A 51,562-nucleotide genomic window follows, 5' to 3' on the forward strand; every position below is an offset into this window, starting at 1 on the left:
TTCAACAGTACAATAACTCTAACGTTGTATAGCGCAGATGGTAAACACCGTAACAGTCTAAAATGTCGCAACAATCAGGGTTCAACAACAAAACAATTTATTCATAACAACAACACTTGGAAATAAACTCAACACTTACGATATTAAAATTAATAAAGAAGTTCCTGCCAAAATAGAAAATAAACACTAAACACCGTATTCAAAAATACTTCCGAGACTTTTCATACAAATAACAATTGCAAACAGAGATAATTCCCTCAGTAACTTTTTGCGAGTCTCCCTCAGGCTTAATAAAACAGGATGTTTATTCAAAGAGCAGTTCACCGCAACACAACCTCATGTGATCTGAAATTTATATACTGTTCTGCTATATTAATAGTATCTGTACGTCACCGCTAGGGATTCTAGTGTCAGTTTCATCATACACACTTATTTACTCAAAATATAAATGCTTGTTTAAAAAGTGAATTAGCGTTTTAATGCAACTGGTAATTTGTAGGTAAACTAAACATTAGAAGAAAGTTATAAATGAAAGATAACTAAACCAGAATTCTGAAAACAAATGAAGGAGAATTTGATATCTCACAAAATGGTTAGCGTATCGTTTTGTATCGCATAGGGTAAACGCATGTGTGTTTTCTTATAGCAAAGCCACATCGGGCTATCTGCTGTGCCCACCGAGGGAAATCAAACCCCTGATTTTAGCGTTGTAAATCCGAAGACATGCCGCTGTACTAGCGGGGGACAGGGTAAACGCCCTAAACTTAATGTGATATAGTTGAATTCCTTACTGTTCCACAATGTAGCGTAAGATTGTTTGTTTGTTTGTTTTGAATTTTGCACAAAGCTACACGAGGGCTATCTGCACTAGCCGTTCCTAATTTAGCAAGGTAAAACTAGGGGGAAGGCGGCTATTCATTACCACCCATCGCTAACTCTTGGGATACTCTTTTACCAACGAATAGTGAGATTGACCATCACATTATAACGCCCCCACGGCTTAAGGGGCGAGCATGTTTGGTGCTATGGGGATTCGAAGCCGCGACCCTCGGATTACGAGTCGAACGTCTTAATCCACCTGGCCGTAGTGTAAGAGGGTAGGCTTGTGGCTGGAAGATATGATATAATCCTTATAAAGAAAGGTCATTCGTTGTGTGATTGTTAAACGATTTAGAGCGAATGAGCCCAACGTTTCGAAGACGAAAATTTTCAAAAAAACAAATGAAACAGCAACTGTCTTCAATACAACACCTCCAGCCTTATTCCAATAATGGATCACGATAAAAAAAACAAACCATTACTATAAAGCTGGGAATTTCTCCTTGTTACCGCTAAAAAGAAAATAAATGAGCAAGGATTTGAAATTGACTGAGGTTCACACAGCAAAACGTGAAAAGTTTCTAACATCTCGAAATTAACGGTTGTTTCTATGAGAAAAAACAGCCGAAAGAAATGTGATCACTGTAATAAACCATTCAACCAAATAGTTGTCGTTGTAGTTCCAAGAGGCTCCTGTGTCTTAAGTCTGTTGATTGTTTGTTTCAAGTTAAGTACGAAGCTACACAATGCCCTGTATTATGCCTTCCGCTAGTATCGAAACCTGGTTCCTGGTGTTATATGCCCGCAGAAACAACGCTGTGTTTAAAGATGGTGTTGGAAGCTAGAACGTAAAGTTTATTACGTTGTCAGGCTTAAGACTGGCTTAACTATTCTTCACAGAAGTGTGTTATTACGGAAACTGTGGTGCCAGACATTAGTAGGTAATCTTAATCGTCAGAATAAGTAGGATTAATAAGAGTACAGAATATGGACTTTCATATTTACAAGATGTAATTAATATTAGTAATATATCAAATACAGCAGAAGGCAGAAAGAAATACTTTAAATGCGTGCATGAGTAATACGAATACATTTGGCTACAATCTTTCCATGATTTAGAATACATATAAATGTATAACTACTGAAGGTTTGTTTGTTTGTGTTCAGAATTTCAGTATTGACGAAAGTAAATATTATTTTAGAATATAATTTTTCCAACTGTGAACTGTGTAGATATGTTTACTGTGAACTGTGTAGATATGCTTACTGTGAACTGTGTAGATATGTTTACTGTGAACTGTGTAGATATGCTTACTGTGAACTGTGTAGATATATTTACTGTGAACTGTGTAGATATGCTTACTGTGAACTGTGTATATATGTTTACTGTGAACTGTGTAGATATGCTTACTGTAAACTGTGTAGATATGCTTACTGTGAACTGTGTAGATATATTTACTGTAAACTATGTAGATATGCTTACTGTGAACTGTGTAGATATGTTTACTGTTAACTGTGTAGATATGTTTACTTATATAAGTAATAAACTGTATTTCCGCGACTTTCTCTTTCCTCAATAATAAGACCAGACTTTTGAGGTGAGAATGTTTATTTGTTTGAATTTCGCACAAAGCTACACGAGGGCTATCTGCGCTAGTCGTCCCTAATTTAGCAAGGTAAGACTAGAGGGAAGGTAGCTATTCATTACCACCCATCGCTAACTCTTGGGCTACTCTTTTACCAACGAATAGTAGATTTGATCGTCACATTATAACGTCCTCAGAGCTAAAAGGACGAACATGTTTGGTGCGACGGCGATTCGAACCCGCCAACCTCAGATTACGAGCGACCTAACCACCTGGCCATACCGAGCCTAATTCAAATGAACCATTCATATGCGAAATAAAAAAGAATACGTACGTCCACATTTAGAAATAAGTTTAATACTAACATTTATTCATTACTGGAATGCTAACCCGCACGTTTAACAATAATGGTTATAAATACGACTAAATCAACGATCAGACAAGTTTGTTTCAATTTGTGAAAATCTATTTCTGGAATAACTCGTTTATTTAGCATTTTTCCTTTATTTTTTCGTATTCACTGCGAGGTCCTTGCGATCTTCTTCCATAATGTCTACTTAACGCCATATTGAAGTCCTTAGTAGTAGATAACTCTCAATTTGATTTTTGTATGCGTCGACTCACCTTTTAATATTACCATTCATATTTTAATTGGATCTTAACAAAATAGGGTTAGGTTTAGATAAACTGAAACGATTTCCTCGTGTCGTTTAATAGTTTATACTTTGTTTGCTTAATTTAAGTATTATATTTTTATCTATAATATAATAATTTATAGTTATCTGTGGCTCAGTCTAAGAAATTATAACCTTAAACATCTGATTTCAAAACCGGCATCTAACAAGGAACAGATAGCTAATTGTGTATCTATGTGTTTAATAGCAAACAAACTTTCTATTACAGCAACGTTGTTTTATCCTTTGGCATATCGCTGGATTTCATGGCCCGGCATTGCCAGGCGGTTAAGGCACTCGACTCGTAATCTGAGGATTGTGGGTTCGAATCCCCCTATTCGTTGGAAAAAGAGTAGCCCAAGAGTTGGCGGTGGGTGGTGATGACTAGCTGCCTTCCCTCTAGTATTACACTGCTAATTTTGGGGCGGATAGCGCAGGTAGCCTATCTATCAGTAGCTTTGCCCGAAATTCAAAACAAACCAAACCGGATTTCGCAGTTAGCTAGCTCATTTAAAATCTCTGTAATACGCGCGTTGAAAGAGTGGCAGTCAGTCCTTTAGCGTTGATTGTGAGTGGGAAGCTGTTACTGATTGGCTGTTTCCTCTCTTGGTAAATAGTTCAAAACTAGGTATGGCGGCAGATAGGGACGGTAGCATTGCCAAAAATACAAACCTGTAACAGATTTATATATAATTTTAGTTTATCACCACAATAATTTATATGCTAATGTTTGTGCTTCACAATGTCTAGATATTAATTATCACAATTAACAATAACTTAGATAATGTTCACGCTTAACAATAATTCATATACTTAAAATTAAATTTAATAATAATACAGGCACTAACACCCAGACTTTACAATGATTTAAATATTAATACTCACGGTTAACAACAGCCTGGACGGTAAATAATCGCATTTAACAGTTATTTATATACTGAAATTCACGTTTAACGTGCATAACTTTTATTTTTAATAATATTTTTTTCTCTTAAACTCATCGTTTGCCTTCACGTAAAGCCATTTGTTAACAGTTTATTTTAATCATAATTTAAGTATTAATTATAAAATTTAACGATAAATTAAACGTTTCGCTCGTATGCAACATTGTTGATAATAAATAGAAACATACTTAGAAATAAACTGAATACTACAGTTACTTGTATCGATGACTAAAGTACCAACCTTCGTGTTTAACAATAAAAGTTAAAATATTAACACTTATCTTTATCGACCTGTAGCTATTTCGAGAAGTTGAGGGTCCGACATGGCCAGGTGGTTAAGGCACTTGACATGCTCGGCCTTTCAGCCATGGGGGCGTTATAATGTAACGGCTAATCCCACTATTCGTTGGTAAAAGAGTAGTCTAAGAGTTGGCGGTGGGTGGTGATGACTAGCTGCCTTCCCTCTAGTGTTACACTGCTAATTTTGGGGCGGATAGCGCAGATAGTCCTCGTGTAGCTTTAAGTGAAATTCGAAACAAACCAAACCAAATCGAGTAGTTGCTATTACTTGATTTTGTAGAAAACAAACTATAGAATATACTAACACGAGGCCCGGCATGGCCAGGTGATTAAGGCACTCGACTCGTAATCTGAGGGTCACGGGTTCGAATCCCTGTCACACCAAATATGCTCGCCCTTTTTTAGCCGTGGGGGAGTTATAATGTGACGGTCAATCCCACTATTCGTTGTTAAAAGAGTAGCTCAAGAGTTGGTGATGGGTGGTAATGACTAGCTGCCTTCCCTCTAGTCTTACACTGCTAAATTAGGGATGGCTAGCGCAGATAGCCCTCCTGTAGCTTCTCAGCGAAATTGAAAAACAAACAAACAAACATGAACGTTACTGAAATAGAACACCTTCCCAATAAATCTTACTGCAAGTCTCCCCTTGCATGAGTTAGCAATATGTTTACAGACTTAGAACCCTAACACCTGGTGGATAGAGTGCAGATAACATAGTTTGTAGCTTGGCACTAAAGCAAACAAACTGCTGTGTCATTTCTCGCCCTCACTTCTGTCATGTGTTTAACACATGCTCTTATCATACCATACCTATGTCTACTTATATTGATTTAAAGTATACAACACCTTCTATTAGACAAACTCCACAATAACGACAATAAGTTGTTTTTTAAATAGGTTTTGTATTCTCAACTGAAGCTTAAATAATATCCGGTTTCTAGGTCCTGTAGCGTGAGATGCCAGTGATAGCCATCAGTAGAGTGACGTTGAAGGACAGCGTGAAAAAACGTAGATACAGAATCAACCCTATCCCTAATCATTCTTGACGTCTTCTACTCTTCCACAAAGTTGTGTGTATCTGAAGGCCTGTTCGCTAGGCCATGAAAGAGCAACTCAATTTTTCTTATTGGAATTTCAAACACGATACAGAAAAAATTCGTCAGGAGGCGTTTAAAAAACAACACACTATAAGTCAAGGTTATTATGTGGTAGAAGATGTTTCATAGTTCTTCTTCTTTTCTAAATATATATAACAACTCATTAATTATTTTGCTTTAAACATATCTCATGAATGCCATGACGTTTATACAGATGTGAATTAAAATTTGTTATTTTGAGTATCACAGTTGTTTAGCAGTTTCTTTTATCATTTAGGATTTACACATATGTTCTTCTATTTATTAAATTTTACGATTAATCTTTGTTGTATATTCCTATTGTCCGTTACTCTTGGGCTCTTGGAATTATTATTAATGTTGGCTTCTCATGGTGACATTGTGTTTGCTTCATCATCCTTCGCCGGTTTCTCTGAATGGTCGGCAAAACCGATTCAAGTAAGAATGAATAATCATAAGTTGTTGGTTGGTGATAAAAATAAGAAATATTGTGCTATTAAAAATTACCCGAGTTATCATATCAAAATTACTCGTATATAATTGATAATAAGTACATCTAACGAAGTTAATATAATCCACGCTATTGCAGTTGTTATTAATACGATTTGATAATATAAACAGTCTCTCATTTCCCTTTAATCGCACTTGAGATTTTTATGTTTGACCTCTCACTGTTAATCCATCACATATGTGTTTGTTTTATTCTCACTGTTAACCCATCACTTATGTGTTTGTTTTATTCTCACTGTTAACCCATCACTTATGTGTTTGGTTTATTCTCACTTTTAACCCATCACTTATGTATTTGGTTTATTCTCACTGTTAACCCATCGCTTATGTGTTTGGCTTATTCTCACTGTTAACCCATCACTTATGTATTTGGTTTATTCTCACTGTTAACCCATCACTAATGTGTTTGGTTTATTTTCACTGTTAATCCATCACTTGTGTGTTTGGTTTATTCCATTTATTCTTCCTTTGTTGTCGTTTTCATCTTTTGACCGAAGAGAAAAAGTAAACTTTGATGACTTGTCAGAATTGAAATTTTCGTAAAATATATATTAAAAGTGGAAATAAAGTGTGTGTGTTATCCTTATTCAACTTAGTAACTTAGTTAACCGTTATCTCTGAGAAAAAAACCCAACAAAAACAAAGAAACGATTTTTGAACTCTTATCATTGATCCACCAGCAGAACGTCCACGGTATAACATCGCTGGAAACGGGAATTCGATGCTTTGTGCTTAACATCAAACAAACAAATTTTATTACTGTGGTCAATAATAACGCTGTATCACCAATTATGTGTTATAACGAATTCATAACGTCCTGAGCTACACTAATTTTATTGTTTGGTAATATAACTGACAAACCTTTTATTCTTGCAACAAATAAAATTCTGCTTTATGACGTACGTGCTTTCTTGAGATCAGGAACTGAAACCAATGGAATAAGTGACGCCACTTTTAATAAACAACCTCCCAACCGCAGTAGTTGAACTAAGTTAAATGTAATTAAATCGGGTGTTATTTTAGTGTGTGTGTTCTTTCGTAATTCATATCATCAGAAGAAAATACGTAGGTTCAATAAGTTTTAAAATGAAACAATAAAAATCTATAACCACAGCGCTTTTGAAAGGTAGACCTTTCTGCTTAAGAGGCAAACTGCCAAACCATCAGGTGAGAGTTGATAAGATGAGGTGTGAATGTTCACCACATCCAACACCTCGTATAACTTAGAGAATAGCTGGCTATTGAAATTAACTCCATGATTCAAACAAATATTTTTAGGTGTACCAAACTTGGATGTTCAAAGATCATCAACACATCACTGATGGACTATACCAAAGTAATGATTAATGGATAAGTCATCCGGTCTCCAGGAGGTCAAATGGTATGTGTAAAAAAAAATTTACATTTCTTTGCTGGAGTTTACCCTGTCTAGGTCATCTACTCTTTTGGATTGCACATATTGATAACAACTGCATTTATCGACTTGAATGCAATAATTAAAATTACGATTACACCTTAAGTACAACTAATTTCATTCCTTGCATTACGAAAAGTTTAAAGAATTTCATGCTTCATAATTCCGAAGACCATTATCTGTTACACAGGCTGAGAATCACATCTTAATAGCTGATAAAAATGGTACAACACTCCTAGCTACTCAACCTAGTGCCAGAAACTAGTGGCACCCATAGTATGTCCTTCGGTCCATGCTGGCTATATTTTTCATCTTATTGCATGACAAGAAACACCCACACTAGTTCTGGGTCTCTTCGTTTGCTATTGGGCCCGGCATGGCCAGGTGGTTAAGGCATTCGACTCACAATCTGAGGGTCGCGGGTTCGAATCCCCGTCTCACTAAACATGCTAGCCCTTTCAGTTGTACGAGCGTTATCATGTGATGGTCAATGTTATTATTCATTGGCAAAAGAGTTGCTCAAGAGTTGGCTGTGGATAGTGATGACTAGCTGTTTCCCTCTAGTCTTAAACTGATAAAGGGACAGCTAACGCTGACAGCTCTCCTGTAGCTTTGCGCGAAATTTCAAAAACAAACATTTGCTATTATTGGAACTTTTGAGGTGTTAATCATGGTATCCAAACACAAGTGATATACCTACTTTTTGGCTTAAACATTTTAACTTCTACTTGATTTCCATAGTGAGAAATTTCCATGAACGAACAGGGTCTCTTCGTACAATGAAACAGTCCATTGGCATTTTCATGTTGTGTGGCTAGATGATGCAGTACAACAGAATTATACTCTTCAACCATTGTGATCTAAATTGCATTCACCCCTTCCAGATTTTTATAGTTTATAAGTTACTTCAACAGTTACATGGTCCACTCAAAGAGTGAACTTTTTAAAACACGTATAGTGTTGATAGAGTTTCATGAAAACCACCAGCAGTTCTTAATTTGTTTTGCAGTACGTACATTCAGGAGCCATTAGTATATGATAAGTGTATGCTATCACATGCCCCACTCTATCATGCAGCTGCAATAACTGACTTTAATCCACTATTGCTGTCACCATTATCCAACAGAAACTCACACACTCCTATCATGAATATGTTAGAACTTAACATTTCACTAAAGCATTATAATGTATCTCTTCCATGGCCCGGCATGGCCAAGCGTGTTAAGGCGTGCGACTCGTAATCTGAGGGTTGCGGGTTCGCATCCCCGTCACGCCAAACATGCTCGCCCTTTCAGCCGTGAGGGCGTTATAATGTGACGGTCAATCCCACTATTCGTTGGTAAAATAGTAGACCAAGAGTTGGCGGTGGGTGGTGATGACTAGTTGCCTTCCCTCTGGTCTTACACTGCTAAATTAGGGATGGCTAGCACAGATAGCCCTCGAGTAGCTTTGTGCGAAATTAAAAAAAACAACAACAACAATCTCTTCCATTGCATTACCTGAACTCTAAGTTTCACAAGCCTCCCGAAAGCGGCGAATAACTTGTACAAACGATCTCGAGTGTTAAAAGCAATCTTAGGTCTTCTCTTGTCTTCTAATTCCACTTGTCAGTATTTATATGATAGGTTTAAGGTTTTGAGTCATGTATCTCACAATGAATCAAAATATTTGCCCATACTCAAAGACAATTGAGTCCTTACTTCAGAATGATATCTGGAAGGAAGCATCATGAGTATTAACTGCTGTACAAACATGAAGGAAAGATATTGATTGGTGATACTTAACATACAACTTCATTGATCAACTAATGAGTGGACGGTCCTAACCCTTGCATTAACCAGTCTTAATTAATTTTTCTAATCGTGATTATTGATAATAACATTTGCATTACTATGATTGAGCAATGGCTAAACTTTGCGTTACCGATGACTGCGTAATACTTGACTCTTGATCTAATTAGCTAATAACCAAACGCCATTCAACCTTCCGATGTTGTGATCGTGATTGAGAATACTTAATGACATACTAATCAGTTGATGACTGAGTGTCAGTCAACATCATATTTATTGACTCGTGACCTGTTAATACTTAGCCCTTGCACTAATAAACTGACGACTGAGTGACATTAGCCTTTACATGTGTTGACTCATGACTGAATAATATTTAACTATTGTACTGATCAACATAGGATCAACTTTCCACGCATTGACTCGTGACTGCATAATACTTAACCCTTGAACTAATCAACTATGTGGCATTCGAACATTCCAAGTATTGATTCTTGACTAGGTAATACTTAACCCATGAACTGATTAACTGATAATTAAATGAGATTCAATTTTTCTATGTATTGATTGGTGTTGACCAGTGCTACTTAATTTATCACGCTACTCATAATTAGTGATAGTACCTTTTACATTACAAATGATTGAACAATGGTTAGAGATCTCCCTGATGATGGTTAGGCAGTATTTTACCCTTGTATTAATGAACTATCGATTGAGTGGCATCCAATCTTTCCATGTATTGACTCGTGATGGAACATTTTTATTTTGTGCATTAATCAAATATCATATACATAATTTTTGCGCTAAACTTAGTACAAAATTATTTACAAACAATAACATCATCCATACCTTTATCATGAAACTTATAGTAATACTTGGTAATCCTGTATGTTTACCGCTTATAACATTTAAATATAGTTGCTCCATATTTGTTTGTTTGTTTTGAATTTCGCGCAAAGCTACTCGAGAGCTATCTGCGCTCAGTTGCTCCAAATATTTCATAAGTTACATCATACATATGTAAACTGCATAACGAAATATTCTAATGTAAAAAATGGCACGTTTAAAAATATACGTATTATATCCTGACCTATCCAAGAGTAGGCATCAGAAGAGGTCGTTGTAGAGGATAAATTACACAAGTAGCACGGGCTGGAAAAAAAACAACACTATAGATTGTGAACTATACTAGGAACATCGGCTAGAAAAAAACAGCAACAACATAGATTGTAAACTATACGACAAACATGGGAAAGAAAAAAAAACGTAGATTGTAAACTGTACAATACAGGTTAGAAAAAACGTATATTGTAAACTACAGAACATAGGCTAGAAAAAAAAAACGTATATTGTAAACTACAGAACATAGGCTAGAAAAAAAAACGTAAATTGTAAACTATACAAAAAACATGGGTCACAAATGAAACGTAGATAGTAAACTATACAAGGAACATGGACCAAAAAAAACAACAACGTATATTGTAAACTAAACAAGTAACATGGTCTAGAAAAAACATATATTGTAAACTATACGAGTAACATGGTCTAGAAAAAACATGTATTGTAAACTATACGAGGAACATGAGCTAGAAAATAAAACATAGATTGTAAGCTATACAAGTAACATGAGCTAGAAAAAAAACATAGATTGTAAACAACACAAGTAACATGGTCCAGAAAAAAACATATTGTAAACTATACGAGTAGCATGGTCTGGAAAAACATATTGTAAACTATACACGTAACATTATCTAGAAAAAGGACAACGTACGTTTTTGGACTTACAGGCTGAGATGTGGAGTTTGATTCCAGCAGTAGACAGAGCACAGATGGTCCATTGTTTAATTTTGTGCAAAAAATGTTATTGACTGGATGCCTTCTTTATAATCTATCACCTGAAAATTATGGACGGCAAGATCATATAACTCTTGTGCTGCTGAAGTCATAAAGAACATTTGCAATTTATTTTAAAATACAAAAACAGAATAAATTATTCAATTCTCTGTACTACTAAGCACATATTTTTCTATTTAAAAGTAAACAAGATTTACTGTTGATCCGTATCCATCTTACGTAAATATGTTTTAACCCAATGTGCATGGGTGTGGATCAAAGTGTGCATTCCCCAACTTTCTACAGAATTTTATATTCAACATGATATCATGCACTTTATATCAGAATCATCAGTCTTTCATTTTACCCTGCACTGCTAATATAGCAACAACAGTTCATGTTAGAGTAAAAGAAGTACTAGATACATAACACGCTTAGGAGGTTGTAGGTGTTATCAAATACAATGTGTGAACTTTACGATGGATAAAAACTATTTTTATGAATACTGTTATGCACTCGGACAGAGTCTGAGTGAAAATGTCTTCAGTATTGCATAGACATATCTTTAGTAACGTATCTTATCTCATTAAAGCTTGATTGTTTGTTTATTTCGTTTGTTTTCGAATTTCGCGCAAAGCTACACGAGAGCTATCTGCGCTAGCCGTCCTTAATTTAGCAGTGTAAGACTAGAGGGAAGGCAGCTAGTCATCACCACCCACCACCAACTCTTGGGCTACTCTTTTACCAACGAATAGTGGGATTGATCGTAGCATTATAACGACCCCATGGCTGAAAGGGTGAGCATGTTTGGTGGGACGGGGATTCGGACCTGCGACCCTCAGATTACGAGTCGAACGCCTTAAAGCATCTGGCATCGCCGGACCTTAAAACTTGAAGATACACTTTCTGAGTATAGTCAACATTAGTTCTTTAATACGAGGTCAGTCCATTTGCCAGTTGATTTTAGATAAATATCACTTCGCTATTTCATAGCATTCGTTATTCTGTATTTTCATCGGGGTCAGAAGAGAAATATTGGTAAATCACTAAATACATCGTTTAGTTATTTTTAAAATGTTTTGTTTGTTTTTCTGTGTCCACCACAAATATCGTAACCTCGATTTTAGCTTTATAAGCCGTCAGACGTATATCTGTACTACTGCGGTTGGGAGGTTGTTTATTAAAAGTGGCGTCACTTATTCCATTGGTTTCAGTTCCTGATCTCAAGAAAGCACGTACGTCATAAAGCAGAATTTTATTTGTTTCAAGAATAAAAGGTTTGTCAGTTATATTACCAAACAATAAAATTAGTGTAGCTCAGGACGTGATGAATTCGTTATAACACATAATTGGTGATACAGTGTTATTATTGACCACAGTAATAAAATTTGTTTGTTTGATGTTAAGCACAAAGCATCGAATTCCCGTTTCCAGCGATGTTATACCGTGGACGTTCTGCTGGTGGATCAATGACAAGAGTTCAAAAATCGTTTCTTTGTTTTTGTTGGGTTTTTTTCTCAGAGATAACGGTTAACTGGTCTTCCTTATTTTCAGGTATATATTATTTTAAAATGTTCTAAACAAAATTTATGCAACAATTTTGGATCAAACTCTAAGCTACTTTTATCTGCAAGGATAAACGCAGATTTGTTTCTAGTTTATTGAAAATTGTTCTGAAATACTATGTTTATTTAACCATCAAGTGGTAGCATGTTAATTATATGTTGTTGTCTGCGTTCAGTTTTCAGCATAAGTAACTGAAAAGATGCTGTACGAAGCATATTATTTTGTATTTCAAATATGCAAATGGTATTTTTGTTAACCTTATTATGTACGTTATTATAAATCCTGTAAAACGTCACTAACTACCAAACGGTTTGTAGCATAAATATGTTAGAAAGATTAACTTTATCCTTTGTTTGTTTGTTTTTGAATTTCGCGCAAAGCTACACGAGGGCTATCTGCGCTAGCTGTCCCTAATTTAGCATGTTAATTATATGTTGTTGTCTGCGTACAGTTTTCAGCATAAGTAACTGAAAAGATGCTGTACGAAGCATATTATTTTGTATTTCAAATATGCAAATGGTATTTTTGTTAACCTTATTATGTACGTTATTATAAATCCTGTAAAACGTCACTAACTACCAAACGGTTTGTAGCATAAATATGTTAGAAAGATTAACTTTATCCTTTGCTTGTTTGTTTTTGAATTTCGCGCAAAGCTACACGAGGGCTATCTGCGCTAGCTGTGCCTAATTTAGCAGTGTAATAAGACTAGAGGGAAGGCAGCTAGTCATCGCCACCCACCACCAACTATTGGGCTACTTTTGACCAACGAATAGTGGGATTAACCGTCACATATAACGCCCCCTTTTTAAAAGAGCGAGCATGTTTGGTTCGAAGCTCCGACCCTCAGATTACGACTCGAGCGTCCTAGCCACTTGACCAGATGCATTTTTAAAAAAACCGTATCAGTAATTTTAAATGTTAAAAAGTAAACCTAAATCAAATGTTGAGCTTTTTGTGAAGGAGCTAGACCATAGTTACAAAGAACAGTCCAAGGTATCAGCACTAAGGTGTATAGATAAAATCATTTGCATACTGGAATATTTTAACATAATAGGACTTCAGGTCATAACTGGAAGACTAATATGAACTAAAATTAAATTAATAAACCATTATTTGTTAATAAATCTACCGTGATGACTATAAGTTCCTACACAATGTTATCTAATAAAATTATGTGTGTGTTAACGTTTATTAAAGGTTACTAACCACTCGTTGTTGATCCGTAGGTGATTCACACGCGACTGTTTAATGTTTTCTAGATAGTAAAACCCACTAGACTAAAGGTTCTCATACTATCTTGGTTCTCGAACCACCTGAGTTGTTTATTTATTATATTCCGGCGGACCACGTAATTAATTGAGAAATACATACGTTTTGAACACCCATTTTAATTGCAAAACTGCATAACGGAGAGTTCAATCTTTTGTTTTTTCCACATCAGATGGTTTCCATTATACGGTGTTACGCATAGCATCTACATGTTTCTATGGTCGATCTGAGATTTAGGAATTATAATATGATGTTTGACACAACATCTTTTCCATATTTATACAACCTTTCAGCAATCTTCTGAAGCAGATCAGTGCATCACAGACTGGTTAGTACTGTACAAGAGAAAATACCTGTCAAATGTTATTATATTATTAAAATTCTTACTTCGACAGGCTCATACGCAGGATGTTTGAAAAGGGAATTCTAATTTGTGAGATTAAAAGCCAATATGTATTGTGCGAAGCAAAGTATGTTAATGCTATGGGAATCTGGGGGTATGCTCCCCAGAAAATGTGTAAAAAATAGGTGCTATGAGATTGAATTTAGAAGCAATTTTGCATGAAGTATAGCTTTAATTAATTGCATGAAATTCACAAACATTCTAAACGTTAAATACCACAAGCAGTTGCACTATAACTACATAAGTTTTTTTTTTTTAACATCACAAAAATAGAGGGTTTTGCGACACTTCTCCTTACAAAAGAGCGTGTTTGATTTCCATTACGAAAACTAGGCCACATATTACAACATTCATTAGGTCAGAGACTTCGTAATGTCACATACCTCTGTCGCAGAAATCGACAGGAGACAGCGACCCTCGCTGTTATGAAGTCACCAGAACAATATTGTGTTAGGTTAAACCAATTAAACGTTGCTTCAAAACGCGTACTGATGACGTCACCAGTGATAATTTCCAGGAAAATTCAATGTACGACACAGCTGCAAAAGTCTGTGGGATGACGTAATAACTGCTAAAGTACATGTAGCTAGGCAACTAAACAAAGCCTTCCATGAGTTAGGATGATGTAAATTTTCTTTATGTTACAAAACAAGACAGATAAGTGTGGAGTATTCTTACCTGTGATATGGAAAGACGATGTCATCTCGACAGTGGATTCCATAAAAAAAGTAAACGTTTGAATTATCTCAAAACAAAGCAAGCTGTACAAAATATTTCGTTCTGCCTTCCTCCTGCATACTGTATCAAGTCGTTTCTACGATCATTACACAACAGTCGGTATCAAATACATAGTAACATGACAAAAATAATCTAGTCCTTGAGTTGTGCTACAAATTCAATACTGCTGGGTCATAATACGTTTTCTTGATTATTTAGAAATATTGACGAAGCTTCTGTCTCAGAACACACACGCAATGAAAAGATATGTCTCAATAACTAAGTCAACTATTAAGATTTGGAATTTTGAAAATGTTTTTCTATTTCTTAATGTTGGTTTTTTGTTTACCCCAAAGTTACACAGAGCATTCATTCTTTGTGGTCTGCCCACCGCGGGTATCGAAACGTGATTTTTAGCGCGATAAATCCTCAGAATTACTGTTGAGCCAGCAGAGGGCGTATTGTTGATGAAGGTCCTCTTACTTTATCAGCTTTGTTTGTGTTCCGTTGTTTTAGAATTTCGCACATAGCTACACAGAGACTATCTAATTATAGCCGTACCTAATTAGGATCTGATTGCCTACTTGTCAATATTACTCAAATCAATATGCGATGTTTGATACACCACATCCTCATTCCTAAAGCGCAAAATACGTTCTTCAAAATACGAGTCAAGAACCATAAATCATTTACTTGCCTAACAAACAAATATTCCATGAACACAGACAAGTGTATTCAGACCTCAATATGATAACAATCAGGAAATTCCCTTACATCACTAATCTCTCAGCTACCTAAGCTATAATTATTTGTAACTGTATCCATGGGTGGGCAGACAGTTAGCTATCCTACGGGTTTCATAGAGGGTCTACTGCACCAAAAATTAGTCAGTGCTAATTCGGTTCGACTAATATCTAAAAGGGAAATTAACTTAAACTACATTTTTCATGCCGAATAAAACAAAAACCAGTGTGTTTCAAATATATGGTCTTTGCACAACATTACTAATATCTTTACAGTTAGGTATTTTCTGTTTTGTTTCAAAGTACAAATAACTTCCAAGAAATTTACTTTTCAATAATGGATTCTCTCCGACACAGAAACCTATCGTTTAAGCTAAAACACGAGAACATTACTTTGTTTTATTGGCTAACTTCTTCAAATAGCCATAACTACCCACATTTAAATTAGTTTTTTTCTTGAGGTGGTAAATGTTTCGTAAAACATTACAAAAGACATTCTACTAACTAGTGTCGGTAACCACATGGAAACTAACAACCAAGACAGATGTTAGTTTGATAACTAAGCTAGCTGTCTCTTGGTAACTTATATAGCTTGTTTAATTATCATATACCTTTACACCTTGTGGCACAGTGGTATGTCTGCGGACTTACACACTAAATACCGGGTTTCGATACCCATGGTGGGCAGAGCACAGATAGCCCATTGTGTAGCTTTGTGCTTAATTCTAAACAAACAAACAAACCTTTACATCTCAGTCAGTTGTCTTTTGGTAACAACCGAACTAAGCAGTGTAATAGCAGTATACCTTTACATATATATATTTCTCTACAAGTGAGTTTTCTCGTCATCACTGATTATACCTTTACAACCTAGTTAATAATCACTTCGTAACCACCATAATAAATAGTGTAATGACCGTATTCTTTTATAACATAATCAGTCGAACTAAACAGTGTAATATCGCATATCTTATCAACAAAATCAATCATAGTTTGCTAATCGCGCTGGATAGTATAATGAAATCGAATACTTAAATTTATTTTAATTAGATATTATTCGGTAGCCAAACCGAACTGTAAAACTGCATCTTTAAAACTAATCAATCGTCTCGCAACCTATCTCTGCAAATAACCGTGTAAAAACGAGTAAGAAGTGTTAATATGTTTAAAATAGACGTGTATTTTCTGTAGTGATTTTGGTTACTCTTTTCTGTCAGCTGGAGCCTCAAGTATTGATATAGAAGACTGTCCAATCAGCGAAGTGCAGACACGCACCTAGTTAAAGTGAAATCAAACATTACAAGACCAGTTTTGATGAACAAGATGTTCTCTATCATAGTAGGTTTTCGATACTCTATCCAGGCTTATAAGGGAAGATTTGTATTGTTGGCCAAACGTACATCAGTATACCAGCATTCTGTGTAACTAGTTCTTAAATGCACTGTAACTAGTATGTTCAAACAGAAACAGCTAAATGGCCAGGTCATAAATCACCAAAGGTTCAGATATGAGCTGTCTCTAATTTTGAAATACTCACCAGAGGAACTACAGCTTGCCAAAAACACCCACCATCACAAGAGCTTTATCACTTTCTTTGAATCGAATAAGGTGAACTGACTACCACTTTTATAACGCGTCCACTGCTGAAAGTAGAGAGTGTATTCAAGAACATCACGTCTCTAACATGCACAACTTGACCCTAATTATTAAATGCTTTAAGTAAAAAATGATTTTTTTATTTCTCTACTATTCTTTATAAATAGAGTCTATATACTGTTTAATTGTTTGTTTTGAATTTCGCGCAAAGCTATACGAGATCTATATGCGCTAGCCGTCCCTAATTTAACAGTGGAAAGTAAATAACCATCATCACCTTCCGCCAACACTCGGGCTACTCTTTTACCAAAAATAATGGGAATGACGATTACATTATAATGCCTCCACGACTGTAAGGACGAGCATGTTTGGTAGGACGAGGATTCGAACTTGCGATCCTAAGATTGCCAGTCAAGCTCCCTAACAACCTGGTCATGCCGTGCGTTAATATATATATATAAACATATATATCGTCTGTGTATACATATATATATAGTGTGATATAATGATATACATAGACAGTATAAAAAATGCTGAAAACCGTAACTTACGTAATATTATACATTCGGGTTTGTACGTGAACTGAATAACTCAATTTTATAACGACCGTGCTCAGTTGCATTACGTTTCGAACCCTGGTCATTTGATGTTCACTTTTATATAAAATTTTGAAAAATTGATTCTTCTATACGCTACATATTTTCCTCAATATCAAGTTTGGTTTATTATGTATTATAGTGCTGAAGGGTACGATTTTCTAGTTATGCTCAGTTTTGGCTTGGTGGTTAGGGTGGCATATATACATATATATACATACACACACATATAGTTTTTTTTGCTTTTCACAACACGATAATTAGTGGGATTAAATGCAAAACTCGTTATAATTTTGTTGTAAATGTTGGTGTGAAATATGTGTTAATAGATTCAAACAACCTAACATGTGATTTTGGTAAAGTATTTAAAAAGTAAATGGATTCAATATCCCCTTCGGAAATCCTATAGTTAATAGAAAACGTTTATATGACCATTTTTGACATACTATCACAATCACTACAGCACTAGACTTCTATTCTGGGTAAATTATACGGAAATATTTCATTGATAAAAGTGTAAAAAGAGAAATGAACTATTGTTGTACGAATATTTGGGCCTAACTAGATACAGGGCCTGGCATGGCCAGAAGGTTAAGGCACTTGACTCATAATCCGAGAGTCGCGTGTTCAAATCCCCGTCAAACCAAACATGCTTGCTCTTTCAGCCGTGGGTGCATTATAATGTGACGGTCAATTTTACTATTCGTTCGTAAAAGAGTAACCCAAGAGTTGGCGGTGGGTGGTAACGACTAGCTGCCTTCCCTCTAGCATTGTACTACTAAATTAGAGACAGCTAGCGCAGATAGCCCTCGTCTAGCTCTGAGCAAAATTCAAAAAACAAACTAACTAAATACAGAGAAACCATGCACCATTCTTCATAAAACGTGTAGACATCTGAAACATTCCGCAGTAGAGAAACGATAGCTCTTTAACGTTAACAAGTCAGGTTTGTTCAACTTCGACTTTTAAGACGGCTTCAATCGTTTTTATTGACATACACACTATGTAGTCTAGTGATTTACCTCGACTCTGAATACGAGAGCTCGTAATTCGTGTCCATGCGCCTTAAGAACGCAATCCTAGAGTACGTTGTAAGAGTGTAATCCCAAGTATTCTTTAGTTTAGAATTAGGGATTCTACGCGGTGATAGCCTTTTAGCACATAAGTCCTGAAAATTATTGTTTTTGTTTTTTATTTCACGCAAAGAGAAGGCAGCTTGTCACACCACCCACCGCCAGCTCTTGGGCTACTCTTTTACCAACGAATAGTGGGATTGACCGTAACGTTATAACATCCCCACAGCTGAAAAGGCAAGCATGTTCGGTGTGACGGGAATTCAAACCCGTGATCCTCAGATTACGATTCGAGCTCCCTAATCACCTCGTCATGCCGGATCTAGTTCTAAAGAATACTGTACTGTCAAAATAAGACAAATTATAAACTTACGTCAAACAAAAAGGCTTATCTCACTACTTTAATAAAGAGCGTGATAAAAGTTTCGATGTGTGGCACGGAGCCAAATCTCGCTGAAAAATGCCAGATCCATCTGAAAATCTCTTTTTCAATTCTGGAACGATTCTTCTCTGCAAAACTTTGATGTACTGTGGTCCTTGCATCGTACATTCTACGATATGTATGCCTCCGACGCCATAGTAGCTGAAAAAGCCTCAAGATATCTTCTTCAAGGGATGTTTTACGAACTGATTGATGTGAGATGCTCGAAGTTTCTCACTTGGAGATCTGCGAAAATGCAGACTAATTTGACCTTGTACGAAGAAATGAGTCTCGTCACTGAATAACAACTTCCTCCATTGTTCTTGCGTCCAGTTCTTGTATTTCAGACCTCATTGATACCGTCTTTTCTTCATTGAGGTGGTAAGAAGTTGTTTTTTGACTGGTTTCCTTGCCCTTCTAACGCAATTTCAAATGGCGTAATATTCCTCAAAATTTCGTCATATATCCCAAAAATAGATCGACCGTACTGCAAAACACAACTAATGACGCCGTCTGTGTGAAAAAATGACTATTAAAGGAAATCAGCGGGTCCAGCAAGCCTACACCGGCCGCCATGCTGAAAATAATGTTAAATGAACATTTGTTTCAATTAATTTGCACAAGGGTGTATATTCATACTAATACCATTTTCAAGTTGGTCTAAAACTGACAGTGTTTTCTCATTGAATTATGTGTTTTATTTCTTTAATATGCTCTGATATTGGTAAAATAGTAATATTAAAGTTCCTAAAGTTTCTTTTGTGTTAATTCTGTATTGTGTATTTATTCCAGTTTGTCTTATATAAACTCTTTATTATCAAATTTTTCTATGTTGAATCTATGAAACTTTATTTTTTACACTGTACAATAAAGTATTTGGCATTTTTTTGTATTCTTAAGATTGGAAACAGTCTTGTTTTTAGAATTATGTTCAATAAATCGTTGTTTATTGAGAAGTAAGTTTTTCAAAATTATACAAAATACTATTCAAGGTTTTTATAGAATGAGTGACCAAAAATAATTTAAAATGAGGTGAGATTCATGATTTCTACGGTAATTTATATTATGCATTATCTATAATTTTACTGTTTGTGTGACCACTCGCAAAAAAAAAACTTAAACCTTATGAAACCTATTCATAAAACAATGCATTAGGGAGAATAGAAACATTCCACATACACACTTAAAAAATAGAGAAAATGAAACTCTGTCAATTTAGCGTTTGCAACTGTAAGGTAAGAAATTGGGTTAAAATATAACCGCACTCAGTATTCATGAGTAGATAGATGCCTGATGTAAATTGTAAGAAACAGTAGGTGCGTTATTTGCACTTAGTGAAAATGTTTTACATCGCAAACTCGTTTCAGGTATATCAGATCTGAATATACAGTCTTGAAAACATTTGAATAACTAAAATAGATTGTGAAAGTCGTATTAAGTGGTGTGGACATGCGCATAACAACGAAAACGCTGACTTAAAACATATGTAGTGTTCTGTATGACGCAGATAAACTTAATGAGATTGGCCCTTTCCACGTGAAAAGATAAATTATTAAAACACAAAAGAATCACATTCAAAGTTAAAAGGATTGCTGTTGAAACTTTTAAAATCTAACTAAAAGGGAAAAAAACACTGTTGTTATGGTGATCCAAGCTTGTTAAGTAACTTCAAGACGTTTTGTCGTTGTGAGATGCATAGTAAATTAAGGAGGAACATTTGGGAATTGGAACCTTGAATCTGAACGAAACCTCATGAGCACTTGAGTTAATTTGCTATACCAGATACTTTTAGGACTCGATGATAAACTACCGGTCAAAAGGAAAGCAGCCAGCCAGAAGCACTCGTCACCACAAGCTTAGGCTTTGTACGTGAACTGAATAATGAGCGTATTCATTTGCATTACGTCTCGAACCTTGGATCTTTGGCAAACAGTTCGCCACACTAACTGCTAAGCCACGCACAGTCGTTGTAAAATGAGTTACATTAATATCAACTTGCTTATATATTTGATGTTGCAAGAGTAACTTTTATACTTAAAACTGATATTGGACATGTCTTCACATACTCAAAACACTCCAGTAAATTTACTCTAAGTCCTCCCTTTGACCTTTCAACTCTCGCCGGAATATATCAGTTTGCATTACAAAGACGACGATTTACACCCCTTTGTTTACTATTTGATTCCTCTTATCAGCATAACTGTAAAGAAAACAATCTCGCATTCACACGATATATCGGAAGTGTGAACATCTGTACATTGGACAGATACGTTTGTCCATTTGACGAAAGAGCTCCAAAAAATATATATATCTCGCAGTTTATACCACATTAATACTGATCGATCAACGAGGCAACATCTCAGTTTTTCACACACCAGCATTTGAAAAATAAAACGCCTTGAAAATATTTAAACTAATAATCTTGGATTATTGATGTTGCAGTTCTATTGCTAGATCTAATCTTTCTGCTGCTTCTTCGTCCTCAAGAGATTTGCTTCTTATTTTATTGTGTAACTTAAATCACTGAAGTTACACTAATTGGTATTTAACAGAAACATTTTAATACTATTGAAATTTTACTCACAAGCTACAATACTCGCAAAGCTTCTTCGAATCGACTACATACTGAATAAATTTTATTTTTGTAATAAATAAATATTTCTCCCCCGTCCTAAAATCTTTAGAGAAAATATTACATGATCTTAAATATTCTTACGATTATACGATATCACTGTTGTGAAATAAAATTATTGTGCATAATTACATGGTAGATTCGTATGAATAAAATGTCTTTAGTTATAAGGTAAGTGTCTTATGTAGAATTCTTATGACTAAAAACTTTGTAGTTATAAGAGCGTATTAGGGATTAAAAACCCCGAGAAAATTATTTTTCCTGTTCTCCAATAAGGTTTTCGATAGCTGAGAGTGGTGACCCCCCAAAAAAATAGAATGGGTTGTTTCACTCAGTGGTTCCATATCATATAATCATATCAGATCATACCATAAGTAATGTCCGAAAATTAATAAAGAAAGTGCATTCTCATTTCTGTCTTTGGAGAAGGCTTTAATGACGAAAATATGTTGTAGGACGTGTATAAAAATGTTAAGACAAATAAAGGAAACTAACGCAACTCCACCTTATCAAATCAATAATAAAATAAATCTTTATGAAGATGAATGTGTCTGAGGAGCACATTAGGCATATAATGCTTTATGAGTTTAAAAAAGACAATAGTGCAGCAGAAACTACTCAAAACATTCAAGGTGCTTATGGTGCAGAGTCTCTCAATGAAAGAAAATGTCAAAGATGGTTTTAAAAGTTCAAATCAAGTGACTACAGCTTAAGTGATGCGCCACGTTCAGGTCGTCCTGTTAAGTTTAATGATGACTTGTTGCTGGCTACACTTGATGAAGGTTGTGCTGCAACAGTTGAAGAACTAGCACAGAAGCTTAATTCAACAACATTCAACAGTTCACCGTCAGCTACAACAGCTTGGAAAGGTGTTAAAAATTGAAAAATGGGTCCACCATGATTTAACAGAAGCCAACCTTAGAGTAAGAGTAGACATTTGTACTTCTCTGCACTCTCGTGAACGTAACTCACCTTTTTGGGACATGTTAGTGACTGGAGATGAAAAGCAGATATATTATAAAAATGTTAAGCGCATCAAATAATGGCTCAGACCAGGTAAACTGGCTAAAGCACAGCCCAAAATGGACCTACACCCTAGGAAAGTTTTGTTAAGCGTTTGGTGGAATATTGTTGGTGTGATGCACTTTGTGTTACTGCCACTCAACGTAACGATTACATCAGACTTCTATTGTCAACAGTTAGAGCGCTTGAATGGTTGCATTGAAAGAAAAGAGGCCTGCTTTGATCAAAGGTATTGTGTTACACCAAGAAAATGTACGGACTATACAGCAAGGATCACATCTACAAACATTGAAGAGCTAGACTGGGAAAAACTTCCACATCCTCCTTATTCTCCAGACCTTTTCCAATCTGATTATCATCTATTCCAAAGTTTGCAGAAATATCTTGATGAAAAAGAGCTTGGAAAAGGTGAAGATGTCAAAACTAACCATGAAGTGGCATTCAGAAGCTTGTGAATCGTTGGCAGGAAGTAATTAATAATAATGAAACATACATTATTGATTAAAACACATTAAAAGCGTTTGAATTCGTTTCTCTTTTACTGAACCTTAAATCGGGCATTACTTAGAGAATGACCTGATACTATAATGGAACTTTGCTTATATGGTAAAAAAATTTTTATTTCTCGATATGCAACCCCCAACTTTACGAAATTTTATCCTGTGTACATGTAGATTTGCAATAGGGGTCACGGGTTTCCCATTTCGTCGTGGTTTCCCGTCACGAAGAACTTTATTTTTCTCCATTCTAATTTTATTAATATTGTAATTTAAACGTTCGCTAGATAGAGGTGCTGATTATTAAGATAGACCTAAAACACAAAACTATAAATATACTATTGTATTTAATGGAGGTACAATTGGTCCATGCGGGGTATGTGCAAATTTTATTTTTTTGCATTTTCTGTATTATTATGGGCGTTATTTTGCAATTTCTTCACCCCCCTTTCCCGTTGAAATATTTACTGAAATTAACGTGAAGGTTTGTTAAGTCTATACAGAGATACATGCAAAATTGTGGTTTCATATGCTGTTTTGCAGTTTCTATGAGCATGTTTGCGTTTTTCCACAATTACATATTGAGGGAAACAACTTTATATCCTAAGATAATTTTTCATTAATCATGAATTTACACAACATCCGTTCAGGAAACTAGTTTGTATAAAGTTACATTCACACAGTCAACAAATTAAAAGTACATTGGGAAAATGTTTTCATTCACAAACCAACATTTATTCCATTTATTACCTACCTTAATAAATTATGGATCTATATGACAACAGAATTACATGAACTGAAATGAATTCACATAAAAATAACTTAAAACAAGGGAATGCAATTACCAATTTATCCTTCCTACACACTGCATCTACTTCGCGTTATAAGCCGTTAACGGGAAACAAAGCGCTCAATGTAAGTAGTGTTAAAAAAACATTCATAATATTTATTTATGAACTACAGGCCCGTGAGAATTTTTACAGTATCACGATGGATACATTCATCTCTTGAATGAAGTATCATAATAGAAACTCTGAGGTTTACGACTTAAAAGTTTCATGGCCGCAGTTGAAAAATTCATGGATAAAATCTCTGATGGTTATGTGGTTTAGGAAAACACCGTAAGTTTCTTCTTTCTGTATTATTCATGTTTATTTTGAAGTTATTTTTTGTTCTGGATATGATCAGTTTGGTATAACACACTGTCAACAAAACTGTTAAATTGAGTTAGCTTCAAGTTACCTTTATTTCTTATTCTCAAAGTTAGATATATCCTGTTATCACGCGTGGAGAACATTGCTTAACGCGAACTTTTATAAAGATTAAGTTACTAGTGTTCGTCAACAGTTGCTTTGATAATAACTTGAGGCTAATGTCTCAAGCGTGTATTTTAAGAATAACTTGTTACATGGTAGCGCCAGTTGAACACTATAAGTAAAGGTTTCTTTAAACGTACATCAATGAGTAAAGGGCAAAGCAAGGCACTAAAACCAAACTGAGATTCTGTAAGGTGAGGTGAACGTAAAAAGTATTGTACCTTGTGCGCCCGGATGATTGGGTGGTTAGGGCGCTTGATTCACAAGCTGAGGGTCGCAAGTTCGAGTCCCCGTCATATTATAACGTCCCTACGGCTGAAAAAGCGAGCATGTTTGATAAATAAGTAGTTTAAGAGTTGACGGTGGGTGGTGCTGACTAGCTGCCTTCTCTCTAGGGACGGCTAGCGCAAATAGCCCTCGTGTAGCTTTGCGCAAGTTCAAAAACAAACTTGTATCTTGTAGTCCGACTGAGTCCTTAGTCCGGCCTTATAGGTACACACATACAATGTTTTACTTTAAGTTAATAAGAATTTTAGTGCTACTCTGTGGCTCCATATTTTAAATGATTCTTCTGTTTAGTGGATTTATCCAATGAATCTCTAATATATTAATTCACTCCACCTGAATATATCACAGAGTGGATAAAGAGTAACACATTTTGGTACAGTCACTACAGGATCTTATTACAGGGTTTAGTATTAGCTGCTGAAGTGTATACTCATCTTTGCTTAAACCTTTGCTTTATTAAGTTTTAAAAAGTTTTGTGTTTGTGGTAATGGGATTTTTCATAAATCGAGTGACTTATGATCTAGAGGGAGTGTGTGTTATTAATGTTACCAGAGGTTTTAATTTAATTTATCGTGATATATGTATATATAGAGACATGTAGGTGTTGTACTTGTCGTTCATATATTTATATTCTTTCTTTACAAGAAATATAAAGTTTTGATTCTCGTGTGTTTATTTTCCTATTTTGCAAGAACGGCTAGATAGAATGTTACCAAAGATGTTTAACAATAATTTATAAATGCTACCTTGTATCTTATAGTTTAATACAAATTGTGAAAAATAGGTTCTTTTATATGATGTAATTTTCACTTAATGTCAAATTTGTTTTATTATGTATTATGATGTTGAAGAGTATGATGTTATAGTTATGAGCAGTTTTGGTTTGGTGGTTAAGTGGTTAGGGCACTTGACTTGCAGCATCCGTCGCCAAACATGCTCGTCCTTTCAGCCAGAGGAGTATTATAATTTTACAGTCAATCCCACTCTTCTTTAATAAAAGAGAAACCCAAGAAGATTTGGCGGTGGATGGTGTTGACTAGCTGACTTCCCTCTAGTCTAACACTAATAATTTAATGACGGCTAACACAGATAGTTCTCGAGTAGTTTATTAAAAATGTTCCATTTTTGTTTTATTTTATATACTAATTAAAGTGATAAACTACCCCCACTTTTAAAGGAGGGTAAATGATTGTTGTTTGAAGGTTTATATTGATAATGTTTATCTCCTTTGAAATATTTTTATCTTCTTTTATTTTTCTCTGTAGTGTGTTAGACTAAGTTATCCTGAAGGGGTAGATGGTCCCTGTTAAAATATCATTTTAAAACTTGTTCCGTTTTTAAAGGGTTTTCTGTTAACATGTTTGTATGTCTCTCCATCTGACTTGAAGAAATTTTTATGCAGTCTATCTTAAAGCGGTCCCACGGTGGGCAAGCTGTAAGTCTTCGGAATAATAACGCTAAAATCAGGGGCTCAATCCCTCCCGGTAGACACGGAAGATAACCTCATATGACTTTGCTATAAAAACATACGCTCTTAAAAGGTTTATCTTAAAATTATGTTGTATTCTGTATTAAAGTTTTTATTATTATGTAATGTATTTTTTATACTCACATAGATATGCATTCATTGTTTAAAATCATTTTAGTATTTATCTTTATTTAAAGATTATAACATCTGTGAACTAAACACGGGCCTTCGATGAATTTTATTGTCTTAAAATTTTTACATGTAATACAATAATTACTGTTCGCCGAATCTGAAAATGATACCCATTTTTCTTTATCACGTACAGATTTTTCACAAACCATTATATGGACTCTTACAGGGTGAATCAAATTTGGTTATCTTTAAAATGTTGACAACCACTAACTATAGATTTCTGTAGAGCAATCGTGACGTGAGAGTCTTATCAATCGTTCTAGAACCCAGACATAATTATAGAAAATGTTCACTGTGGTAAACGAAATAATAATTTGATCTCAGTAAGAATTTTTCTTCTTCTAGATTAGTAAGAAAGCCTTCCGTAGTAGGTAAAAACAAACATTATTTTCAGTTGAATTATGGAAAAACATTTTTAAACCAAGACAACTTTTATGTAGTTTAAATTTACAAATCCTTTATTATGTGAAAGTCAAAAATGGTCAACACAGTTCATGACCAGCATAACCATAAAAATTAAGGATTTTAAAATTAAAGTTCATTATTGACTTGGGAAGAGGCTCAGGGAAATAAAACGGGAATTGTGGTATCGGAATAAGCCAAAAGTTTATTTTTCTATAGTATTAATACTTATTCTGAACTTATTATTTATTTTTAATTCTGCGCAAATATACTCGAGTGCTATCTACGCTAGCCATACCTAATTTAGCAGTATAAGACTACCCACCGCCAACTCTTGGGCTACTGTTATACCAACGAATAGTAGAATTGACCGTAACATTATAACGCCCCCACGGCTGAAAAGATGAGCATGCTTGGTATGATGGAGATTCGAATTCGCGACTCTCGGATTATGAGTCAAGTGCTTTAACCACCTGGCCATGCCGGGTCCCTATTCTTTATTCTCAACGTGTGTGGATTTCATTTAATAAAGAACTCTGAAATAACATAACTTTTAATAACATCGTGATGGATCTCTAATAACTGAAACGTCTTATCGATTTATGGTAGCATTTTAAGAACTGAACAGATTTGTTAATTACGTAGTAATACGCAGTTTAAAATAAATTATATTTTGGAGGATCTCCATGACAATTACTGTGTTGGTTACGTCGCAGGACTCCCGACTCCGATGAACTAAAACTTCCATGGTTATGTTGTACAATACTGGCCACTGAAAATGTTTTTGTACCATTTATCCTTATTCTGTTTCGTGCCTAACAAAACTATAATGTTCCCGGTTTTGATTTATGTTTAATTTGTTAGTTTTTCCAATCAATAAGATGACTATGTATAATTACTAGTTTAATAACTTTTAAAATTGAAATATCTAAAATGATAAATTAGCATAATAAAATAAAAATTATACAATTATACATTTTTTATTATATTATTATCACACACACATATATATAGTTTCATCAGGTAATATCTCAAGACATTGAAGTCTGGTATGGTTAACACTTATATTTAACTCGTCGTTCCTCGTTAGGTAAGCGGTAAGATTCTAGACTTACATTACTAAAATCTGGGTTTTGAATATCGACGGTGGACAGAGCGCAAGTATCATGTTTCGAACCGTTGCGTTGATAGAAAAGAAAATAAGTACAGTGCAACATAAATCCTGTATAATCAACTGACTATAAGTACTTAATTATGTAAATCAATATACAAAAAACCTAAGCCTAGAATGCACTGAATCATCATGTGTATTTTTTCACCGTAGTCCCAATAATATCTTACAAAAGTTTTGCCAGCGTAAGAGATTTAGTTAAGTATTAAATTAATAATTGTGAAACTAACAATGTCCGTAATAATAGTAACATATAATATTAGACTAATAAAAATGTATATATATATATTAAACACTTTAACCAGTGATGTTAATGTTGTTGTTTTCTATAAGCACTTTGTCCGTGATTTTAGTGCTGAAACTCTAAGTATATTGATGATCCACTAGGACCTACTGTTAATAAAGGTAGCATTCCATAAAGCGGTTTTTGTTATTTTTTGTCACAAAACACTAGTTAGGCCTATTATATTTTTAAACACTACACTGTTTATCTAGTTCTTTAGGGATTTTCAAGAATTAAACGAATGTTATATTTATACACTTTTCTAGCTATTAAAAATCCGTGAGTGACCAGATAAAGAATATAGTGTTTAAAAGTGTATTAGGTTTAATACTAATGTATTATGACAAATATAATTATAATCATGCTTCATCAGCTTCTAAAAGGTTTTAATGCCATCAAAAAGCTTGGTTTGTTGCTAAACACAAAGCTGGCTGGCTACCTGTGCTCTGCGGATATCGAAAACCGATTTTTAGCGTTATAGGCCCTCAAACCACCCACGTGCCTTAAACAAAGTAGCCTTACACTAGAAAACCTAAAAAAAAACAATTATTAAATTTAAAAACACTGATGAGAACTGTAAGCACCAATCTTCTTGTGGGTCTGTAAAACTATTGATTACCAATCACAAGAAAAAATAACCTTCATAAGTAACAATAATGATCAAAATTTAGTTTAAATATTATAACCAATAACATTTGATAAATCAGAGTTAGAAAAGATTGAAGTAGGTGAATGTTTATACTTTCTGTGGCTTATTTATTTTGATGCCTTAGTCGATATTTCTTTGTAGAAATTACCTTTGCGTTTGCTTACAGTGCTGATTAGGTTTAAAATAATAACACTATATATCAATTATATGAAACTGGTGAAAGCTCCCTAAAACATTCCAAAAATGTAGTACAATACTGAGAAAAGGTTGTATAAGATGACTTGGAATCAAATTATCTTGCACACTTTTATGGAATTAAGAGACAAACTTAGTGACGAGTTATACAATAAATCATAAAAACGACCAACGAACCTGTTCGTCTGTACTCTCCTTAACCTCATAATATAACACGGTGCTGATACGAAGGAAATGTGATCATTAATATCGTTTTGAAGACTCAATACAGAGTTTGCTGATCTGTGTCTGTTGGGATGGTATAAGAAGGACGACAGTGATCCATTGTGCTCCAAGAGTGAAACTAAGAAGTCAGTGCCAAATATACCCCAGTGTTTGATGTACCAGGGATGCTACCGAATTATAGAGTAAACCAGTAATGTAACGTCCAAGAAACTGAATATTGTGCGACATGTTGAAGATAACAGCTTAAGTTTCTGGTACTCCAGAGTTCCCTCATAAAATACTGATCCATATTAGAAAAAAATTGTTATATTAGTTAATCAACCTGATCTGAAAGATTGTTCTAAGTTGTTGAGCCACACCTGAGGGATTTGTCTCTATATATGGTTGGTAACATATCTGATGGATTTAATGTGCAAAACCCTGATGTCTTAGAGTTGTAGCAATGAAACTGATCACATACTCATAGATGGACATTGTATTATTATCTACATTCAAAATAAGCAACAGGAAACAATAAGAATTTCAAAAATACTGTTCAACTATTAATCTTAATATAATGAATCTCATCGACCGTTTAAACACATTTTAAAAACTTTTACAAGTTCCTTGTGGGTCCGTACTATCATACAAATATCAAAACTTTCACAAAAGTACCATTAATACTGCAGTTAATTCCGCTAAACACTCATGATATCACCTGTGTATTTTACGTAGAAAATGGGTAATTTCACCCTATTTTTTCTCGTCCGTTATTTACAATGAATGTTACAAGCAAAATCGTGATATTGAACGGTATATAAACAAGGTGGTAATTTTGGGGCTAAAAGACTCTTTAAAGGGAAAACGTTTCTGTCTTTATATATACTATTACTTCCACTTGGTAATCATGATTTTGGAGCAGAAATACACTGAATACTTAAGCAATCGAACCATTCTATTCCTTCATCGGTTTACATATCATTTTTGTAGCTAGATGGGTGAATCTCGTTGTCAGAGGACTTGTTTCCTGAGACATCATTGATTTACATTTCTCATTTTAACATTTTAAAGCTTATTGAAAGTGCTCATTGGGACGGGACAGAGCATGTGTTTGTCTTTAATGACAAAGAGTCTTAAAATATTCCATTCTAAAAGAAAGTCTGGACGAGTTCCAAGCAGCAGAGGGTATTTCAAAAAGAAAGTCTGGACGAGTTCCAAGCAGCAGGGGGTATTTCAAAAAGAAAGTCTGGACGAGTTCCAAGCAGCAGGGGGTATTTCAAAAAGAAAGTCTGGACGAGTTCCAAGCAGCAGGGGGTATTTCAAAAGAAAGTCTGGACGAGTTGGTATTTCAAAAGAAAGTCTGGACGAGTTCCAAGCAGCAGGGGGTATTTCAAAAAGAAAGTCTGGACGAGTTCCAAGCAGCAGGGGGTATTTTAAAAAGTCAAAAAAAGACAACAAATATTTTTCTTACTTATTTATTTCTCCACACTTAACACATATCATACAGTAGAGGAATGAACAAGAACGTGACTAGTAAAAGATGAAATATTAACAACGAAGCTTTTATGTTACATAGCATTTAACAAAAAAAAAAACACATGCAAAAAAAGGATCCTCAGTAATAAACCACGATGAAGGCCCTTGACAAAAGTCGAGCACGACTACACTGAATAAAATGTTCCTCGAGAAAATTTACTACACATAAACCGGAGAACTGGTGGCAAGTAACAAGTTAGTATCTAAGCAAATAAAACCTGTTTCGAGGAAAGCAGTTGTATTTCATCACCAATATCACCATATACCAATGTAAATAGATATGATTACTTGGTACAAGATATATAAATATCTTTAAAAAACATGCACACAATAAAAGCCACTTTATTAAAAAAAAATTAGCTTTTGTAAATGTCTCGTCCTCCTTACGTATGCGATATTTCATAAGGTGCCGATTTTGCTCTTATAAGAACAGAAAATGTATGCACTAAAAACACAAATATTCAATAGAAATAAGAGCGAACACTCAGTTATGCTTCGCGTTCTTTCTTTACTTTTCTGTGATGTTCATTTCCCAAAATGGTTGCTATTTCCCCTTGCATAAAAGCCCAAGGGACATTAGATCCCACCAGAGGGCATTTGTGACCACTTGGACAATATACTTCGTTCCCATTTGCCCCATTTTGACTTTTAATGCTTTCACGAGAGCATGGAAAGCAGAACTTGTGATTTTGCACAGATGGACATTGTACAAAGTGTGTGTCTTCAAGACGTTCATTGCACAGAGTACACTTTAAAGCAGGAATAGGTTGTTGGGTTTCGGATTGTGTTGAGGTTGGTGTAGTTGTTGTTGACGTTGTGCTGGTGGCAGCTGTAGTGCTACTAATATTGTTAGCTTCGGTATCAGATGCAGTGCTACCAGAGTTCTGACGCCCTCTAACGGGTGTTTTCTTTCCCGAAACGGGAGAATGTCTGGTTGCCGAGGGAGGACGGGACGGTCCATTTACCTGGGAAGGCATTTCACCTCCTGAGGCGGTGCTCCTTGTTGAACCAGAGGGTAAACAATCAACGCCCGACAGCATCGACGTCATGGAATGATTTCCGTTCTGGACAGAACTAACTGGTGGAGATATTGTGCGATTACTCAATGGCGATACTGAACTCAGTGAGGAACTGGGTGTAGTTGTGATACTTGAAAATCCTGGAAGACAAGGAATTGCAATGATTTTCATTTTTTCCCTATTTTACAATTCAATTAGCATTAAAAATGTTTAATATAAATATACACATATGTGTGTGTGTGTATATATATAAAATGGAAAAGTTACAATAAAGTTAGTACTATGTGATTGATACACTTGGTATTATGTGGTTGGTTTTAAAGCAAATATTAGAAGACTATCAATTTATTGTTGTTTTCAACTGAAAAAATAGTTAGAAATCAAACTACATTCTCAATTAAATAATTGTTTACATGGAATCACTTTTTCCCACTCTGTATATGTTGCTCTCTGTTATAGCACTGATTGACACATCCCAATTTTCACAATAAAATATATAATATTATTATTTCATTGTTTATTTTATATGAGGCCTGAGATGGCCTAGTGGCTAGAGTGACCGATCCACAATTTGTGTGTTCGAATCCCCGTCGACGAACATATTCGTCCTTTCAGTCGCGAGGGCGTTATAAATAATTCGTTGGTAAAAAACGTTGCTGGCGGGTGGTGCTGACTCGCTGCCTTCCTCTATTCTTCATTGCTAAATTAGAAACTAACACCTGGAGAGGGCCATCTAAGATGATCCGATCCAACGATCGAACACCACCTCGGGACTCAAACACCATTATTAAATTCGGATAGTTTAGCTTATTTTGTACTTGGAAGAGGCGGAAATTAAATAGAATATGTGCTGTCAGAACTACATGAAATTAAAGCTTGTTGATATTTAGATGTACGATGAGACAATTTGTAAGTTGAATTTCGCGCAAACCTACTCGAAGGTTATCTGTACTAAGTTAGAAGTAATTGACTAGAGGAAAAGTAGCTAGTCGACAATACCCACTTTTGGATTAGTCCTTACCAAAGAAATTGGGGATTGATATACACACCACAACGCCCTCACGCCTGAAAGAGTGAGCGTATGTTTAATAGGATTCTAGCCCGTGTGACCCATAGTGACTCGAACGGCATGACTGCCAGAAAACAGGTTATAAAATGGTCTGTAACAGTGGTAAAATGAACATGTCCAACAGAGTTTTACGGGAATAATACACTTATTGATTATTAGTTTACGATTGCAAAAACCTCAAACTTCGCGGTTTATTTTTTTCTCAATTCATAAATGGATTATAATAGTTGATTCGACGTAAGCTCGCCAGTGTTACTGCTGCGTGACTGTTTGAAACAAGGTTAAAACAAAGTCATCTGTGGCGTGTACAGTAAGTTGCGCCACCTCGCGATTTCTTGCCATCGGTGAGTAGAATAACAAAAAATCGGTTTGTCACATGAACACTTGGATATCTTATCTTCAAAACAAACTTTTTCATATCGTCTGCCTGTGTACCATGTATGTCAGTATTAACTTGAGTGGCAGATGGAAAAACGGCTGAAAAGCATTACGTCACAATCACATTACGTCAGAAATGGCCAATCAAAATCCAAAACTATGGATATCACAGTATACATGCGCAGTACCTACTTTCGCACTTGTCAACCTAATAATAACAAGTTTGAAATTTATCCATATCAAAATAATTTTTCTTTAGAAATATTTCTTTTAAGTTTGTGTTACAAAAGCCTTTGAAAAAAAAAAAATCACAAAACAAAAACTAGAAAAATAATATTCTGAACCAAAAAGAAACTGCTGCGTGGAAGATTACCACGTAATTACCCATGAGAATAGGTCAGCACATCATCAAATACAAACGGATCTTGATCTAAGAAAGCCATGCCGTAAGACTGTTTCACATAACTGACGAAGCAGATATAATTTCAGTCTATTGTAACATAATAACAAAAACACAGAGAAACTACAAATGTTTATTTATCTTTACCTCTCTGAGTTTTCGGGTTTTTGATCTGAAATAGCTCATATCAATGTACAGTTTTTACAAGTACATTTTATCTTAGTGGAAATCAACAGAAATGTGCGTTTAACAACAACAAGGTGATACCGACTTTACCAAAATTTGTTACAAAATGTTTAGGTTGACACTTTACGGGTAATCATAATTTCAAAACCGTAACCTTCGTTCGACCTTAATGCGATCTTTTTTCTCTTTACGCGGTGTAAAGAAAGACTAGAACAATTGTACACAACTTTAATTTAGGAGACAGATTCTCCATCAGGGAACGATCGCCTGACACATCGTAACTGAGTTTCAGAGATGACCAAATTCCTTAAACTGATTCCAAGTGAATACACTAAAACGAAACGAAAAATCCAGTTTTGGAAATTCTTTTTTACCTTGTCACTTACTTCAAATAAGGAAAGTGTACATAACATTAGGCCTTAAGTATATAATATGAGTTACACATAATTATAACCCTGCAGCTGGAAAACTTTACAAGAAAGATAACGGTGATTACTGGAATACCATATTGTTACAGCATGTTATATCAGTTATAACAGTCTATTTATATAATGCGATGTTTTACTCGCTTTGTGTGAAATGTTAGCTACACGAAGTGCAAATAAAAAAAAAAGCAAATCCATTGGAAACAATGCAGGAAAATTCTCGTTGGGACAATTGTTTTACATACCTGTTGAATGCACAGCGCCAATCGATTTCAGTTGTGTTGAAGTAGTTGAATCAAAGGAACAAACTCTTTCTACTAGTGTGTGCTCTTTCCTAAACCGATCAAATGGTATACCTAAAACTGCAGTAGGAAGGCTCTCGCCTCTGATCAGTTGAGGTCGAATCGTCTGGTCATCCAGAAGTGTCCGTTTTTGGCCATTCTCTGACCCACTGGAGCTGTCATCATCCTCACTTGGTCTTTTAGTTGGAATGGAGATGGAGCTTGCTCGGGTTCCAGCAAGAGAAACTGCAACGTGAAAAGATGGATGTGTAAGAGCCAATGTCACGGGCAACGACCTGCCTGCCAAGCTCGGGCTGCAGCGGTTTCGGGCAATAGTTGGAGGATCAGAGGTCACATCTTCTGCTCTTTGAAGCCCAGATAACCGATGATTACTGTGGTCCAACAGAGCTTTTGTTCGGTTATCAGGCGTGGTGAACCTGTCCCGTGTGGTTCCATTTGGTGAAGTAAACATCGCAGAACCTTCGCTACTGTTGCTCCTACATGCTAACGAACCCTGTTGACCTTTGAACGCCTTACTGTCCTGGAAACCATGGGCTCTTTTCATCTGTCGAGCAGTTTCAATAACCAGTTCGATGCGGTCTGCCCCTTCATAGTTAACACAACCACGGCACACAGGCTCCGAGAAGTCGTGCAGCATCGCCCAGGGCATCCTGGGCAGATCACATAGATAACATTGTTGGCGCTGGCCTCGAGAGAGACCCGACATTTTGATTGTTGACCAAATCACTTTTGCTCCAACCCGCAAAATACTACCACACTATTCGAGCTAGACAACGTCTTTGTCTGATAACTCATGCAACAGGGTAGCTCTTGTACCAGGATTCACACACTAAACGTCAAAGAATCGCCAATCGATTTGGATAGCGCATGCGTTATGAGAAACTTTTACTTCAATGATGTCATCGTCAACATAAGCATCTAGCGGAAACGGCGTAAGCCTTGAACGGCGCACCTACATTTGATCATGCCCTGTGAGAAGTACGTGAATTCAAGTAGTTATGGGCCAGATGGCGCTGCTTTAAAATGGGTGTGACAGAATTTTAAATAGGGGAACTTCCTTTTTCTCTCATGTTTTTTTTCTGTATTATTTCATAAATAAAGGTTTTCTTTATTCATGAATAAAAATGCATTGTTTTATTAAAGCTCAGCTGAAAACCTTGACATTTGAAACGAACTTATAATAATTTATCTACACTCAAACACTGATCACTTAATATAAATGTTGTTTCAAGATCTTACAATAAGTATCAATAAATCGTATAAAAATGTTAAAAACGTATCTCACTATTTTACAGTTGTTTATTTGCATATCAAGTGTAAGAAGGTTCTGCATCATTTGGATGTATTTTTATCATATTAAATAATGAGGTTATTATTATATGTTCAATAATTTTAGGATAGTAATTTCAGGTATACTTAGACGGGTAACATAAGGACTGTGCAAAACTTTTAGGATTCAGGTTAAAATAAACACAATGCGCTTATTTGGTTATGTTACCTCCATCATTCAATAAAAAAAAAATTGGCACGATTCCAACTATTACGGGAAGTCCTGCGGCTGGCTCAACTGCGCTTGTGACGTCACAACGTATTGATCGTCAAGTGCTTGCTCATGCTTGGCGGTATCGAGCTTGTGCAACGTGCAGTGAGCGTGACATGATATGTATTTAGGTTTGTTTAAGTTTGAACGCAAAGCACCAGACACTACGAACATGCATGAATTGAGTATATGAGTGGAACAATAAAATCCTAGACAAATCAATAAACGTATTTGTTTGTTTTATATAAAGAATCTTTCATGTTTTCTTACGAAGAATATTTATTTTTCATTCATCTATAATATTCGTTTCTGAATGTGACAACCTTTTGTGTTGAAATTACATAAACTACGTGATAAAAGTACCTCTGGTAGTATCTCGATAGAATTTTTATTTGAATGACATTTAGTTTCACCAGCAAATGTTATCGTATAAACATTGACTTATTCTACGGTTATTCAAACGTTTTTTTGAACGATTTTAACAAGAGAAGTTTGACCTTTCGAATGCTAACGAATATTTGTAACCCTTAAAACAAATAATTTACCATTGCTACGTAATTAATTAACCGTTGTTACGTGAAGGGATTAAACTAGATGTGTTTAGTATGTTGTTGTTCTTTAAAAAAAACGAATAAAAATACTGTCAATCTTAATGGATGAGGGCGGGGGATTTGACAAACAATTTGTAATGGCTAATAAAGGGTAAATTAGCATGAAAATTGTTGTCCTGTTGGACATAAAACATCCACCAACACATTTATTTTATATAGTTCATGACGTCATCACCAATGAATTAGGTCATGAAAGTAGCACAAAACTATAGCGTTCTACGTCACTTTTGTAGTTCCTCAGTCAGAAAGTTCAAAAGACCGAAAACAGTAAAAACTCCGCAGTTTTATTTATTTTTATACAGCTTTTGTGGAGTACTTAATAGTGATAAATTCTATACATACCTATATAAACAGATAGTCAAAACAACAGAATGTTTTCAAGACGTTTGGGAACATTGTGAGAATAACAACTAAAATTTACGATTCCATAAGTACAAGTTTGTTTGTTTTTGAATTTCGCGCAAAGTTAGAGGGAAAGCAGCTAGTCATCACCATATACCGCCAACTCTTGGGCTACTCTTTGACCAACAAATAGTGGGATTGACCGTGGCTTATAACGCCCCCCTCGGCTGAAAGAGCGAGCATGTTTGGTGCGACAGGGATTCGAACTCGCGACCCTCAGATTACGAGTCGAACGCTTTAACTCACTTGGTTATGCCGAGCCTCCACAAAGTTTTATGTTAATTGACCCAGCGAGACCAGGTGGTTTGGGCGCTCGTCTCGCAATCTGATAGTAGCGGGTTCGAATTTCAGTCACACCAAACAAGTTTCCTTTCAGCTGTGGGGGCGTTATAATGTCACGGTCAATCCCACCAATCATTGGTAAAAGAGTACCCCAAAAGTTGGCGGTGAGTGCTGAGAACTAGCTGCCTTCCTTCCAGTTTTACGCTGTTAAATGAGGGACGCCGAGTACAGATAGCCCTCGTACAGCTTTATGCGAAAATTCTAAACAATAAAAAAAAATTATAACTGTGGAAAGAGAAAACTATCCGTGAGTTGTCGGTACTTGACACACCAAACGTAGTACGGTTGACTAATTATTAAAAAAAAATCTTTATTTCACCTCATTGGTGCTTAGAATTATACTGCATCTATTTATATGCATTTGTTAAGCAGCTTAAAATATCAGAAAAGTGACTTAAAACATGATTCAAATATAATATTTAATAATTTCATGAATCAGAAATGATTTTTGTTTGTTTGAAGTTAAACACAAATAATCACAATGCTCTGCCACCCAGAATATCAAAACCCGGATTCTGGCGATGTAAGTTCGCAAACATACTACTGTGCCATTGCACTGGGGGGGGAAGTGAATGAGAGAAGAAATTCAATGTAAAAATAATAGTTCAAAAGTTTGATATCGAGCGACAAAAAACAAGTCTTACTCAGTTGTTTATAAATTGTCCGCTAGATGGCGGACAAATTTCACAATTTATAAAATATATTTTCATTGGGCCAGTTGTTGTTAAGTGCAAAGTTGCCTACGCGTATTGAAACCCCGTTATCAGCTTTACAAATCGTTACATTTACCACTGTGTAACTGGAAGAGTATGAGGAGATTAAAATATAACCGATTTTTAGTCAACTGTTAATTGTTACACCAAGATCAGGTTAATTGTTCATGTCATTGTTAAGTGTTTTTCTTCGGACGTTTTTTTTTATTATTATTTGGAGAAAATAATGCGAAGTACACAACACATAAAAAATCATGGTTTTCGTTTTATGATGTTCTCTTTGATACAAGTAGTAGGCCTACGGACACGGTCCAGTCCTAATTCCACAACTAAATGTACAGCTAACCTCAAATGTACTGTTTTAATATAAGCTGAGAGACGTACGTTTAGCTACCTCTCGGTGAACACAGCAGATAGCCAGATGTAGCTTTGCTATAAGAAACCACACAAACACATACACGTACTCCTAACTTAAATAACTTAGCTTAATAAAGAAACGTGCAACTCACCAAGTATAGAAATAACACACTACCACTAAATAAACTAATTGCTTCTTCGTATTTATAATGTTTACCAGTCCTTTATTTCATACGACGTCTCTAATGTCTTTTTTTTGTGTGTGTTTATAAATTTCCCGCAAAGCTACATTATGGCTATCTGCGCTAGTCGCCCCTAAGTTAGCAGTGTAAGACTAGAAGAAAGACAGCTAGTCGTCGCCATCCACCGCCAACTTTTGAGATTTTCTTTTACCAAGAACAAGGCATTATAATGTCTCATGTTTGGTGTAACGGGGATTTGAGTCCTCGACCATCAGCTTGCGAGTCGAATGCCTTATCCACCTGGCCACGCTTCGCTAATATCTAAATTAAAACATGGGAAATATAGTTGACAACAATATAAAAAATATTACAATAACATATTTTCAAAAATGAGACATAATTTTTTAAACGATATAAAAAGGAGCTGGCTAACTACCCCATCCCTAAATCTGTCACTGAATCAATTCATTATTTTTAAAACGGAATGTTGGGAAGTGGTGTTAAGAAGATATGTTTCCAGTGTGGATGTTACTAAACGCAAAGCCGCACACTCAGCTTTGTATGTTATGCCCACCAAGAGTATCGAAGCCCGATATTTAATGTTGTAAACTCGCATAGTTACAATTGAGTCACTGGGGAGAGAGCATTAGAAAAGGTAAGAAATCGTTGAATATCTAGCGATTTTTTTTCTATTTTCAACTTCTCCTCGGCATCTTTACTTTTTTTTTGTGCTGCAAAACTGCATAAAGGTTAAGTTATTAAATTCTGTTTATCGGGGGAATCAAACTCTGGTTTTAAGCGTTTCAATTCTGTAGACTTACTGCAGATCCACCGAGGTACAAACAATGCTATTCCAGTAATCCTCATTTGACCTGTTTTTCTTTCTTATTTGTTTTATACATGAACTACTAACTAATAACCTAGGCCCGGCATGGCTAAGCGTGTCAAGGCGTGCGACTCGTAATCTGTAGGTCGCGGGTTCGCATCCCCGTCGCCCCAAACATGCTCGCCCTTTCAGCCGTGGGGTCATTATATTGTTACGGTCAATCCCACTGTTCGTTGGTAAAAGAGTAGCCCAAGAGTTGGTGGTGGGTGATTTTACACTGCTAAATTAGGGACGGCTACCACAGATAGCCCTCGAGTAGCTTTGTGCGAAATTCAAAAAACAAACAAGTAATAACCGCAAAAAAATAAAATCTCTTGACATCTATAGCAAGTTAGTAATTGCAAGTCTTTTTTTGGATAACGAAAAGAAGGCCTGGCGTTATTAAATCGTATAAACGAAGCATCTGTTACAGAGGAAATTGTTATTACTTTTTATCGTTTTGGTAAAGCAAGTGAAGTGTAAATAAAACGTCTAAGTTAAAACATTTTCCAACGTTAATTATTATTGAAAGCTATATGTTCAATATTTGAATTAAAGTGTTTGCTAGAGGGAGCTGATAATGACGTAGTAATCTGGATATCTCGAGGAATTTGAAGTAAAGGAAATACATTTTAAATACGATTGAGTAGTGTGTGAAGGATTTATTGAGAATTCTGTGACGTGTTTAGTAAGTGATTCGGATCAGGATCTGTAGTGATAGTTATTGCGTCTATTGGGTTAGTCGATCAAATTCTATAGTCGAGAAAATTCTATAATTAAGTTTATTTGTGAGGTAGGCGTATCATTAATCTCAGAATTTGTGTTCAAAAACTATTCGTGATGTTAAGCTTACAAGTTGTTTGGAAAGTGAAAATAGCCTGTGGCAAACGTTACAAAAGAAATAATTGATTCATCTATTCTTACATGGACTGAATTTGACATTACTGTTACTCAATAATCCAAAATAATATGTTACTGTTACTCAATAATCCAAAATAATATGTTACTGTTACTCAATAATCCAAAATAATATGTTACTGTTACTCAATAATCCAAAATAATATGTTAAATGACAAAAAAAACTCGCATCATTATTATTATTATAGACCATAAGTAGGCCTAATATGATAAGTATTCTATAAACTGAGATTATTGAATGGAGATATAACATGTAGTAACACATCCTGTAAATATTGTTTTAGTCCACTATAGCCAAAGCTATTAAATTAATTATTCGATTTAATTTGTTTTAATCGCACCCGATTTCACCCTTGCGTAACGACTTTAATATTACAAAAATATGCTATTTTTGTAATCTTGAAATTTTAAGTCAGGTGTAAGGAAATTAATATCATATAAATATTTATTGTATTGATTCGGTCTAATAATAAATGTTAAGTCTTTTTTTTTTTTTGTTAAAACCAATTAACTATTTCTACCAAGCAATGACTGGTTTATTTATTTCGGATATTTGCATAAAACTGCAAGAGAGTCGTTTGCACTAGCTATCCATAATTTTGAACTGGCAGACGACAGAAAGAGCAACTAGTAAACACCTCTCATTGCCAACTGTTGGGCTACTTTACGTGGATAGAATAATGGGACTTGTCCTTCCCCCTACATAAATTGTACCTACTGCCCCTAATGCAGAGTGCAATTTTTATTTCTTGGTTTTGGATTTAAAGTGAAGCGAATGTTGAACCCGCATATCCATAGTACGACACATCAACAACTGGACTAAGTTCTCTTCAAGGATTGGGCCACGATAGCATTAACTGCACTACGTCTGTAATAAGAGAACTTGTTACAAACAACATTAAAAGTGCCTAGCCATCCACATTATTTTGCATTGTTTTAAACTTGTTATTTTTTAAATTCTTCTCTTAAGCTTGGCAAGTTTTTATGTAGCTTTTGTGTTATAATTTTCAAAAAAGTTTCACTCTCAATGGCATAGATCAGACAAGACTTGAATACGAGGACTTGTTTTTTATGTTTCATGTAACTTCCAAAGCATTTGAAAAAAAAACCTAACAAACTCTAATTGCTTATAATAAAGATTTAAATATTTTTATGTCAACAGATAAAAGTAAGATTGTTTCGTTTATTTTTAAAGTAGGTTTTATTCGTTTGATCCTTTGATTATTCTTAAATTTTCTGAAAGATTTCCAAATGGAAAAGCTACTGCTATGTAGTCTTGTATAACAAACTTTAAGACTCAGTGATGTCGCTTTGTGAACCTGACGATGACCGAAGAAGGTCGAAACGTTGTTCGCTCTTCTATGTAAAATATTTTCTCAACCCAAAACGAGCCGTTTTTGCATATAAACTTTAAGACTGTTATACTTCTTAATGCGATGTTACGAACTAGTTATAGCATGACCAGGTGGTTAGGGAGCTCGACTCATAATGTGAGGGTTGCGTGTTCGAATCCTCATCCCACCAGGCCTTCTCACCCTGGCCTAACATGACCAGGTGGTTAAGGAACGTCACTCATAATCCGAGGGTCGCGGGTTCAAATCCCCGTCACACCAAACAAGCTCGCCTTTTCAGTCGAATCCCACTATTCGTTGGTAACAAAAGAGTAGCCCAAGAGTTGGCGGTGGGTAGTGATTACTAGCTGCCTTCCCTCTAGTCTACCACATTAGGGACGGCTAGCGCAAATATTCCTCGTGTAGCTTTGCGCGAAATTCAAAACAAACCAAACCAAACCTTCTCACCCTTTCAGCCATGTGGCATTATAAATTGACGATTATTACCACTATTCATTAGTAAAAGGGTAACTCAAGAGTTGGCGATGGGTGATGATTGATGACCAGTTTCTTTTCTTGTGGCGTTACACTGTTAAATTAGTGACAGTAAACGCAGATAACTTTTGAATAGCTTTGCGCGAAATACAAACACAAACAGATACTGGTAGCAGCATTTTATTTTTGAACTTAATTAACATATTCATTATCTTGTAGTAGCATAGTTCTTTTACTGAAGCAGAATTTCTCGAAGTGCGGTTGCGATCCGGTACAAATCCGTGAAAAAAAAAAAAAAGCAAAAAAGCCGGTCCATAGAAAATTTTAGCCCTTTCACTACCAACCGCCATTGTTATACTTCCTCCAAGCCTTTGTTGTATATTAAAGAAAAATGTAAATAAACCAATTAATATAAATATATTTTAATGGCATGAATATTTTCAAATACATTATAATTTAAATTTTCAATTCGTTTAACTTGGATTCCTCAACTAAGTTAATAGGAAAAGAGAAAGTTTGTACTTAGGGTTATGAAACTATAGAAGTCACAAGTTGATGATTGTGTTTATACCTTTAGTCCTTCAGGAATTAAAGTGTAGGAAACACCTTCTCCAATATGAATAGATGGCTGAAAAAAAAAACAACTTTCATCATGTAAGAAAACCTCAAATGATGCACAAATGCAGCCTAGTTCTAGTGAAATTGAAGTTAGTGAAAATAATAGGCCTAATTATAAACGTTTAAGCGATATGCATCTTGGTAGCAAAGAAAAGACCTATTGAAATCGACAGTATTGTGATGAATATTTGAAGTATGGTTTCATAAGTGGTAATAGCAATAATGACGTGTCACTGTGCGTTCTTTGTCGTTCAACGTTATCAAATGAGAATATGAAATCATCGAAACTGAGACGCCACTTGGACACTAGACATCCAGAATATTCGAGTAAGCCAACAGATTTGTTCATAAATAAGAAAGACGAAAGAGTTTTCCAAACAAATAATTTCACACACTTTTTCCACGAGATCTGCCAATGAAGACTTGGTTATGACCTCAAGTGAAATTTCAAAATTAATAGCCGATACAGGTTATCCGCATACTATTGGTGAAACGTCAATGCTGACTGCAGGAAAAATAATTATATCTTGTGTTTATAAAAAAACAAAAACAAAATCAGTGAATTTATTGTCCCTATCTACTCTAATACAGTGAAGGTAGAATTGTGGGTATTGAAGAAACTCTTACACGTCGAGTTCACTGTAGTCAGTTTTTTCATTACAAGTGGATGAACTCAAAGACACAGCAGATAATGCCAATTTAATTTGCTTTATAATATATAATTGAGACCACAATTATGAAGAGTTATTACTTTATAAACCACTTCTAACAAGAACAACAGCCAATGAAATTTTTAATTTAATTATTTTATAATTCAGAGTGATATTCAATGTGTTTGATTGAGTACCGGTGGTGCTCGTTTAATGGCAGGTTCCCAAATAGGAATTTTCCAGAATATAGGAGCAGTGGCACCTGACTGTAAATGGGTGCATGGTAGTATTCACACAAAGGTGGTATCTGTGAAGAAAATGCTCTTACTTTTTAATTCAACTATTGCAAGAATGGGTTAAATTCATAAACTTTTTGTGACCAAGTGTGTTAAGGCGTGCGACTCGTAATCTGAGGGTCGCGGGTTCGCATCCCGTTGCGACAAACATGCTCGCCATTTCAGCCGTAGGGGCGTTATAATGTGACAGTCAATCCCACTATTCGTTGGTAAAAGTGTAGCCCAAGAGTTGGCGGTGGGTGGTGATGACTAGCTGCCTTCCCTCTAGTCTTACACTGCTAAATTAGGGACGGCTAGCACAGAGAGCCCTCGAGTAGCTTTGTGCGAAATTCAAAAAGAAACAAACAATAAACTTTTTAAAATCTAGTTCTTTGGATTCCAGAATCTTTACTTCTTTGTGCAAAGAATTAGGAAGTGAACACGAGCACGTCCTAGTACACTGAAGTTTGATGGTTATGAAAAGGAAATGTCTTAAAAAGACTTTTTAAAATAAAGAATGAAGTTATCTTGTTTTTGAAAGAACACCCACATCAGCATAGGATTCAATGGTTGAATACAGAGGTAGGATTCATAATTTGCATTGGTTAATTAAGGTGGCCTATTTATGTTACACTTTTGGCTTCTTACGCGTTAAAGATAAATTTACAAGATACTAACATAAATATTTTTAAAGTCCAGAAAAAGATAGAAGCAGCTATAAAAAAGTAACTTCTGAGTACATCGAGCTGAAAAGAGAGATTTTATTTTATTTTTTTCTATTTTAACAGAATTACAAAATAAAGATGAAGGTAATATTCCAAGTGAGATTTCATTATCAATCAAAGAGGATCTTTTGAAGCTAATATCATGCTTGAAGGAATATTTTCCTCCAATTGACAACAGTAAAGAAAGGAAGGATTACAACTCAGTGAATCAGAAATTGATTCTATAATTGAACTGTCCTGTGACACGGCACTAAAAGACCGTTTTAGTCAAGACTCGTTAATTTATTTTTGGCTGAGCAGTCGTGCTGAGTATTTAAATTTATAAAAAAAAAAGCAGTGAGACCTCTTATGCCCTTTGTCACGACTTATAAATAAGAACCAAGCTTTTCGACGTTTGTTTTCTTAAAAAACAAGTACAGGAACAGATTAGATGCCAAGCCAGATTTGAGGATCAAACCGACTTCTTTTCTTCCTGCTTTGACGTTGGTGTGTGATGAAAAACAGCGTCATCCTTCTCATTAGGCAAGTTATTTTCTTAACAGAACGTTAATAAACATATAGTTAATGTAAAAATTAAATAACAATTAAGTATAATTTCTTTTTACACAGTAGTACTATAAAACGACTGTATAATGGATGGTGTATTGGTAGAACTGTTGCTTTCTGCATGACTTAGTCATGTCTTATCGGATTATCTAATTAGGTATTTGAGGAGGCCGGGGCTCATAAAAAAAATTACAAAAATAAACTGGCTGGAAAATTTTGGGGAACGCTGCATTTGGAGAAATTTTATATCATCTGATGAAAATAATAGAAATAATAGTTGTAAAAAACAAATCAACTTGTAAAATGCAAAAGCAGGAGAGCAGGTAGCCATCGATTAGCTTCGGACGAAATTAAAAACAAACCAAACTAAACAAGCACGATAACTGATACAGATCCAAGTACTTCATGGGAACTCACTGGCTAATTCAACGCTCTATCTTGAGGTAATTCTCTTTGTCAAATAATAATTCCACACACTCTTGACTACACTCTGACTATCTTTTTTTTTTTTAAATAATTCTCTAATTAGCCGCCCAATGTTTAACGCAACGTTTTATTTGTTTTGGATATTTCTAGGACTTGAGTAATCTTAACGTTATGTGAACTTTTAGAAAAAGTCTAAATTAATGAACAAACTACAATATCTTTCACGTATTGTACTTTATTTCGGAAGAGTCTCCAATTTATTAAATTGCGTACGTTACGTATAACTATTTCAAATTGTTTGTTTGTTAGTTTTGAATTTCGCGCAAAGCTACACAAGGGCTATCTGCGCTAGCCATCCCTAATTTTGCAGTGTAAGACTAGAGGAAAGGCAGCTAATCATCATCTCCCACCGCCAACTCTTGGGCTAAACTTTTACCAACGAATAGTGGGATATTTAAGTTAGTCTTGATGCGAGGTTTTTCTGTAAAAATTTAAATTACATAAATAAATAAAAAACAACGTTTATTGGTACATAATTTATTAGTACCTTAAACGTTCATTTTACTTTTTATTTGATTTTAGAACATCGATTAATCATGACAAAAAGTTTAGATAAATTTTTAAAAAATTCTAATGTTTTATTTAGTTATACAACGTCTACCTATCTCAAGAGAATCACCAAAATTCAATTTTATTTCTTATATTCAGACCTACATTTGATCATGTAAACTAAATTTGTTTTAAAAGACGTTTCGTTTTACTTCTGTTTTCCTAGTTTTCAGTGATTGTTAACTTTTAGTTACTTAAATCTTTTAATATGCTTTTTTATATCAAAGGATTTGTATGTTTTGAATTTCAGGCAAAGCTACATGAGGGCTGTCTGCGCTAGCCGTCCCTAATTTAGCAGTGTAAGACTAGAGGGAAGGCAGTTAGTCATCACCACCCACCGCCAACTCTTGGGTTATTATTTTAGCAACGAATAGTGGAAATGATCGTCACATTATAACACTTCCATGGCTGAAAGGGCGAGCATGTTTGGTGTGACGGGAATTCGAACCTGCGACCCTAGAATCACGAGTCGAGTACCTTAACCACCTGGCCATGCCGGGCCCATATGGAAGTAGCAGCATGTAATTTTGGAAGACTGAACAATGACATTTTATTCTTATACTTTCAAATTAACCATGAATTTACCATTCACGTAATTAGCACAGGTTTTTAAAGAGTGAAAAATGAATGAATATATGTTATGAAACGCATTACTGGACGTCATTTCACACAAAAAAAATAATATCTGAACTACAAACGCCTCTGTAATTCCACTCTCTCAAACCAAGAACCAAAACCTTGTGCCAGAATTCTAAGTTACAGATTTGGTTTGGTTTGAACTTCGCGCAAAGCTACGTGAGGGCTCTCTGCGCTAGCTGTTCCTAATTTACCAGTGTAAAACTAGAGGGAAGAAAACCAGTCATCACCACCCACCGCTAATTTTGGACTGCTCTTTTACCAAGGACTGGTGGAATTGACCATCATATTTTAAAGCTCTCACAGCTGAAATGGCGAGCATGTTTGATGTGACGGAGATTCGTACTCTAGACCCTCGGATTACGAATCGAGTGCCTTAACCACCTGGTCATGGCGGGCCTCACTTATTGTAGCCTTTCTCACAAGAATAACATGCATTTTAGAACAATGCCTTCATGAACACGATAACTGTTCTGTATTAACGTTTTGTGTTATTTTATTTTCCTGAGGTTTACTTAAGTTATTCAGCAAGACACGCAGCGTTTTTCATATTCTGTCTAATGGCTCAACAGTAAGTATAGAACAGAAAATTGGGTTTCGATATTCAATGTGTAGATTTGTGCTTAACAACAAACAAACTATTTTGTAATCATTCCTCTATCTGGACACTTTCTATTCTCTACTATATATTTTATTATATCCCCCCATTGCATCACTTTTCCTCCCTATTAAGTCAGCCCGGGTGTCTCCCAATGATTAGTTTATCGGATTGGAGGTCTGAGGGTCTTGCTTTAGAAACGCACTTTCAGCTGAGGTACGTTATAAGAGTTAAATGCTGTCCCGTTTTTCATTTTCAAATAGTCTATTCAGACGGTTGGTGCTGTCACCTTGTTACCTTCTTTCTGTTCCGCCGTTCAAAACAAAGATATACCATGCTTGATTTACAGGGAGTTTCAGGCCTTACGTTTAGCCTATCGTGCGCATGCGGTGTTGTTCAAAGAGAAAACACTATTAACTCACTTTTATGATATTATATTCACTACAAAGATATTTCCGTACTGTTCTGGGCCAAATGCGGCCTAGTGGTTAAGGTGCTGAGATTAGAAGCTGGGGGTTCTTGGTTCATATTTTGTTGTCTAAAAAATGCGTCATGCACTTTGGGATCGTGAGTGCACTGTAAGAGTGACGGTCAAATGTCACAAGACTTGGCAGTAGGTGGTACTAATTAGTTGCTTTCTCTCTAACCCTTCCTAAATTGGGGTAGAGTCATTGTTATCCCTAGATTTCTTCCTTCTCACACTGCAAATATTTTAACCAAATTACATGCAACTTAAAAGAAACTTATTAATTACCCTCTAGTTTAGGCTTAAAACTTTTATATGGTTATTTTTAGTTTTTCTATAATTCTTTATGTTTAGGAATTCCCAAAATTTTGTTATCACACATATTTAAAAACAAAACATTAAAAATGTTTCGTTTCGTCTTAGAAATTTAAATTTTGTATTGTTTGTAAGTTGCATTTTATACATCTATTCAATTTCAACTTGTTTAATTTTCATTGAAATATTTCTTTTGACGCTTTGTTTATTGATTACAGTATTCACCACTGCCATCTACATACCACACAGATATAGCAAAAACTAACAAAGATCTATCAGTAATCTAAGATGTGACATTTCAGAATGGTATCGGGACGAGCTAGATAATAATTTACTAATGAATACTACTCGTCTATTTAAATTTATATATAATTTCTTGTCAATAAATTATAAGTTATTTTATTTACACGTGTTAATTGAATGAATATGATAAACTTAATAATAGTATTTAATAAGGATTATTTGACTCGCAAATATTTTGTCATCGTTTACCGTTTGTCAAGTCTATTTGATGTCGGCCTGGCATGGCCAAGCGCGTAAGGCGTGCGACTCGTAATCTGAGGGTCGCGGGTTCGCGCCCGCGTCGCGCTAAACATGCTCGCCCTCCCAGCCGTGGGGGTGTATAATGTTACGGCCAATCCCACTATTCGTTGGTAAAAGAGTAGCCCAAGAGTTGGCGGTGGGTGGTGATGACTAGCTGCCTTCCCTCTAGTCTTACACTACTAAATTAGGGACGGCTAGCACAGATAGCCCTCAAGTATCTTTGTGCGAAATTCCAAAACAAACAAACTATTTGATGTCTCTCCGCAGAAAATAACTTCCGTAGCTTTAAAATAAATATAATTCAATAAGGTTCGATTTGTCTTGTGTATAATATGTTATATTTCAGTAGACGAATCGAGTGAGCTGGTACAGAAACTTAAAATTTTCAATATGGTGGATAACGCATTAACTGCCCTTGCGGCTCGGCATGGCCAAACGTGTTAAGGCGTTCGACTCGTAATTTGAGGGTCGCGGGTTCTAATTCCAGTCGCGCTAAACATGCTCGCCCTTTCAGCCGTGGGGGCGTTATAATGTTTCAGTCAATCTCACTATTCTTTAATAAAAGAGTAGCCCAAGAATTGGCGGTGGGTGGTGATGACTAGCTGCCTTCCCTCTAGTCTTACACTACTAAATTAGGGACGGCTAGCACAGATAGCCCTCGAGTATCTTTGTGCGAAATTCCAAAACAAACAAACAAACAAACTATTTGATGTCTCTCCGCAGAAAATAACTTCCGTAGCTTTAAAATAAATATAATTCAATAAGGTTCGATTCGTCTTGTGTATAATATGTTATATTTCAGTAGACGAATCGAGTGAGCTGGTACAGAAACTTAAAATTTTCAATATGGTGGATAACGCATTAACTGCCCTTGCGGCTCGGCATGGCCAAACGTGTTAAGGCGTTCGACTCGTAATTTGAGGGTCGCGGGTTCTAATTCCAGTCGCGCTAAACATGCTCGCCCTTTCAGCCGTGGGGGCGTTATAATGTTTCAGTCAATCTCACTATTCTTTAATAAAAGAGTAGCCCAAGAATTGGCGGTGGGTGGTGATGACTAGCTGCCTTCCCTCTAGTCTTACACTGCTAAATTAGGGACGGCTAGCGCAGATAGTCCTCGAGTAGCTTTGTTTTGCAAGGACAGTTTGTTTGTTTTGAATTTCGCGCAAAGTGGTAATGAAACGCAAATCTTGCAATTTTTTGTTTTTTCAATTTACGAAGAATATGATTTTATAAGCTACAAACACACATCTTGATGTTAATACCCTCTTTCTGCAATATTTCTGAAACGGTTATACGGTCTAAACACTTGAATTGTGGCAAAATATTTTAAGTACATGCTACGCTTCATTGGTGTACTTGTTTATCACCTTGATGACGACACTATTCCAGTTAACGACATTTCATCGTCGAGTACAGTGGCAGAAGTTTGGAACGCTGTTGAGTCACCCTATTATTGCGCAGAAAGTTCCGCATTTTCATGACGGAGCATAGAAGTAATATATAAAAAATTCATGGTTTATTCCAAGGTCTTCACATAAGATATTGTTGGTTTTTTTTCTTGGAAGAAATTCCCACGAAATCAAAAGTCACTTTTCACGCCACTCTATTCGCTCTGCTTGGATGTAATGGTTTGTAAGTTGTTCTATTTAAATTTTACTGTAGCTGTTTTCAAAGATGGGCTTCGTTAGTGGTTGTTTAGGGCACGTGCTGTAAAGTTATAAAAGGGGTGGGAACGAGAAGCAGTACTAATATATAATTATAATCAGTGAAAGAGAAGAAACATTCGGCAAGACGCAAAACATTGATAATTATACTTTCAGTTGATGATGGTTTCTTCGCAAATGTTTATCTAAGTTTTGAAATGGGGAAAACAAATTCTACAAAAATCGATACGTGAATTGTTTACAGCAAGACTCGCTGTAGCTGTTCATAAATGTACGTTTAAACACTTTTTCTTTTCAAATTACACTGAACCAATGTTATAAAATAATAATTCTATCAGGGGTTCGTTTCCTCTCTGTGGACACAGCGCATAGCCAGATGTGGTTTCACTATGAGAAGACATACATCCATACAAGTTTTAAACCTGATATGCAGGTTTGTTTTCCACACCAAAATACATAGAGCTAGTCTATCACTCCAAAATCAGACAACCATTATTAGATAATGGTTTTTGTAGCTTTGCGTGAAAATTAGAAAATAGAAAATGATTGTACAGCGCTTTCCAATAAAACAGACTACTTGTAATACTATTAGCTGTACTTATAGTGAGGTAAATTCCCAACAATATTGTGTTTTAACAAGGACGCTGTGGGGTATAAAATAGTTTCTGAACTGAATATATCACTTAATATTTATATCACAAGTTATGAAAATGTATTTATTTATCTACCAA

The 51,562-nt window shown here is 35.4% G+C and overlaps 1 protein-coding gene and 1 long non-coding RNA gene across 3 annotated transcripts; both read right to left on the reverse strand.

Annotated features, from left to right (window-relative positions):
• Positions 1–9,712: 9,712 nt before the first annotated feature.
• On the reverse strand, positions 9,713–15,078 carry LOC143226076 (uncharacterized). Of its 2 annotated transcripts, none has more exons than XR_013014280.1 (3): positions 14,902–15,078; positions 10,921–11,044; positions 9,713–10,301 (listed from the first exon to the last, which is right to left on the reverse strand). It is a non-coding gene; the product is annotated as an uncharacterized LOC143226076 (long non-coding RNA). The 2 variants fall into 2 exon arrangements; XR_013014281.1 differs by having other exon boundaries at positions 10,935–11,044; positions 14,902–15,077.
• A 16,072-nt stretch (positions 15,079–31,150) lies between these two features.
• On the reverse strand, positions 31,151–35,951 carry LOC143226073 (interferon regulatory factor 2-binding protein 2-B-like). Its single transcript, XM_076456522.1, has 2 exons — positions 34,948–35,951; positions 31,151–32,384 (listed from the first exon to the last, which is right to left on the reverse strand). The coding sequence occupies exons 1-2, from the start codon at positions 35,708–35,710 to the stop codon at positions 31,714–31,716; spliced, it is 1,434 nt and encodes a 477-aa protein (XP_076312637.1). The 5' UTR covers positions 35,711–35,951; the 3' UTR covers positions 31,151–31,713.
• Between the last annotated feature and the right edge of the window lie 15,611 nt (positions 35,952–51,562).

Source organism: Tachypleus tridentatus, chromosome 9 (assembly GCF_004210375.1).
Source record: "Tachypleus tridentatus isolate NWPU-2018 chromosome 9, ASM421037v1, whole genome shotgun sequence".
Classification (NCBI taxonomy): Eukaryota; Metazoa; Arthropoda; class Merostomata; order Xiphosura; family Limulidae; genus Tachypleus; species Tachypleus tridentatus.

Coding starts and splice junctions, on each gene's coding strand:
- LOC143226073 (XM_076456522.1), bottom strand. CDS start 35,710: ATGTCGGGTCTCTCTCGAGGCCAGCGCCAACAATGTTATCTATGTGAT. Junction 32,385..34,947: donor TGGCGCTGTGCATTCAACAG/GTATGTAAAACA, acceptor CTTGTCTTCCAG/GATTTTCAAGTATCACAACT.